Source organism: Pistacia vera, unplaced genomic scaffold (genome assembly GCF_008641045.1).
Source record: "Pistacia vera cultivar Batoury unplaced genomic scaffold, PisVer_v2 Contig169, whole genome shotgun sequence".
Taxonomy (NCBI): domain Eukaryota; kingdom Viridiplantae; phylum Streptophyta; class Magnoliopsida; order Sapindales; family Anacardiaceae; genus Pistacia; species Pistacia vera.
Genome location: NW_022195779.1, coordinates 484,662 through 556,047, shown reverse-complemented (window position 1 = coordinate 556,047; position 71,386 = coordinate 484,662). Strand labels below are relative to the sequence as shown.

Here is a 71,386-nt window from a genome sequence, read left to right as displayed (position 1 = left end):
GAATGAGTTTACTCTTTGTTTACTGCTAGAATATAAATTTGGGTAATAAAATGGTATTTTAAAAATCTGTGGGTGAAAAAGTGTTATTAAACTATTATTTGGGTGGGAAAAAGTCGTTAACTCTTAATACAATCAATGTTGTTTTTATTTGTTTCAATGAATTTAATTTATATAAGTTTGTATGAGTAATATATTGCCCATAAATAAATAAAGCAATATAAAGATGTTGATGGAAGATTTGATATGATATGATGAAATTAAAATTCTATATTTATTTTTGCAAAATTAAGAAATATTGTTAATGAGCAAACAATAAGTACCTTGATCCCACATAATCTAAGGGTCTGCTTGGGAGTTTCATAGTAGCGGTTACGAGGGTAAATCACCGTAGTGATTTTGAGGGGTTTTTAGTAGTGGTTTTTAAAACTCCTAACCTGTGCTTGAGAGTTTATTTTCCAGCGGTTCTGATAGTTTTTTAAAACGATAAATTTACATATATGCTCATAAAAACATTTCAACTTTAACCAGTATTTGAGAGTTTTATTTTTTCAATTACAAGGTAAGGGTTTGTTGATGCTTGATTTTGGACACCAACGACTTGCACTTGCAAAGTGCTAAGAGAGTCTTAGAAATTACACGTGATGGATCCATGAGATTTGAATATGGAGCTGAGATTATATATGTTGCAGAAAAATGAATAATAGACTGACAAGAGAGGTTTTTATAGTGGTTCGAATGCTTAAAGTAAATCCTACATCCACTGTTATTTTATTATTCTTTGGCTATTTCTATGATATTGTCCGTACGACATATAAAGATGAAGAAATACTTTGTTTACAGAGAGAAATAATGGAACTCAAATCTATGTCTAGCTCTCATATACCCAACCTCCCATTTTCGTGAAGAGAAGTGTCAATTTATATACCTCTGAGGTCAATGTAATGAATGTTTTGTAAGTTGCCTTGATACATTGACAACTCTCATCCGTTCTTCTCTTAAAATGAGATAGAATTGATATAAGATATCTTTGAGATGGTATGGGCTTGACATGAAGTACAATTTGTCTTTTAGGCACTTGTTGAGCTGACATCAGCATGACTTTTTAGGCATTACAGGGTTCTTTATTTGTTTTCTACTTATTAATATTTTATAATTTCAACTGTGATAAAGTCTCCTCATCTTTCTTCGTCATTCTTTGCAGCATTAGGAATGATTAAAAAATTGTAACTTCACTTCTCTAAGAAAGCATCTAGAAATGAAATTTTAATAATTTTTTTTTTAATGATTGTTTAAAATTATTTTATATTTAATATGGTTGGAGACACACATAATATGGTTAATTTTTTTTTTCTTTGTATATAATTGGGATAGTTTTGTAGTGGATATGGTATTTGTGGAATAAAATTTTAAAACCAATCAAAATACCCAAATTTGGGGTGTTTCATAAACCCCTAAAAAATATACTACACTGGTTCTGAAGGTTTTTGAGCCAGTTAAAATCAGTGCCTAAAAAATATGGCAAGTAATGATTTTAGAACACCTCAAAACTAATTTAATCAAAAACCTTCGAAACTAGATAAAAAAAAACTACCAAGTAGACTCTAAGACACTAAACAAAGCTTAGAAAGACAGACATGACAGAGAGATTATATATATATATATATATATATATATATAAAATGGTAAATCAGGTAATTGTACAAGAGAAAGAATAAAGAATAATGGCCTAAAAAGGGGACACCCCTTTAGAGTTTAGACACACTAGGACAAACCCAAGGGACAAGGCAAGGCAAACGCTAAGAAAAGCAGAAGGAAATTGCATAAAGCATGAAGCAAACTTAGACTAATACTTCGTTGCTTAAAAAAAAAAAAATAGAATAAAGACTTTTTAAGTAATGTATTTGGATTTGAGTGATAGTCGTAAACCAATAAAAGACATTTGCATAACTAAAACTACCTACCCGCCCTTTCATAATCGTTCTCTAAAGCCGTCTTACCGTGAGAGATGGTCCAGCTCCACACAACCAGTTAAAGCCGTCTTACCGTCTCTGAGTTTGTTTGATTCTTGCACTTAGAACCTTAATTTGGACTAGTTAAGTAGAATAATATTACATCAGATCATGAATTTTGGTTTTAACAACTGTGAGTATGAAATGGTCATGCAAATGCAATCCTCCAGATTGGTTTTGTCTTGTAGATTGCTGCACACGCACGCATGCATAACAGTTGGCGTGCACAACCAATTAATATATCTTCATTAGTTCAGCAGTCACTGATTTTTCTTTGTCAACTGCAGCGCTAATTCTACACTAACATCTCAGGTTACTGCATAACTTTTGTTAACCCATTTAAACTTATGATATGTGGATTATTTAGTCTCCATATATTGATGGATGGTCTTAACACCTTAATTAATAGTAAGGGCGTCTGCCATAGTGTGCAGCCTGGCTAAAATTAATGGTGCTCTGTATTTTCTCGCTTTCGGTCTATGGAGGCTGCAACCGTACGATAGTTTTATACATTCCAGTTGAGCAATGTTCCCGTGTAAAAAATTTCAGACAAAAACTTTATATTCTCCTGCAATTCGATCACCTTAACTACATGACAAAATGAATAGCTAATGTTCTCCATGAACACAAGAAAAACCTGTTATATCCAACCAAGATCTCTCTATCACACCCTCGCATCAACCATAGACCTTATGCTTGAAATTGAAAAAGGAATAAACACTCTTATTGATTAATATAATTCGGTACAAATAATGAAATAAAAGCTTCATTACATAATTTAAAAGCAAACAGAGCTAAAGAACTCATCATGAAAAGAAATAAGTACTTAACTACACCCGTAATGACAATTTATGACCAAAACACAATTAACAAATCAAATAACAACGATATGTTTAATAAAAGATTGAAAGAATCACTGGTGTGTGAGTCGCTATTTAGTGTCCCTCACCAGGACTTGGTCCAGATTTCGTAACTCCTAAAGTCTGAGCATCCGTGAACTCGTGACCCTTTCCTCCTGCACTTGGACCTCCGGTTTTAATAGCTTGAATATTCAAGCCATCGAACAGAATCTCGATCCCTTTGTTTATAGGGTTGCGGGACGGCGCATCATTGAGAGGACGAGCTTCTGAAATGAATAGAGAAGAGCTTACTAAAAGAAGAAGGAAGAATAAGCAAAGAGACTTGACAGTTGTAGCCATTTGGAAGGTGAATGAATGCTTTGGTTAACTTGGGCTCAACTGAATATTCAGAGAAAGTTGTGTGGTTTGATATGCAAAAAGAGTGGAGCTTGGTGTGGTATTTATAGAAGCTCGCAGCAACGTAGATATGCAAGAGCAAAATTTGAGTGAGGAAAATATGAGGAAGTTGGCCACCGTTGAAACACGTGGGCGTTTGTGACAAATATGGGGCCGCCTCCTCATCAAGGAATGAGAAGTGAGAACGTCAGTCCTTAGGTTGAGGAAGGAACGCATTAAAGCAGAATGTAGTCCAAGTTTGAAGTTTCATCTAAGTAGTTGAATATGAAGTTTGATTGAGATAATTTTCTTTATTAATTTACTTAATTGTATGCATCTTTTTAACTAATAGCTTTGCCCTGCGTAAGACCCTGCGTAATACTTTTAAAAAGGCAATGTTAAGTGGGATTTGGGGACCAATATTGTCTGCTCATTGGCACCAACATATAGCAGTTTGTGCGAAACTACATCATCATCAATATATACATTGATGGTTTCATGTCATCGTTAGATTTGAATGAAACTTCTGGTCAAGGTGTCATATTTGACGGTGATGAAAGCATCATTTCCCATTTCCCCTCTACAGTAATATCTCCTTGTAACCATTTATACAGGTAGATGCATACGGATTCCTTATGGTTGGATGGTGGGGTCAAATTGAATCTGTATGCTTCCAGAGGATTATTCCAAGTTTTTAGTATTCTGCTGATTGCTGATGTGTGGCAGAAATAACAAAAATTAATAAATTTCCATTCTTTCCCTTAGTTTCCTCTTCGATTCTTGTATATACCAAACTAAAACTTATGATAATCACATTCATGTGATAACCCCATAGAAATTTATGAAAACTATTTTCCATTTTCCTCAAAACTTGAGAATGTTCAACCAAATATTGTATTTTCTACCCCAATTTATCATCTTTCTCAGATAGTAACAGGGAATCTACAAGTTTTCTTTTTATGAGTCAAAGTTTAGGTTAGTCAGATTAGTGCACAGCTAACTAGTCATAATTTTCTTGAACAAGAATTGGAAATTAGAAACGTTGAATACGGAGATTCAACTTTAGATCCTACAAGGAAAGTTCATTCGAGTAACTGGATTCTAAGGAATGGCCTGCCCAATATACGACCACTGGTGCTTTTGATGTTTGGTTAGACGAGAATGGTTGATCTTTGTATCGTAGCTTTTGATTCCTACCCTTTGGCTTTCACACGTGGAACTAAATTAACAAACAAATTCAAACTCGATCACCTTAAAGTTCCGTGCACTACTGTAAGAAATTTAACTTACACTTGGTATCTTTTTTATATGTACTAGTTTGGACTAAAAACAGAAATACTGTACTACAGTCTCAAACAATGAAATTAGACCTTATGGGCTTACATGGTTATGCAAGTAGGATTTGATTTACATGGTTACACTCAAACACTTAAAACTTATTCTATTCAATCTAATCCAATTTCATGGAACTAGTCAAATTTAATGTGGCGTACCTAAGAATGTTCTATATAAATATCTTCATGTAATTGGTAAATAAATATTTCTATTTCCATTATAGTTATGCAAGTAGGATTTGATTTCTTTCCTTGGGAAAAAAGTTTACAATTGACCAATATTGTCAAAGGTTTGGACTCTGGATGGTAGATAAATTTATGGTCAGCAGTCATCAGCATCAATAAGGACTGGAAACTTATAAAGGCTTCAAAATCAATCTCCTGCATTCAAATTCAACATCTGAAACTACAAGGAAGTTTATTTTTTGAGTAATTGAAATTCCAAAGAATGTCCTGCCAATGATATTACTATATGTGCTTTAAACCTCCATGGTCTGTCTAACTGTCTTGGTGTACTATGGAAATATACTGATTTGGGCAAGACAAACTTGTCCAGTCCGGAGAATTTGTTATAGACCTTAAAATTTTAAGAGTAATGCTATACTTACAAAGATCTTCATACAAATTGATATAACAAAAAATGAATGGAAAAATGAATTTAATGAGTTTGACTTTTTGTTTTACATTTCATTCATTTTTTGTCATCTTACATTATATGCAAATCTTTGTAAGATTTCTTTATAAATATAGTATTATTGAAATTTTAACGGCCAAATGCACGTGGCATGAAATTTAAAAAGTATAGCCTTCACGACGAACCCGTTAAAAGAGTAAGACCACCATTTACAAACAAATTTAAAGACAAAATGAGAGATGAGGTTAATTTAGACAGTTGACATTAAGGGTTAAACAATTTAGGTTAGATATTAAAGAAGCCTAAAGGGTATATATGTATAGAGATATATAATATAATGGGCCATGGAGAGAGGTGATTGAAATGAGTGGAGAGGGATAAAAGTTTAATTAAGTCATAAGGGGGTGCATGCCACTTTGAAAATAAAAAAATCTTAAAATTGGGTAATGTTAGTTTCACATGCTTTTGATTATTATGTCTGTGATTATACAGTAGCCAAACCCATAAATTAATTTCTTTAACCAACTTCTGTTCATGTTAGTTTTTAAAACGTACACTTGGACCGATCTTGGTAAGCCACAGGTGTTTATTAATATTTAATGTTTTAATCTCCAAAAAGGCAAGGACGAACAAGCAGTGCACTTTTCTCTTCTGGCAATTGGGATTGGATTGAAGCTTCAGTTGGAACTGAACTATGGCTCATGAATCGTGTACTTATTTCATTGAAATTTGGATGGGCTTAGCCAGTTGGGCAATTCTCATTAAAATATTAAATAGGCCGCAGCAAAATTGTTAAAAAGAAAGTGACTAGACAATCAATTTCCCTTTGGCAATCAGCATACAATATTTTGCATATATTTTTTAATTCTTTCAACCCCATTTTTTCCTAATGGGAGAAGATTTGCTCTAACAATTTTTTTTTCCTCTTTTTCAACAAGTACCCAAAATTTATCCAATTACTGTATTGTTAACTATATCATTCATTAAATCATTATTTAAATTATATATGACTGGAATTAAAAAAAAATTATACAAAAAAATAGTATTGTACTTTCTTATGGACAAGATTATAATAAGTGAACAGACTGCCCATCTGTTAACTTGTTAAAACTCTTTAACATCTAAGCATATCACATGTCTGGAAAACAAAATTGTCCAACTAGGAAAATTAAGAAAAATGATTATGCACAGAATCATCGTGGCGGTCTCCACCTACTTAGACATTAGAAATTATAAAATAAAGATGATTATAGCTTGCATTGTAAGTATGATAACAGTAAATCAATGGCATTTGAAGATAAGCAACATGGTGGGAAACCTAAAACCAGGGCATTATTTCTCAAATCCCCAAAGCCAAGGGCATAACCCATTTGCATTCAGTACAAAACAAAAATTACCATAGAAATATTCAGCAGTAACAGAGCATAAAAAATTACATATGGTACCAAAAATGGAAGAATATCTAAAAATATGAAACCTGTAAATGATAGTTAAAAGAGGAAGAAGGGAAAAAAAATATAGTATGCATACAAAAAAGTCAAGGCAGGTAAGTTGGGTGTGAATCTGATATACCCCTTGGGTTCGCAAAGAGATGAGTGAGTCAGAATAGAACTAATAATACGACAACATCGTTATCGTTTTCAAAGGAGACTTAGGCATTTACAGATCTAAATCTATAAAAGACCCATCTCTCTGTCTCTTACAATCAGGCCATGAGATGAAGCAGAATACACAGCCAAAAGCAGACATTAAACACAACTGGAACCTTTTGGTTCTGTCTGCTTGTGTTTATCCTCCAAATCGCATCCTCATAACTTTCACTTATTTTCATTCCCGATTAACCAAAACAATTTCAAATAATTATACATAAATCTAGGAAACAAGGTATTAATTAGTTCACAATTTCATATTATGACGGTACAGATCAAGTTGCCAAAACCCAGTTTACATACAAAAATTTAGAAAACAAAGTCACAACCCAAATTAAGAAAACAATAAAAGTGGAAACTCATAAAAAAATATACATAATAATTATAATCATGATAATAATCAATAAATCAACTACCACGATTACTAGAATTCATCTTTTCATAGAACCGAATCGAAAGCAGGGACAAGGAGAGATGAACCTCGTCTTTTCCCCACCGCGCCGGCTGCTTGGAGCCGATCTTCCGAGGGAACGGCGCCCAATTCGAGGAAGAAGCTGAAGTCGATGTTGGAGCCGAAGTCGATGCTGAAGTTGACGTCGAAGTCGAAGTCGAAGGCGAAACCGTAGATTTAGTCGGCCTTGAAAGCTGGCAAAGATAGAGAGAGTGAAGACGACGGAAGCCACCAAGAGCAAGGACCACGGATCTCAGTTGTTGGTTACCGCAGCCAACATTAGCCAAGTGGCGCGTGCAGATCAGCTCCCAAAGACGCTCGTCTTGAGAGGTTTTGTACCACTGCTTGTTGACGCAGGCCGCCGTGGCTAGAGTTTTTGCATCAGCATGTTTCAAAACCTCGAAAAGGAGGTTTTCGTCCAAGTCCATGAATCCCGTATCATTAACTTGTTGTTCTTCCTCTTCTGTTTGTTTAACTTTCTTCATCTTAGGGTCATGTCCGCTAACCGGAGAATCAAGAAACGTACGCTTCATGATGAAGAAGGTGTTTTTAGAGAGAGAAGAAATGACGAGAGTTTGGTGGTGGGTTGGGGGTATGGGTAAGACTAAGAGAGCTGGTTTGGTGGGTATCGAAGACGACAAGGAGAGAAATGAATGATCTTCGATTCTTTTTACTTTCTTCGTAATTTTACCATTTTGTCCTCCTTTCTTTTCTTTTTTATTTATATTTTATTGCTATTTATGTGTCTTTTGTTTTTAGCAGAATACTTTCAACAAGTCTAAAACAATAAACCGCCACCAATTAATCTCTTATGTACATGAAATTGTAAACTCTTTTTGGGCTTTCAATCAATGTTGTGAAAACTAGACTGGACCGTCCAATCAAATTGGTTCGATCAAGAGTTGATGGTATTTCTGGTCTGGTATCTCATAAAAATCGCCATTTTCCGTTAAACTGGATTGAGCCGCGGTTGAACCGCTGGAATACTACGGAGTCGCGGTCTAATCGTCGCTCAATCCCGCCAGATTCCAGCATCGTTCGACAGAGAAAACACTATAATTCAATGTGACGACATCTCCACGACAAAACTCAGCCATTTTCAGTCGCCATCGTCGCTCGCCGTCCACCTAAAGTTCACACGACAGTCGGGCTTCTTTCATTGATTCCGACGAGTTCTGGTGCCGATGGAACTCCCTAGTACCACCATCAAATTTGCCAGAACCTATACATCAAAAGCCCAATGATTCCAACTTCGATTGGTCGTCGATTGTCGTTGTCGCCACCACTCACCAGTTTCTTCGCGTGATAGGGGTGTTTTAGACAGATTTCAAACCTTAAGGGAGTATTATAAGGGTGTTTTTGATGAATTTCAAACCTTCGGAGACTAAAATAATTTTATAGAATACTGTCCAACCAACCGATCCAACTGGTCAAACCGGAAACTGGACCCTTGAACGGGTCATAGTCCGGTCCGGTTTTCAGAACATGGCTTTCAATTACTCTTCCAGTTCCACTCTTTAAATTTACTTAACTTCTAAATAACCAAAAATGCCAAAACATTTTTTTTTTCTAAATTTTTAAGGAATAATTAGGTAATATTTGGTTTTAACCGTAAGAGGCAAGAAAGGTAAACGTGTATCTTGGTCCAAGGAGTTTGTGAAAATGAGATTAGATGTTAATAAAAATGAAATTAGTGATGAGGCAACATCAAACAATACTAAAAAAATAAATAATAGGTTTGATTGGGGCAGGAGTTATGGCGCACCAAATAATGGGCGGATGGCAAGTGGATTGATTGGTGAAGAAATAACATAGCACGGTATTAAAGGTAACGAGTCTTCTCAGAAGGGAATAAATAGAGGTGGGTGAAAGATGAATGGTTGGGATTAATCCAAGTTATTTATTTTTCTATTTGAATTATTCCTACCAAATCCCTCTTGATCTTGAATCGAAACTGATACTTTTGGCATTTCTCAACGCACTATTATCTACTGCCGGTTCTTCATCAAAATATCACTTCAATTTCAATATATAAATACATTTTGGGGTTTCTCCCTACTGAAATGTTATACTACATTAACATCAAGTTATGAAGAAAAACCCCGTACCATGACAAGCAATATATACAATACAAATAAAAACAGAGAAACTAATTGAGTTTAAACAAAAAGTGTGAGAATTGGAAATAGTGTTTAGATTAAAAGCAACTGCGACAGAGACCTCAATTTTGTTGGGATGATTAACAGACAATTATTCACAACACATGATTATGACGTACTGGAATCTGGGTAAACTACAAATCATTAACGCAATATATAATCCTTCCGGTTTTGTTTTTCATTAAAGATACAAATTAATACATTGTCAATAATGGAACAGCTACGATTTTTAATAACATGGGCCACTTGATGTCTGTCCATTTCATCTCTGAATGGACTACTTCACAATAACATCAAGTCTACGGTCTACCTAAGCACAAGAAGTGGGGTAAGTATATGATCCATTAGGCGTTTCTTAAACACAGGAAAGGGCTTCGACACAAACACACCTCAATAGCTGCCTGTTTACTATTTTCTCCTTTACCCGTTTTACCGTAAGTTTGACTAGGCTAGTTGTTAATATCTGAAGCTCTCCATTTTACATTTTGTAATTGCAAGAAGTGGGGGTAAGTATGTGATCCATTAAGCTGTTTGTTGTGTGCCTAATTCACTATGTCTCGGCCTCACTTTTGTGTCCAACGATATATATATAAAGGCAATTTGTACCGTACGTATACATGGTTGCCCAGCAGGTTTTGAAGGTAGGAAGAGGATTGACAATTTGTATATGACTGGTTGTTAATCTTATAAGAAAATCATCAAAGTGGTTCTTTGATTCCTCTGTTCATGTAGTGCATTATGATTTTAACAATACACCTTTTTTGCAACTGCATTTTATTCCCCTCTCCCATTTTCAGCCCAAACATTCTGACATTAATTAAAATAGCAAATGGCTGCCATTCATATTCATGTATGGAACGAGAGAAGAGTTAAAAACGAAAACTTGTATTAACTATTATCCATTAATACAAAGAAGACACTTCACAGTTTTTCACAATGCTATGTTTATTTGTTTCTCACAAAATGTCATTGCCTGGTAATTGTTTTTTTCCTAGATGAAACAAAAAATAAAATCAGATATTAAGTAACATAAGAATGCGGGATAGTAGTACTGCCCAACAAGCTCTTGATGTGATTTCATCAAGACGTCTTTAGCACATCATTTGTGACCAATCCCTCTTTTACTGGGACCAGAATATGCTCGAGCCATGTTCAACTTGGTAAATGAAGTAAGAGAAAGCCGGTGATTGATAGGCCTGGTAGCATTTACTTGTACAGAACACGAGATCAAGATAATGAGAATGATAATGACAGAGATGGACAAAGCTAAAGAGATGATACGATGAGGTTGCTTCATTGGTATGTATACTCTCGCTGCTATGCTTAGTTGATTGGGATCAATTAATGACCAATTCTTTGGGGGTATAAATAGGAGAAGAGGCAAGCGAGAATAAGTTGTTGAACTTAATTTTATTTTATATTTGGGTGGGTCAAGGGAGATAAGGGTTATAGAGGAAGACAAATGTACAAAATTAATTAAGCATCAGTTTATTAGGAATTGAAGTTGGACCTACTGTGAAGATTAAAATAAGAATATGGAATGTGAGAAAGGCTAATTCTACCAAATTTAAGATTGCACATGTATATCACTTAATTTAGCTCGTGATTGACAGATGGAGGGAAATAAGATATGTCAAGTGTCAACGGCATGAATATCATCAGCACGAGTTTGTTTCACACGTTAAAAAGAAAAAAATGTCAAACTGACAAAGTGCCAGCGGAGGCGGCTCTTGCCGTTTGGTCAAGGATCCTTCAGTCTGCAAAGATTTTTATTAGAAGAAATGCAACAATTATGCAGAGATTATAATCAAAGATGAGGTCCTGAGACTGAGAGCTTATATTCAAAATTAATTATGACTTTATTTTTCTTATTAAGCACATGACTCGCCATGTATTGACTTAGAGATTACCACATATTCCCCATGCCTCACGAGGATGACAATGGAATAAATGAAAATCTTATGTCTCTTAAGTCATATGAGAGATATGGATTATGTCGATCATATGAGAGATAGTTAAGTGTATTATAAGATTACGAAAAACAATTGAATCATCATTATAAGATCACTATAATACGCATTTTTGTCCCTTTTAAACAGAAAAAATAGATTTAATATGATCTACGTACACGGGAACAAAAACCATCTAGATAGCCTCCGGATATCTTGCCAACTTACGGGAACAGACCCAGTAAGTTGGATAGGAAATCCATTATCAGACCTTCAAAAATCAAGCAAAATTTGACCTTGGTTTCATTAATTATTAGAAACCAGCTGTTTCCATTCTTGCAGGAATTGCCCTGTAAGTCATTAGGTAGAACAGTAAGTTATTAAGAGAAACTTGTAATGTTATAATTTAGTGATATGCATACATGACGCCAACCAATATTCATTGTTGCGCAACGGATTCTGATTACAAGATATACGCGCGGCTTCAGCAAGAATGCCTGTATTACTGATAACTGGTTCGATAGCTTCAAAATGAGAACATATGGCGGTTTGCTACAATATTCAAAACTCAAGAGCTAGACCTGATCTTGCTAGAAGCTAGGAAGGATATTATTATATGCAAGTGGTCTATACTCTTATCACATTCCTCTTCAGGAATTTTGAAAATTGTAAAAGATCTCGTGCTCCCTTTGAAAATTGCCCCCTTACTTTGAATTAATTAGTTAACTTGGAAAAAGAAGTCATTTTATATATTTCGAAAAGCTCCTGACACAGACAGCTAAGCTTTGTCGAGATAAACGACTGAACAAAGGTAATACATAAATAGATACTATAAATTAAAGCTGAGACACGGCCTTTTCAACTTCATGATCCATCTGCCGTCCTGTGACAGTGAGCTAGCGCGGCATACGAATAACCGTTGCCCAATCAAAAGAAAATTAAGGATCTAGCTGACTCTGTTTCTAAAGCATGAGAATGAGACCGACAAATTACATACAAGGAAACCATTGTTACAAGGCCCACCTCTGCACCGTCTTTAATATATATTAGTTATATATGTTAAGCATTTTCCTGGAAAGATACCCAGGAAAGAAAAAAACTCAGGCATTCAATTCGATTCCATTGTTTATCATCATTCATCTACCTTGATTTTCAACACAACGCGTGGCATGAAATTTACACGTAGATGTGTAAACTAATTAATGGATTGCTATTTTCATGAAATACATTAAGAAAAAGAAGAGAAAACGAGCACCGCGTAGCAGTTAATTTATGTAAATACACGCGTTAGGTGATGAAAACCGTGTGAAACCATGTTTATTATTTGAACGTGATCATGCAAAACCATAACAATTTAACTTAAATCTGTATGTAACACTTATCGTTTTCCTTCTTGCTCGATCGTTTTCTAGATCTCTTCACCACTTCATGTCGTTTGTAATATGCCAAACCAAACCCAAGTACTCTCAGTAAAGTCAACTCCCAACGCCATCAAAGATTTTGTCAAAGTAAAAGCTATTCTCTAACCTCAACCTCACCCTCCACGACTCCTCAACCTTCACACCCATTGGTCCACCATTTAAAACTCCAAAAATAAATTAAGAAAAATAACCCAGTCAAATAATCCTCTTAAGGTCCCCACTACGCAGCGTTTCACCGTCTTCTCCAAGCAACTCCAATATATATACACATATCACTAGCAGCGCATAGGCATTAGCAACTTTTGCAGTATCTATTTTGAGAGAGAAAAACTCAGAATAAAGGTAGTATGGCAGCATCAATGAAGCGATTATGGTTTGTGTTGGGTCTAATAATACTAGTGGTATTATCGACACAGTTTAGTGTGAGCCATTGTAGAGTCCTCCGGTCATTAACGGACACCACTGTTTCTGGGACTGGAAGCGAGCACGTTGCTATTGCTTCCTTTTCTGTTTCTTCCCTAAACTCGAGTGTTCGTCAATCGGTTAGGAGCTTGGCCTTTAGATTGTCTTCCGGACCGAGCGATCGGGGCTCTGGTCATTAGGAGTTGCGCGTTCAGAGACTAATATATTCTTTTAGTTCTGCATGTTCTTTTTTTTTCTCAGGAAAATCCAGTTAACTGGGAATTTTTGTTTTGGTTCATTCATCAAAATGAATCTCTTGTAATCTGAATGGTCCTAGCTTATACAGAGTTAGGCTTATGTCAATGTATTAATTTTATGATGTAATTAGTTAATTAGTGCAGAAAGTATAGAAAATATTTTAAGCCTCAAAGGGTTATGTACTAACGAAATCAGCCACAATTTCTCTCTCTTTGCATCTGTAATTTCTCATCGTATTACCAAGGTACAGTGTAATTCATGACCTCAACCGATCTGAAAAGGAAGTTGCAAGGAATTTAGAAATCTATCCAAATCCCGTTCAAGTAAAAAAATCGTAAAAAGGATGATAGAAGTACTTCACGTGTTAATGTTTACTACTATTAAGTCTATGAATTTCTACGTACCTTGTACTAATACACAGTATACTTAAAGATCTTATAGACTCCTCTAATTTTTTTATTTTAACCGAGTAAAAAACATGTTGCTCTGGTTTTAGAAAAGTTGTAAGCTGTTCAAGAGCCCATGTTATTTCGTATTGTATATTATAATATTAATTATTAAGTGAGAAATTACACAAGGTTTTTCATAGCTTAAGAAATTGCGTTAACTCTCTCATAAGATTGTGAGAAATTTTCATTTGAAAAGTTTAAAACCTATTAAAATTAGCTCTAAATGCATTTTACACTACATAATGTATTAATGTATAACACGTTTATTATTTTAATCCTTCATTATAATAGTAACATTTGTGAATAGAATAAATAGATAATATACAGGCTCCAAAATTCTAATTTGAACTGCACATATATTGACAGGCCAACAGCTAAATTTCTGCAGCTCATAAGTCGAGGTTAATCTTATTTCTACTTCCCAATCTGTGAATGTTTCAATTCGTGCAAACATTTTTCAAATATCGCCATGTTTTTCTCGTCATGTCCTTTTCTTCAATTTGCAAATTCTAAATGCCCATATACTAGCTTTGAATTTATGGGTTGGAGTACAATTTTGGTCCAAGATTGTGCACAAGAGCAGGAGGAAAACATGGAAATGTTAGAAATGTTGTTGGTAATTCCTCAAAGTTGAAATGTCAATTGGCTATTCCCCTTTTGCAAGGGTTGTTTTAATTTATACGGATTAGTCCTATCTCAATCAGTCCCCTAATCCTAACTACGAGGTTTTTAAATGCGTAAGGATTATTTTATTCTTTAAATTAGGTTTCAACTTCACTTTAGATCCATATCAAATTCAAGGGCTCCCTGTTTCATGGTAACATAATTCTCAATGATAATCACTTCTAGTCTTGGTATATAACACCCTTAAGAAAAAGGTGTTAATTCCACTTAATCTCATAGATATATTCGTTAATACAAAATAAACTGTGGAGAGTGTTTAAGAGTGAGTTAAGACACGAGAACCTTTGCTTAACTTTTAATAGCCCATAGGCCGAAAGGTGTTTCGGTGCACTCAAAAGTCAAAACTGAAAATAAAAATATTTAAAGTGAAAACAATAGTTGAATCCATTGAGAGATTGAAACACAGGATCCAACTCATTCCTGACGCAAGCCATGAAGAAATCCATTAAAGAAAACAGATTAAACATTCATTTAATGAATACACTTCTGTCCACTCATTTTATTACAGGGACGTTCCCAACCTTTTATGGTCAAATTTAAGGCTGAATGGATGGTACAGAACTTTGTCATAGCCTATCACTCAAAACATTCCACAAGACAATCCATGAAATCTTTCTATACATCAACAATTCTTCTTGTGATAATGTTTATACATTATACTTATTTTCTCACCATATAATTTTCCAAATTTTTAATCAAAATGAAATAAGGAAAAAACCTCCATGTGAATACAACGGTTGGTTGTTCAACAATCCAACCAGTTTGCTCCCAATTAAAAGCATTCAGAAAAGGATAACGGAAAACAAACAAATTAATGGTCAATTTTCTGATATTCCCAACAACAAATATTCTTTGCCACCTGCCACATTCTCCCTAATTTATGCCTAGTCTATGAGCTCAGTGGTTTATCAAAACAGTCGTCGGCTGTAGCATCAAACTTTCCTCAAGGCCAAGGCCATCAAAATCTTGTAAGAGAAAATGTTAAAACAGAATCAATATAGTAGCTCAACGACTAGGGGAAAGAAACAAATCAGTAGTCAATTTTCTAACAATCCAATCAATAATTATTTCCTTTACACCATCAACATTCGTGTCAAACAATATAAGAGATGGTAATCTAATTTTCACAAGGTGAAGCTGATAAAGAACAACTTTACCAATTAATAATGTTCCTTGAATGTACCGAAGAATAATTCATTGTTTTTCTCTCCTCATAAGGCCCCTCCTCGAAGGCCAAAACCTCTTAGAAGACAAAGTGTGAATAGCATTAACTAAAACAGCTATGCATCACCGAACATGCAGGCACTGTCAATAGGCATCCACCTATCATTTCTATTCAGACATGGAGCACCAACGTGAGAGATTTGGCACGGGGGAGAAATTTTCAACACATGATCACGGATTCACGGGTAACAAAACTGACAACACACATGTACACCATTCCAGGACATAATCAAAGGAGACAAAAGCTGAAACTTATTCTTTTGCATAAGTATTATCACACCAATAAGGAACTAGTTGGGAAAGGCTAAACTTCTTTCAGATAAGTCGACTGGTACTGGACTTAACTCCCATAAGGTAAAGGTTTTCATTCCAAAAATTCAGGTCTATTAATAAATTATGAGAATGTGAATATGAGATCAACACTTCCAAGTAAGTGATACAAAAAATGGCAATACAGATTAGGAGAATACCTGAAAGATAAGATGTCATCATATTATTGACTAACTATTAAGTTCAGGACTTCTACAGGAAAGTCAGGCGATACTAAATCACAAGTATTATTAGTACAAGAATACAATAAGCAATTTTTTTATTCCTCACTCACTTCTGAAATATTGCAAAGAAAATCTAAGCACAGTTAAACCAAATTAATTTCAAATCAAATCACCATTAATCAACATGCATATATATTAATTTCAAATCAACCAAGATGAGGAAAAGTACAAATCGGATCAGTGACAATATAATTTGATCTCCAACCACATTGAGATACAACCAACAGCTTGCTGTTTCCCAAAAAATGGGTACAGCCAATCACAAACATATTGTTCCAAAAAGCATGGAGTAATCAAGGAAAGGCAAATAATGTAGTTGAAATGGATGGGTCAAATTATTTGAACATATGAAGTACGAGCTACATATAAAAATATACATCTTCCATCTAATCCTGATTAGGATCAACAATAAAAGGCAACCAAAGCAGCAAGATGTCTAATGGCATTTAAACACTCCACTTGCAAGAGATCATATATATTTATATAGTCATAATAATGAGATCAAACTAATTTTATTACTATGAGCAGGTTATAACTTAATAAAAGTGTCTACAAAAATTATATTTGATTTAGTTATCTAATGCAAGTGGTATAGAGGTAAAATATGCACTGTATAATAAATAATTGACGGAGCATGTCAAATCAAGATATAGACATTGATAAAAGAGATAGATATAGTTTCAAAAAAGTAGTACATGTATCTATGTAGTGTTGAGAATACGCAAGTCATCTTAAAAGTCTAAAATTTTGCATTCTCTTTAATAATTTTCTCTCAATGTAAATTCTATAAATACATCGTACAATAACACAACCCATGTAATCTTCAATCAATTCAAGTGATACAATTTCTCTTCCTCTAACATCAACCATGACACCCAAAGTTAAACACAAACTCATAGCATATATTTTTTTGCAATATACATTCCTTAAGACAGGATCTAGAAAAACAATGTAGAGTTTATTCTATTTACAATTCGCCCAAATTGGGACCGAAATTTTTTATAACTATATGAAGGTTATCTTATATGGTGATCGTATAAGAAATAATGAAAGAACAAAATTAAACAGAAAAATGACACCCAAAATCAACCCTGTTGAGGTCCTTTAGGCTAAAACATGAGTTGAATCTCAAATCAACTCACTACAAACTTGGAACCGTTGCAACGGTTTCTATAAGAATAAATTTTAAGATCTAAGAATATAAACTAAAAATCCTAAAAGACAAATCTCACAAATGGGTAACTTGGTCATCAAAGTCAAAATGTTGCTTTGGCGAAAAGATCTGGCCGGAAAATGAGCTGAAATATGGTGAAAGGGCAACAAAAAACGGTATTACTAATAGTGAAACTAAACAGATGGAGAAAAGATTAAAAGATAGATTATGTTTTTAAACTTAGAAATTAAGATTTTAAAGACATCAAACTAAAGCACAATATTTATAATTCTGATGACATCAACTCAGGGGAAATAATACATATTCAATCACGGTATGAATACAGCCAGGGCTCAGTAATAAACCAGGAATTCAATCTTCAGTATGACTGAACAACCCATCTACTTGTAATTCCTAATGCCTGATAAGTCATAAACCCCATGCTATAACGAAATCATTAAACACAATCAAATAGGGCCAACAACACCTTTGAATTAATTACCGCTGAGGATCAGAAATACCAGTAAAATGCTAACATGAAATTAAAATAGGTAAAAATAATTTTGTATATCAAAATCTATTTTTAATAGTCTATAGGAGGAAATAAGTAGAAGAAACGGTTCAAGCAGATCACATGTTACAACGCTGCAAATGGGGGAACATGATGTCGCTGCCCAAAGGAGGCCGTTAATCAATGTAACAAGTTCATCCAATTTGAAGGACAATCAAACTAGGCATTAAATGTTCTAGTTGATGAAATTTCTTGATGAATGCCTTTTGTATGCTTAAAGCACATAGATACTGAAGATTCGGTAACGAATATAATCATAAAATCTTCAAGGTCTAACACATATCTTACCCAGCCAACCTGGTTATCTACTATCTACAGTTATCAGTGTCCACAAGGCATAGCTCTAAGATTAACTTTTCTGTAATTTATATAAGTTAAAATTACGTTTTCAAACTAACAACAAAAGTCCTAAGAAATAAAACTCAACTTTTCATTTTCAGAACATCAAGCTCAGACTGCCAGGGTTCTGGAGTTTTCTTTAAGGCTTCAAGCCTTCCATTGTTTCCTTTCCTAATAAAATAGGTACACTTTCAGAAACTGCAATTTCAGAACACAACTTTTCAATTCGAACATCAAGCTCAGGCTGCCTAGGGTTCTGGCAGTTCTTTAAGGCTTCAAGCCTTCCATTGTTTCCTTTCCTAATAAAATACGTACAATTTCAGAAACTGCAATTCTTAACTATACTCAGGCAAAGAATTACATAAGCAAACAACGCTGCATCCTAATTTCGTAAGAGTGAGCACACAGGAACACTCACATGCAAACACGATTGGGCCTTCAAAGAAATTAAAAAATAAAATAAAATGCTCACATCATTATTTCATAGAAAATCAATAATGCACAAAATTGGAACCACCGTCAACTGACACAGATAAAAGAATTCAAAAAAAAAAAAAGAAAATTAAAACCCTAGATGCTCACATGATAATATAATTAATTAATTATAATATTGGGTAATAAATCAGTTGTTATTAGTACAAAAACAGATCCCAACCTCGAAAACATAAAACAATAACGAAAATCCCTAACATACCATAACCTAGTAATAGAAAGCTCTGGAGAGAAATCAAGCCTCCATCTCAACAGAAGAGACAGCGTCCTCACTCGCCTCTCCCGCGGCTTCCGTACCATTGTTACTGTCGTCCAAAGCAGCAGTGGAGACAGTACCGGCAGCACTAGCGCGTGACTTCACGGAATCCAGTATGCGTTTGCTGATCTCCTTGGAATAGACTTGGAGAACCTCGATTCCGTCAACCTCAGCAGAAGCAGCGGCCTCGGCATCAGCAGCGGAAAAAGCCTCGTTCTCGATGAAGCGAGCTGCAGAGTCGGCCTCGTCTGTGGGCATGGAGCCGTATCGCTTGGAGAGGACTGAGGGAGTGGTGAGGGTCTCGATGAGGCGCGCAATGACCGCGTCACGCGTGCGTTGGGTGGGTGGCCATATGCGGAATGCGAGGCTGCTGGGGTTGGGTTTCTTTGAATCCTGTTGGGAGTCGTTTTGGGGATCTTGAGGTCGTTCCGTTTCTGTTTCCATCGAGTGTGTGTCTGTGTGTTGTGTGTGTGATAAGAGGCAGTGATTAAATATTTTGATTTCGGAAATTTATTTTGATTTTATTTAGGGATGTGAAGAACACAGAGAGGTCTAATTGGGTGTGGGTGAAATGAGGTGGAGGGTTAACTTATAAGTTAAATCTGATTTTGATGTGTGATGATGTGACCCTTCATCTTTTCCATTTTATTACTAGATAAGGCTAACCTCAAATTTACATTCATTAATAAATAAGTTAGGTAAAATGGTAAATTACATGTACCGCATATTTTATATTTATTTTTTATTTAAATACTCTAAAACTTCCTCCAAAATTGGATAAATTATCATAATTTTAAAATCAAATAACTTATTCATTATCATAGATATTAAATATATTACACAATTAAATCCTATAAGATAGGGCTACAACCATTCCAAGTTATGTAAGGTGGACATGATACAAAACTTAAAAAATTAGTAACCCATTTTTTATGATGAAAAGCAATGTATAAAATCATTATTCTTATAGTTATCTCAAATATTATTTAAAAATTCTTTAAAAAATGGTTTTTTTAATATTATAAAATATATTGGAGTAAACTAATTTCTTTGACAAATTAAATCTGTTGATACGAAAATTGCATAAACCTGCGTGATCCGATTGACTTTGGTGGAATCAGAACCAATATGTTGATAAAAGCTTGAAAATACATATTTTGTTAGTGATTCAATTAGATTATTTGTGGAAAAATGTATTTTTATTATGAAATTTGAGTTAATTATTTCATAAATACCTTTTATGGGATCATGATGTATATTGAGTATTTTTAGGTTATAAACAATATTTGAATGAAGAAGAATAATATCGATGGAATTTGTGACGAGTGGAATAAACGGTGCAAGAATCAGAACTAAAATGAGAGACTTAAAACTTGGAAATTCTTCGAGATGAGCATGCTTCAATATTTTGATCATAACTTGAGCTATAGAAATCGGAATTCAATGATTCTTGTGGCGTTGGAAAGCTTATTCAAATAGCTAAAAAAGCTCATGTTGATGACTTTGCCAAATTTTGAAGATTCCAGACTCGTGGGGTAGAAAGAACGATTGCTGCAGCGATCGTTTCTGTCACTACAATGATGGAGTGCGGACCTGTTTGAGTTATTTTAATTTCCGAGTCCGAATTTGAATGGTTTAAGACATTTAATTCTTTCCTAATTAACCTCCAAACCCTAGCACTATAAATAAGGGATTTTAATTAGTTTTTAGGGAGATTAGAGAAGGAGAAAAAGTGGCTACTATTTTGGATATTAGAATTCTTGCAGTTTTTGTTCACCAACTAAATAAGTTTTTCTATTTTTCTTTCTTGAACTCATATTTGTTAATACAATGGTTGTTTTTTTTACTGCAATTATGAACTAAATTTCTTTTCTATGACTAAAGATGTAGCCCAATTTATAAATATGTGTTGATTTTATTGTTGTTAATTTTAATTGAGTATTAATTCTAAGTTTTATTATTGTGTGTAATGCTTTCAATTCTTTTGGATCCAAGAGTTGAATGATATCATGAGTTGGGTTGGGTTGAGATCGAGAGATGAAACCTAATTAGTCTAAGGTAATAAAACCATGGATTGAGTGAACGCTAGAGATAAGTTATTGGGATATGTGAGGCTTTGGTAAATTCCATAGAACTTAATGATCTTATAGCTTCTAAATCCACTTTAGAGATATTTTGGATTGTTGCTTAAGGGTTAATTCACTAATTGTTCGAGAGAAAGTTAGTGAAACACTAGAGAGCAATGTTTTAAAACCCGGCCCGACTAGTTTAATCGATTCGACTAGGACCCGACCATTGAGCCGGGCTAGGCAGGCTTAAAAAACCGGAAGTATTAATCCACTCAGTTTGACCCGCAGTTGGACTGGTTTACTGTAGCAATCCGCCGGTCCAACCACTTTTGGGAGAAAACCGAGTGAACTTTTATACCTGGTTTTCAATTCCAAAAAGTGGGTTTCTTTTATGCTTTTCCCCAGTTTTTCATTCCTTGTCAAGCCCTAACCCATATTTTATCTCTTCCATTGTCGATCTCTTCATTTCATCTTCATTATCTTCATTTCATCTCGTTACTTCTTCATATTTTCACTTCAGGCTGCTGGGTTTTTGTGAGGAGGCTATTAATTTTTGCGATTTTGTTCGATTTTGCGATTTGAATGTAAGAGATTGCTAGGTTCTTTTTTATTTGAATGGAGTAAGTTGTTGGGTTTTTGTGATTTGGGTTAATTTTGTGATTTGAATGGAGGAGGTTGCTCGATTCTTTGAGAGGAGGTTGCTCGATTCTTTGAGAGGAGGCTGCAAGTTTTTGGCTTTTTGCTATTTGGATCGATTTTGCAATTTGAATGGAGGAGATTGCTGGGTTTTTTTCGATTTGAATGGAGGAGATTGCTGGGTTTTTTCGATTTGAATGGAGTAGGTTGCTGGGTTTTGTGATTTGGGTCGATTTTGGGATTTGAATGGAGAAGGTTGCTAGGTTTTTGAGAGGAGGCTACTGGTTTTTGCTATTTAGATTGATTTTGCAATTTAAATAGAGGAGGTTGCTGGTTTTTTTTTATTTGAATGGAGTAGGCTATTGGGTTTTTGCGATTTGGGTTGATTTTGGGATTTGAATGGGGAAGGTTGCTGAGTTTTTGGGAGGAGGCTACTGGTTTTTGCAATTAGAATGCAGTAGGCTACTGTTTGTTTTATTGTGAGGGAGTTGGATTATGAGAATGAGGAAGAAGCAGCAATTAGTTTCAGAGAATACTGATTGTTTTATTTTAGGATTCATAATTTTCAAAGTCATGTTGACGTCAGCACCAGTCTGACCCACCGGTTAGACCAGTTCAACCGCCCAACTCGGGACCCAGTCCCTTGGTTGGGTTCCACCCCGAGTCGGGTATTAAAACATTGCTAGGGAGTTTGACCTTTAGAATAAGCTTAATTAGGTTAACAATAATTGTTAATGCATAGGATTATATTGGTGTGAAATCTATGCCCTAGGTTTAGTTATATTGATCTTTTTATCAGAGTATTAATACAATTCTACCCTTGTTTTAGTTTGTTCTATTTTTCATTAAATCATTCTTAAAATTCTATTTTATCAAATAGTAATAAAATAAATTAGTTTGGTACTGGGTAAGTAGTTCTCTTGGGATTTGACACTCGTTTACTCGAGTTTTATTACTTGTGCGATTTCGTACACTTGCGAATAGCTTGTCATGTGTGCATAATTTGATGAAAGCCAGCAAAGTAATGTAAAATGTGTTTAAAGTAAAGGAACACAAACGATTTTTAAAATAGTTTGACAAGTTAGAATTTGAGTCTACGTCCATTGATTCTCTTATTGCTTTTGATGGATTACAAGAATAACAATTAGCTTGCCTAAAATAATTTGTTAACCCCTGTCTCATTTTGGAGGGGGTTTATATACAACTTTGTAATAAAGGAAAGAGAGAAATTATCATAGTTGCAACTCTGATATTCCCATGATTGTGCGGTAAGATCGCACTATCATCCGAAATATACGAGATTTGAGCTTATTTGTGGTTTGTTGAACAATTGTCAAATTTGGTCATGACTAGCTTGTATTGGGTCAGACAAGTGCTGAGTCGAACTGATTCTGGGTTGAACTATATCCTCGCAGACTTCTGACTTCTTCGAGCTTAATAGAAAAATCACACACAACAAACAGTTTGTTGTAGTTAAGAGAAAGATAGATTTTCAACTGATTGTTTCATAATACCAAAGTGTGAAAGTCAAAGATTCTTACATCGACACCCCCTAGGTTAGTGCAAGAAAAGAGAGACATATTTCATAATGAAACATTTATCCCTTTATAATTAACTTTGTGAAAAACTAATTCAAACACAAAATCTTGGTACAATGATTAATATACTCTTATTTTGTATTTTCTTCTATAATAAAAAGAATTAACATTTGTCACATAATCAAAATATGATAATTTTTCCCACCCAAGGTTTGCCTTAATGACACTTTCCCACCTAAAAAGTTTCAAAATACCACTTTCCCACCCAAAGTTTATATTTTGTTTACTACCTAGAATAGATTTTCCGATTCAGTGGCTAACGGAGAGCAAACTCGGTCCAGGTTATTGGGGCTTTTGAAGAGGGGATGCCAGTGAATCTTTTGGTGGTGGTAGGTTAGATTTTCGTGGTCGGGATTGGTTGGAATCTGACTTGAGAGGGGCAGTTATGCGTTTCACAAATCGCTCGATTGCCAGCGATTGGCGGGGTAGGTGAGAGTAAGGTTTGAGTGGTTTTGATGAATGATGATTGGGAAAAAGAATTGTGGTGGTTTGGGGTCACAAAGATGTTGGAATCGACTGACGATTGATCGGAATATAAACTTTGGGTGGGAAAGTGGTATTTTGAAACTTTTTGAGTGGAAAAGTGTCATTAAGGCAAACCTTGGGTGGGAAAAAGTCATTCACTCTCAAGGGGCATTTGGATCATATAATATTTTATTATAGGGGTATATTATATTAACAGAAGGAAAGATCACCTTAAAGATTACTGATGTTTAAAAAATGTGTTTGGTTAGTTCGAATAAATGGGTGAATAATATATTTTGTTGGGAGGATAAATAGATGGGTATGTTATATAGATCACTAAATTGCCCTCCTTTTTAAATATTAATATAATAGTTTTTTTTATTATTATTTCTTTTAACCCCTTACATTTGAAATTTTGCTAAAACACTCCAGCCATATAAAACTTTAATTTATAGCAAAATCACCCCCACCCACCCCAAGCCACTATCGGTAGCCAGCAACCACTACCAGCAGTCGACAGAATGGCTCACAACTGGCTGTATACGGTAGGCCGTGCGTCGGCAAAGCCGAAATTGGCCATGGATCACAAATTTATGGCCAAAAAACGGCCACATATCTGGCCATGAAAAGGCTATGCCATTTCACGGCCACATCTTTGGTCGTGAAACGACCATAGAAATGTCAAATTTGGTTGTTTCTAGTTATGGATAACCAGAAAAGGCCTTATTGGTGCATGACCAGCCAAATTCCATTGGTCGTGCACTATTACAGCGACTGATGTCGACGGTGGTGAGTCACGGTCGGTGATGGTCTTGGGTGGCTAGAGGTATTTTGTTAACTTTTAAACTTTTTTGTGGTTGGGGTGTTTTAACTAATTTCTTAAATCTAAGGAGGTGGGTAATTGTTATTTAGTAGACATTTGAGGGCAATTGTGTCTGAAATAGTTTTTAATTAAGGGCAAAATGGGTAGAAAAATCATATGACTCCGGTAATGTTTTAATAACACCCATTAACAAGGTAATAAGATTACCCATCACATTACCAATAGTAAACACTATTTGCAATAAAAGATTACCGTATTATTACTTGCAAATTAAACATAAGAATCTTAGATTAACCCTTTATCTTATTTACCCCCGATCCAAACGACCCTTCCAAATATTAAAAAGTTACTTTTCGCAGATATCATTCAATTATAAAAGTATAAGTGTTCTATTATAAAACTTTTAGAATATAAGTATTTTATTCTTAGTTACTATTAGAAATGAAAGACCTCAACCTTTTTCCAAAATATATCTTAGTGGCAAACTTTGAATGAAGCCCAAAAGTTCCAATATTCGAAACGAAGACTGCAACATTGTCAAGCTACAAATATTTAAGAAGATACAAAGCAACCCAAAGCAATAATCAAAGCTTTGAAAGTACATTTAACATGTACTTGCGAGCTTTGTACATAGCCTCTAATGGCTTGACTTTAGGCATTGTAAGACCAGTTCCTTTTGTCAAGTCCACTTCCTCTTTATTAATTCTCTCCCACTTAAAGCACTGAATTAAAGTGGCTAATGCTAACCCCATTACTCTATTGGCAAGGCCAGCCCCAGGGCAGGGTCTTCTTCCTTGACCAAAAGGTATGAAGTTATATTCCTCAACTTCACCATCCAATCCTTCAAATCTCTCTGGCTTGAAACTTTCAAGATCCTCCCACACCTTGGGATCTCTATGAATGGTCCATGCATTAACTATCAACATTGTTGATGGTGGTACATCGTACCCTCCAATTGTGCAGTAATCGGATGATTCATGTGGCACTACAAGTGGTGCTGCTGGAAACAACCAAAGAGTTTCATTGATTATATATGCACTGGAGGTAAGGCAACTTTACCAAATCTCGTTCTTCTGCTAAATTGTCATTACCAATATGATGGTCAAGCTCAGCTCTGGCTTTCTTTAGCACAACGGATAGTTGAGGAGAAGTGACATAGCCCATTCTGCAATCACCGAGGATGTGTCTGTTCCCGCAACTAGCAATGTCTGATAGAATTAAAAGTCCATAGAAGTCAAAAGTGATTAGTAGGATTACCAATACGATAGAGTGATAATTCACCCAACTAGCAATTAACAAACTGTGGATTTCAATTTTGATTCCTAAACCATATACAATTTAAGATTCAATCCTGGAAAGTGACTGAAGAATTGATAAATTGTGGTACATACGAGTTATGGCTAACATCTCATCAAGTAGAAAATTTTACATAATTCCCCTGTTTTAAAGAATAGTAGTATTTCTCTATGTTTTGAGGATTCTAATTTAACAACGTCAAAACAACAGAAACTCTTTATAGGTGCGGTGCCATGTAAAGATTCCATTTTCTTTGTGTCATGCTTGAGGAAGACACCAGTTTACTTATCTAAGTCTATCTAACTGTTTAAGTAGAAACAGAGAAGTTAAGACATACCATTATCATGCCTTCGATAATTTCATCAGTGTAGTATTCAGGTTCAGAGTCTTGTAAAGACATCATAGAATCGATTATCGTCTTAACTCTTGCTCCTTCACCTGAAGAATTTCTTGTGTTTCGATACTCATCAATCAAACTCTGCATGAACGTATCAGATATTTTATGCAGTCTTATTATTCTCTTTTTGTAGCTCTTGTAATCCACCCATCTTACAAAAAGTAAGAAATCTCCTGGATTTGATGCTCCACTGACATAAAAAATCTCTCCTACGATTTCTAGAACGCATTTAGACTCCTCTGGATCATCAACTTCTTCCCCAAAATATCTTTTCCCAAAAACCATCCTCATAATGATGTTAAAAGAGAGTTCTGATAGCTTTGACTTCATCTCCACTTTGGTGAAACTTTGGCATGACCTATGATAAAGATTTTTAAGTAAGAATTTAACCTCATCATTTCTAATTCCCAAAAACATGTTAAGCCGACTCATTGATAAGATATCAAGTGCAGCAAGACGGCGTAGATTGCGCCAAAGAAGACCATAAGAGGCAGCGCCCATTGTCGTGTAGTCATATTGTAAGTACTTGCCACAATAAGACGTGGCCTATTGGCAAAGAGAATATCATTTTTGGAAAAGCATTCTTCGGCGGCAGATGGAGAGGATATGAGTAGCACACGGCGGTTTCCAAAGAAAAGATTTACGATTGGACCATACTTGTTAGATAGGAGCTGTAATGCTCTATGGATGGGTTCTTTCACTAGATGGAGATGGCCCATTGTGGGAAGTGAAGTTGGGGTTGGAGGTCGATTCTTATATCTTGTTTGCTTCCATACAAAATTCTTCAGAATCAGAAAAAAAAGCAAGCATGACGCGGAAACGATGAATAACCATATTTCTTCAATGAGCTTGAAATTGCCGCTCCTATAATCTATGAAGGAAAAATGGTGAACAATCAACAATGTGCATGCCCAAATACATTGTTACACTATTATTAGACTTTTGGGCTTCTGTTTTTGTCATTTTTTGACAAAAGGACTGTATCCGCAAAAATTTATGGTTTTTCCAGAGAGACGGATGAATTTGCGTTGCTTCCCAAGACGGCTATTAATGTCGATTGTCTGCTTGCCATTGTCTTGTTTGATCACTCGTCAAAACATCAGTATGGAAGATTTTTGTCACCACTCACCAGGTTGAAGATTAGTTTCTGTATGGAGCACCTCCCCACGCCTCTTCCTTCTCCTTTTTATTTGTTTTAAATATTGTAATACCATCCAATAATATCTTGATCGAGAGTTTGAGACCCTCCCTTGTCTGTGTTATGGGAGAATAATTTCTTTTTTAAATATATCTTTCAATTAATATGATTAGTAGTTATTAAATTAAGAGTAACACTAGCCTTACAAAGAAGTATACAAAGAGTCATACAACGAGACAATCCCTACCCTTAAAATTCATGATTGTCTTTTTCTCTCTCTCTCTTTCCCCTCTTTTAAGGACAGTGATTATTTCTTTATATGACTTTTTGTATGCCTCTTTGTAAGGCTAGTGTTACTCTTAAATTAAATATTTTATATGATGTACAACCACTTATGGGTAATACTGTAATACTTCTTTGCTAGTAGTGTTTTTTTTTTTTTTTTTTTTTTAAATTTTACACTTCAATGATAAAGTTCTTATTAAAAAAATAAAAAAACGAATTGAAAAGGCCTTTAATTAAGTTTGATGTAAGAAAAATCAAACTAAAGAATGGAAAATGAAATTTTTTTTTAACCTTGTACTATTATTTTAATATAATGTATAATATAAATTCTTAGTTACAAAAGGATAGGGAGTCGATAAACAACTTTAAACCCTATAAGATTCTGTTACAAAGAAAGGAAGACTGCGATACTTTTTAACAAAATACAAAAGCAATCAATGCGACAATCATAGCTTCGAAAGGACATTGAACATGGACTCGCGAGCTTTGAACATAGCTTGTAGTGGCTTGGCTTTAGGCATAGTAATACCAGTTCCTTCTGTCATGTCCACTTCCTCTTCACTAATTCTCTCCCACTCAAAGCACTGAATTAAAGTGGCTAATGTTAACCCCATTACTTTATTGGCAAGGCCAGCCCCGGGGCAGGATCTTCTTCCTTGCCCGAATGGTATAAAGTTGTATGCCTCACTCACACCTTCTAATCCTTCAAATCTTTCTGGCTTGAAACTTGTGGAGTCCTCCCAGACGTTGGGATCTCTATGGATGGCCCATGCATTAACAAACAACATTGTTGACGGTGNAGTCATACAACGAGACAATCCCTACCCTTAAAATTCATGATTGTCTTTTTCTCTCTCTCTCTTTCCCCTCTTTTAAGGACAGTGATTATTTCTTTATATGACTTTTTGTATGCCTCTTTGTAAGGCTAGTGTTACTCTTAAATTAAATATTTTATATGATGTACAACCACTTATGGGTAATACTGTAATACTTCTTTGCTAGTAGTGTTTTTTTTTTTTTTTTTTTTTTTAAATTTTACACTTCAATGATAAAGTTCTTATTAAAAAAATAAAAAAACGAATTGAAAAGGCCTTTAATTAAGTTTGATGTAAGAAAAATCAAACTAAAGAATGGAAAATGAAATTTTTTTTTAACCTTGTACTATTATTTTAATATAATGTATAATATAAATTCTTAGTTACAAAAGGATAGGGAGTCGATAAACAACTTTAAACCCTATAAGATTCTGTTACAAAGAAAGGAAGACTGCGATACTTTTTAACAAAATACAAAAGCAATCAATGCGACAATCATAGCTTCGAAAGGACATTGAACATGGACTCGCGAGCTTTGAACATAGCTTGTAGTGGCTTGGCTTTAGGCATAGTAATACCAGTTCCTTCTGTCAAGTCCACTTCCTCTTCACTAATTCTCTCCCACTCAAAGCACTGAATTAAAGTGGCTAATGTTAACCCCATTACTTTATTGGCAAGGCCAGCCCCGGGGCAGGATCTTCTTCCTTGCCCGAATGGTATAAAGTTATATGCCTCACTCACACCTTCTAATCCTTCAAATCTTTCTGGCTTGAAACTTGTGGAGTCCTCCCAGACGTTGGGATCTCTATGTATGGCCCATGCATTAACAAACAACATTGTTGACGGTGGTACATCGTAGCCACCGATTGTGCAGAAATCAGATGATTCGTGTGGCACTAGAAGTGGTGCTGCTGGAAACAATCGAAGAGTCTCATTGATTATGCATTGGAGATAATGTAACTTGGCCAAATCAGGTTCTTCTACTAAACGATCATGACCAACAAGATTGTCAAGCTCAGCTCTGGCTTTCTTTAGCACAACAGGATGGTTGAGGAGAAGTGATATAGCCCACTCTTTAGTCGCTGCGGATGTGTCTGTGCCCGCAAGTAGCAGTGTCTGTCAAAGAGAAAAGTAGGATTACAAGAGCGACAGGGTAGTGATTATTGCATCAGTCTCTGACTTTGAGCTCTATAAACGAATCAAAACCTGTGGATTTCAACTTTGATCCAAATTCCAAAAGATAAATCTTGTACATTACTAAAAACATGATTACGGGGGATTTCAAATTTTTTTGTTAGATCCGAACTTAATTAATCAACGGATGATGACCCTTTTTAATTCTAGCTATTGTAAGCTAAAAAGTTTAAGAAATGGGTATACTGCGGATGTCCCTAGTTAAGAAATACTAGGTTTTCAACTCCATTTTTGGGTATTCAAATCCTCAATTAATATGCCTCAAAATAGAGTAAGCCAGGTCCTAAAAGCGGGGATATTTAATTTAAACATTAATTTTTCTGGCCTAACAAGAAATTGAAGACTTAACTATGGAAAGTTATTGAAGATTGCTAGATTTGAAGAAAGATCTACCATTTTATCAAATTGAAAATATCCCACCTAATTTTTTCTTTTATATTTCAGTGTTTTACTTGAGGAAAATTTTCAGTGCAACTGTAAATTTGCAGGTCAATCTAATGGTTGAAGGAAAGACATACCATTATCATGCCTTTAATAATTTCATCAGAGTAGTACTCAGGTTGAGACTCTTGTAAAGACAGCATAGAATCGATTATTGTGTCGGTTCTTCTTTCTCCAGCTGAACAATTCCTTTTGTTTCGATGCTCATCAATCAAATTCTGCATAAATCCATCAGATTTACTATGTACTGCTATTACTCTTTTTTCATAGCTCTGGTAACCTAACCATCGTAAAAAAGGTAAGAAATCCCCTGGATTTGATGCTCCACTTACTTCAAAAATGTCCCTTACAATTTCTCGTAAACGCTTAGCCTCCTCAGGCTCATCAATTTCTATACCAAGATATCTTTTCCCCGAAACCATCCTCATAATGATGTTAAAAGACAACACGAATAACTTTGACTTTATCTCCACTTTCGTGAAACTTTGCCCACAACTTTGATATAGCATTTTAACTAAATACATGATCTCATCCTGCCTAATGCCCAAAAACATGTTAAGGCGACTAGTTGAGAAGAATTCAAGAGCAGCAAGGCGGCGTAGGGTGCGCCAATGATGACCATAGGGGGCAGCCACCATGGTGGTATAGTCATAGGTTAGGTACTTGCCAGCAAGAAGACGGGATCTATTGGCGAAGATAATATCACTTTTAGTAAAACATTCTTCTACCGCTGATGGGGAAGATACGAGTAGCACTCTGCGATAACCAAATGAAAGATTTAAGATTGGGCCATATTTGTTTGACAGATGCTGTAATGTTCTATGGATGGGTTGTTTCAGGAGATAAAGATGTCCAATTATCGGAAATGAAGGTGGACTTGGTGGGAGGTTCTTATATTGTGTTTGTTGTACTAGAAAGTGCTTCAAAATCAGAAACAGAAAGAGAAAGAAGGATGCAGAAAAGATGAATGACCACAATTTCTCCATGAGAATGGAAGATTTTTTTTTTTTTTTTTTTTTTGAATGTAGCACTCTTTTACGAAGGAATAATTTTTATTCTCATTTTCCAAGTATTAATATTACTAATTTACAATTTTTTTTTTTTTCATATAAAGTATGTACGAACTGCGAATTAATGTGGCACACAAAAAATACAAAGGGAATTAAAAAAGAAAATAATGTCCACATCAATTTATGTATAAGATTATTATTTTTTGCTACTGTTATGGCGGCTAATATTTATCAATTTCCAGAGAGACTGATTGTCTTGTGAGGCCGGTCATTCATTATTGAGGAATAAATATATATTTATTTGACTAAGCATGTGGCCACTGGCCATTGACAAATTTGCTTTGCTTGCTAAGACAGTAATTGTGGTGTTGTTTACTTGACAGTGTCTGCTTCCTACTCAATTGAAGAAGATTGTGACGCCTGAAAATGAAGTTTTGTCTTGTCTTGATAGTGCTACTGAATTGAAGGATCATAGTATTAATCAGCCTTATAGCTGTTACTGTTAGCCTTAAATAAATGAAATCATTATGCTCCGTGCACATCACGTGATGTGGACGTGGTAACCTTGTTGGTTCTAATATGAAGAAGAAAATACTTCCAGCATTGAAAGTTCTTCTTATAATTCTAGACCCAGTCTTTGTTAAAATTAAATTGCAAAAGTACATATGCAGCAATTCAGGGTATGTACAATTAAATTATGCAAAACGTCAAAGCAAATGTTAAGTAGTATTATAATTCAGTAGTAATAGTCTTTTTTGTCTAATGACTGGATTGTCTGCAACATTTTTTTCTTTGGAATCCAGGGCATGAACATTAGAAATTTGTAATCCTTTTCTGCTTAGCTATATATAACAAACGGAACCCTTGAATTTTTATACAAACTAGAAAGCAACAGATCGAGCAGCGCTCCCTTGCAACTTTACAATGCCTTAGTTTGATTAATTTTTGGCGAGGTTTGCAGAGTGCCTCCAAGGGATGAGCTCTAGGCATGGTGAGCTCTGTTCCCTCTGCCATGTTCATCTCCTCTATTCCAACCCTTTTCCACTCAAAAGACTGAAGTAAGGCTCCCACTGCCAACCCCACCACTCGCCTGCCCAGAACAGCACCAGGGCAAGCCCTCCTTCCAGCACCAGGGCAAGCCCTCCTTCCAGCACCAAATGGAATCAGCTTATGCCCTTGGCCCTCTCCACTTTCAAATCTCTCTGGCATAAATTTTTCTGCATCCACCCATAGCTTGGGGTCCCTCTGCATGGTCCATAAATTAACAAGTAACATTGTATCTTTTGGAATATCATAACCACAAACCCTGCAGTCATGTGTTGATTCGTGTGGCANAAAATGAAGTTTTGTCTTGTCTTGATAGTGCTACTGAATTGAAGGATCATAGTATTAATCAGCCTTATAGCTGTTACTGTTAGCCTTAAATAAATGAAATCATTATGCTCCGTGCACATCACGTGATGTGGACGTGGTAACCTTGTTGGTTCTAATATGAAGAAGAAAATACTACCACCATTAAAAGCTCTTCTTCTTATAATTCTAGACCCAGTCTTTGTTAAAATTAAATTGCAAAAGTACATATGCAGCAATTCAGGGTATATACAATTAAATTATGCAAAACGTCAAAGCAAATGTTAAGTAGTATTATAATTCAGTAGTAATAGTCTTTTTTGTCTAATGACTGGATTGTCTGCAACATTTTTTTCTTTGGAATCCATGGTATGAAGATTAGAAATTTGTAATCCTTTTCTGCTTAGCTATATATAATAAACAGAACCCTTGAATTTTTATACAAACTAGAAAGCAACAGATCGAGCAGCGCTCCCTTGCAACTTTACAATGCCTTAGTTTGATTAATTTTTGGCGAGGTTTGCAGAGTGCCTCCAAGGGATGAGCTCTAGGCATGGTGAGCTCTGTTCCCTCTGCCATGTTCATCTCCTCTATTCCAACCCTTTTCCACTCAAAAGACTGAAGTAAGGCTCCCACTGCCAACCCCACCACTCGCCTGCCCAGAACAGCACCAGGGCAAGCCCTCCTTCCAGCACCAGGGCAAGCCCTCCTTCCAGCACCAAATGGAATCAGCTTATGCCCTTGGCCCTCTCCACTTTCAAATCTCTCTGGCATAAATTTTTCTGCATCCACCCATAGCTTGGGGTCCCTCTGCATGGTCCATAAATTAACAAGTAACATTGTATCTTTTGGAATATCATAACCACAAACCCTGCAGTCATGTGTTGATTCGTGTGGCAATAGAAGTGGAACCGGTGGGTATAACAGAAGTGTCTCATTAATCATATTTTGTAGGTAATCTAGCTTTGATAGGTCTTGTTCATTCAGTAGATGGTCAAATCCAACATTAGCATCTATCTCGGAGACAGCTATTCGCATTGCTTCTGGATTTTTTATGAGAAGTGACATTGCCCACTCCATGGTAGTCGATGAAGTTTCCGTTCCAGCAATTAACATTGCCTGCAATAAAGTTTTTAATTTTTTTTTTTTTTAATAGAGAAATTAGGAATACAATTTAAAAATCGAATCTTTAAATAATAGTTTATACATGTTTTATAAGGAATTCCTGCATCTTCGTGTCATGGTTTGTGATGGGTAAACTAGAAAGTAGAATTAGTACTACTGAACATATATCAATTAATCCAGGACGAGAACTTTAGTCTCTCAACTCAAAGGTCCATGCACCATACTTACAAATTTATACCGTCCAAATAGTTCTAAACCTGTTGGTTGTCTGAAGAAAAGAACAGAAACATATTTTGCTTGTTATTCTAGTAATCTTTTCTTTCTGAGTGCATTTTTAGGTACAAATTGACAAGCAATATCAGGTGAAGACGCTAATTTTTTGTTCTTTACTTTTTAACTTCTAATTGTTGTTTGGTGAAAAATCACTCCCTGATGAAAGATGAATGAAGACGTGTACCAACCACTATAACACCTTTGATATTCACATCGGTATACAGTTCTGGTTCTTTGTCTTGAAGCGATAACATAACATCAATCAACGTCATCTTTAATTTCTTTCGTCCTTGCTTATTGAACCGATACTAGACCCCTCCAAATGCAGAGATGTATCCTTCCTCTTCCTGCGGCGCTCGTCAACAAGGAACTGAGCGAACTTGTTCAATTTTTCCATCAATCTTGTCATCCTTTTCTCTACTCCTTGAAAATCAACCCACTTTAGCACAGGCAAAAAATCAATCAAATTAGCGCTGCCACTAAGCTCCACAAATCCCTTCATGATTTCCCGAAACTGTGTTGCTTCTTCATCTATTATGTCCTTCCCATAGTACCGCTTTCCCGCTATCATCCTCAACATGATATTATAAAAAACCTCCATCAACTTTGAGCTCAACTCCACCTTCACCTCTTTGTTATGTGAATCTTGAAATAGTTGCTTTATCATTAACTGAACCTCCTCTAGCCGAATACTAGAGAGCATGGCAAGACGACTTGTGGAGAAGAGCTCTAGAGTTGTGAGACGCCTTAGATTGCGCCAATGATCACCATAGGATGCGAATCCAATTGTGGCATAGTTGTAATTGAGGTGTTTTCCAGCAAGTGTGCGAGGGCGATTTGCAAAGATGATATCGTTCTCTGTAAAACACTCTTCAACTGCATACGGTGAGGATATTACGAGGACTTTACGTGTCCCAAATTGAAGAAATAAGATGTGGCCATACTTTTCAGAAAGTTGATAAAGAGTTCGATGGAGTGGTTGCTTAAGCATATAGAGGTGACCGATAAACGGAAGAGCAGGTGGGCTGGGTGGGAGGTTTTTAGGATTTGCATACTTTTGTAAGAAAAATTTGGAGACAAAGAGAATAAAGAAGAGAATAAAGAAGACGAAGGCCAAGTTAAGCCACTGAACTTCCATTTTTACTCCACTATTGTGTTGTCTGGGGCTGTTAGGCCCATGTTCTTCTCGTTTAAGGTTGAGATGTTGATGATAATTTTTTAGAGGAGCACATCTTTTGACTGGATTTTCCAGCTTTGACGGTTTCTTTAGAGAACCAGATTTATCACAAATTTGCAAATTTAAGAAAACAAAATTGAAAGTAATCTTTGAACTATTATTTGCTTTGGTTTCTCCTTATTCCTATTGCAGATATTATTACTATTCATAAAACAGTATCTCACCCCTTGGTCAATTTTGGTGCATCATTATCTCACATATAATTTTAGTCGCTCACTTTGCAAATGTTATACTGAGAAAAGCATAAATACAAGTGTGGAATTGGTAAATAATGAATAAAGAGCAGTTGAAATTGAAAGAAAAAATTATTGCATATGAGAAAATAGAGTACGTATGTCGAACGTCCAATGGCGCAAAGATTCCAAACGGAGAGTGCTTGCCACTTCACTATCTGCAAGCTCTCTAACCATAACTCACGGGAAAACATAAATAGTCTAATGCCCGGAATTTATTAGCTTATTTACATACTTATACTGTTATTACTCCAACAGATCTACAGCTGAGAGAGCATTTCAATCATATTTTGGCGTGGACTACTCATAGCCACCAATGGCTCAGCCTTGGTCAGAGATAGTCCATATTGTTCACTCATGTCTACCTCGTTTCCAACCTTTTCCCATTCAAAGCATCTTATGAGGGAGCCTAAAGCCATAGAAGCTGTACGAATAGCCACAGCAGCACCTGGACAAGCTCTCCTCCCCGTGCCAAATGGAATATATTTGAATCCCTCTCGTCCCCCACAAATTGATTCAAATCTTTCAGGCATGAACTTGGTGGGTTCGATCCAGACCTTGGGATCCCTATGCATCGCCCATGCATTCACAATTAGCATTGTTCCTTGTGGTATGTTATATCCACCCACAGTGCAGCTTTCAGACGATGAATGGGGTAAAAGCAGCGGTGCTGGAGGATATAATCTAAGTGTTTCGTTTATTACACAACGAAGGTATGGAAGTTTGACAAGATCCAAGTCATTTAGCATGCGCCCATCTCCAACGTTGCCGTCAATTTCTGCTCTCAACTTCTTCAATGCCTCTGGATGATTCAATAGGAGTGACATTGCCCATTCCAAAGTGATGGCTGTTGTGTCTACCGCGGCAACAAGCATTACCTAAAACATAGTCTGGTTAAGTTATTACAGTATTGTATCACGACAAAGGATCAAATAAAACAATTTATATTCTAGAGAAGAACAAAATTTGTTTTTGGAAGCATGACTGGGCATCCATGTAGGATGTTCAAACTTCAAACCAGTGATCAACAAAGAAGAAAGACAACATAAAAACGACAGATAATTTTCGGGTAATCCCGAAAATCATGTATATATTTGTTAGATGTATCTAAGACATGAACTTTAAGGTTTACCAACGTAATCAAGTAAATTTAACTCAATAATGCATTAATGCCTACCAATAAAATTTTGACAGATTGCAAAGCGAAGCTTCATGTGGTCAAAAGTTTATAATAGCTGCAGACACGATAGAATTTGGAGTAAAACCTACAAGTCGAAGGAGTTGAAGAATTGGTACAAATTAAAGACTCAAAACAGAGCACCCTGAGTACTGACCTTCTTTTGCAACTATGACTATAGCAGGGAAAAAAAAAAATAGCAGGCAAAAGAGTATTAATTGCCACAACAATTTTTCCTTAAACACACAAAAATTATGCTCTTTCATTAATGATGCCATGAATGCTGGATTTGTATATTATGATTAAACACCACAAATTTAGTACTAAAGTTATTTGGAGCTGCGTTTGTCTATGAACTTCCTTCTTCAGTTTCTGTTAAAAAAAAAAATTTAAGTAAAACAATAAACAGGGTGCTTACCACCATGATGCTTTTGATGACATCGTCTGTATAAAATTCAGGTTCTGATTCTTGGAGAGACAAGAGAGTTTCAATCAAAGACGTCTTCTTTTGGAAAGAAGAATTGGTTTTCTTTAAACGAATTTCATCTATCAAACCCTGCATGTATTCATCTCTGCTCTTTTGTACCTTCGATAAATTCTTCTCTACGCGGCCTTTATAACCAATTAGCCGCAAAATTGGAAAGAAATCACAAATGTCCACTGCCACACTCGGATAGAACTTCTCCTTAAATTCTAAAAGAAATTTCTTTGCAACCTCCAAGTCTGCTGCCTCATCTTCAATACCAGGATTTCCTGTAACAATCATCATCGTTAAATTAATTGTTAGAATATGAAACAAAATCCTCAATTCCACCTTATGATTGTCACTTCTCGACTGTTTAAGCACTTGGCGAAGAAGGCGAGCAATTTCTTTTTCAAGAATGGTAGAAGACTTTTGGAGGCTATTAGAAGAGAATACTTCAACAACAGAAAACCGGCGCAGACTTCGCCAGAGATGACCATAAGGAGCCCACGAAAACGCAGTATAATTATATGTGAAATGATCCCCGGCCGAAGACCGAGGTCGGTTTGCAAATATGATGTCGTTTTTTGTGAAGCATTCTTCCACGGCAGATGGAGAAGATACAACAAGTATAGACTTAGAACCAAATCGAAGGTGAAGAATTGGACCATACTGTAAAGATAAAGTTTCTAGTGTTTGATGTAGCGTCTTTTTGATAAGGTGCAGGTGACCAATGACCGGAAGAGCCAACGGACTTGGTGGTAAGTTTCGCCTGCTAAATCTAATGAATACAAGTTTGATTAAAAAGAAAACAGAAAATACCAAAGCAAGGTAACTGTACAATTTTTCCATACCGAAAGAAGTAAATTTAGTTGATGAACAAACCAGGCACAGTCACAGACAAGAAGAGAGAGTTTTCGTTGCCGATTAGCTTTTTTAATAAATTAAAAGTGGCGCGCACGCGGAATGTGCAGTCTACACAAGTAGCCAATCAGGCAGCGAATATTCTTTGCAGTGGGCCATCTATTTTTGACGAGTGACGACGGGAGTTTTTTTCTTCCACGTGCTCATTGTACTTTATTTTAAATACTATCGTTAAATAATAGAGTAATGCTAGACAAAAAAAGAAAAGAAAAAAATCTTACAAAGACAACAAAATGAATAGAGAGAACAAAAAAGTTAAATTTATTAAATTTATTATATTAACTTTTTTATTATTTTTTTATAAATCACATCAAGTTATATTTATTATATTTATTTTTTATCTACCATATCAATTTATGCACGATAATACAAATCTTTGGAAGATTTGTTTGTATATTTAGTATTATTATAATTAATAATATTAAATATGTAAACAAATCTTATAATTATTGTAAATAATAATACTGAATAAGTAAACAAATGTTATAAAGATTTGTATATAAACTAATATGACACAAAATGAATAAAAGAGTGAATATAAAAAGTTAAACTCATCCTATTCTATTCATTTTGTGTTACAACGTTTCTAAGCAAATCTTTGAAAAATTTGGTTTTACCCCATTACTCAACATTAAAACTTTTCAAACTAAATTCGAGTCCACAAAATTCAATAAAACTGCCATAAATCATAGAAATGAGCTAAATCTAAATTACCCAAATGAACTTTCCTTGAACGCTCTTAATAACAAACTAAACAAGCAACAAGAAATAGCTTGCCACTATGTTGCTTTTGATGACTTGGTCTGAGTAAAAAAATCAGGGTCTGATTCGTGGAGGAATAAGAGAGTTTCAATAAATGTTCTATTCTTTTCCCCATCCCTCATTGTAGTAGAAGTAACTGCTTTCTTTAAACGAATTTCACCTATCAAAATATTCATCTCTCTTACTTTTGAGTTCTTACGAAACTCTTCTCTATACCTTTGTAACCAGTTGACCGCAAAATTGGGAAAAAATCACATATATTCATGGACAAACTAGGAAGTCCAGCAAGAAATTCTTCAGAACCTCCATCTCTGCTTCCTTAACTTCAATACCTNGCCAAATCTAAATTACCCAAATGAACTTTCCTTGAACGCTCTTAATAACAAACTAAACAAGCAACAAGAAATAGCTTGCCACTATGTTGCTTTTGATGACTTGGTCTGAGTAAAAAAATCAGGGTCTGATTCGTGGAGGAATAAGAGAGTTTCAATAAATGTTCTATTCTTTTCCCCATCCCTCATTGTAGTAGAAGTAACTGCTTTCTTTAAACGAATTTCACCTATCAAAATATTCATCTCTCTTACTTTTGAGTTCTTACGAAACTCTTCTCTATACCTTTGTAACCAGTTGTCCGCAAAATTGGGAAAAAATCACATATATTCATGGACAAACTAGGAAGTCCAGCAAGAAATTCTTCAGAACCTACATCTCTGCTTCCTTCACTTCAATACCTGGCTTTCCAGCAACAATTCTCATTATGAAATTAATGTTTAGAAGTGAGAACAAAGTCTTCAACTCCACTTTCTGGTCGCCTCCGATTGAATGCATAAAAACTAGGTGAAGTAGGTTGTGAACTTCATGTTGAAGTGTGGTGAAAGACTTTTGGAGGCTGGTTGTAGAGAAAATTTCAACAACAGTGAAGCGGCGGAGGCTTTCGCCAGAGATGACCATAAGAAACCATCGCATACACATTACATTATAATTGTAGGTAAAATGATCCACAGCCAAAGATCGAGAGCCGTCTGCAAGTATTTTGTAGATCTTTCTGAAGAATTCTTCAACAGCTGATAGGGAAGATACAAGAAGTAGACTTACATCAAAACCGGAGATATATGATTGGAACGTATTTCGATAATAGATCCTCTAGGGCTAGGTGGAGCGGCTTCTTGATAAGATAGAGGTGACCAATTATTGGAAGAGCAAATGGACTTGGTAAATTTTGTTTGTAATTCAATACAAGTTTGGTTATTAGAAAAATGGAGAATATGAGAGCGAGGTTACAGTATAAATTTCCCATGGCCAAATAAGAAAGAAAATTTTGTTACATGAGAATGGCAGATCCAGAGATGTGTGTTAAAATCTTTCCAAGTTGCTAAATGAATTGGGAAGTTAAGAGGCGTACATAAAATCTTTCGAAAATGAATTTCAAGTTTGTACAAGGCTATGATGCTGTCCCAGTAATTGCCGGGACAGCATCCACCACTCTAACATCTAATAGCATTTGGCCAAACAGCATAACGAAACCTGTCAAATTTGGTATAGATTAACTTATCCCATAAACCTTTATTGAATTTCTCCCCAACACAATAAAATAAGAATTCTAGGGTAACCTGCTATTGACGCAATTGATAAAGTAACCTAAGCAAAAGTCCTTGGGACATTTAATCAATTTAATTTTCTAACGCAGTTGCAACCTTTAAAAATTGGTTTGTGATGTCTCAATTGGGGCAAAAAATACACGTGCAAAAGCCTTAAGTTCACCAACAAAAGCAACGAGGGAAACAATTTCTGGCAGCAGCAGTCCAGGGATAGGCATTCGACCATCACCGAGTGTCGATTTACTCTAGTAGGAGAGCATGTGTATCTGTTTCACAGAATCATAAGCATTTGCATTTGCAAGAGATATTATCATAAATTGTTTTTTGTTCTTTATTTATTTTGGGTGTTAGAGGTTTTCCTTTTCTTTTGAATCGGGTAGAGCGCAGATGAAAATGAAATACGACGCATGGAAATGATTAGGCCCAAATGGAAATGGAATCTCACGGGTTCTTTGGGCTTTGGCAGTTCTGGCTGTTATCTAATCGATGTCCGTACTGGTTAAACTGCCTCAGAATTTGCTTCTCGATGCACAATGCTCCCTCCCAACTTATAATTTATAAATATGCCCTTTCCTGCTGTCAGCTCCACCCACTGCTTCAATTCAGCTTTATTATACTTTATCTAATTCACCTTGATGAGATTTGAATTCAAGTTAAAAACGAAAAAACAACATAGTTTGCCCCAAATTTGGAGAAATTATTTCTTGCTGTCTTTCTTCTTTTGGTTTATCAACACTATGATTTTGTTCTTGTGGGTTAACCGAGTTCCTTTTGCTTATAGGTACATACAGTTGAAAATCTTCTGCAATTTGACAACGATGTACGCCTCATCTAAACTTTCCGAAGCAAACAGCTACAACACGAGAAACATCGTTCTTTTCTACCATATCCCCATGCATTTTAAAGAGAAATGCAAAACCCGCCTTTAGATATGATGCTGTTGTAAAAAGTGAACGAGGAATGGTAAAGATGAAATGGAAACACAAGTCGAACATAAAAATAAAAATGTAGTGGAAAAACACCAGGCAGTAAACAAAGCAAAGCAAAGTTATTTTTGTACAAAGTTAACTGTGAGTTAGTTGGGTTAGATGATTGATTAGTTAACTACACTTTTGTATTAATTACTACAGTACAAAAGATGGGATATAGTTGTAATATACTCTAATCCAATGAATGAGATAGAACTTTTTCCCCAATTTCTCTCTTTTCTCCAGTTCATCAGATTACTTCTTAATCACTTCATATCTTTATCAATTTACATATATATGGGCTACAAAGTAGTACAAAATATGGATAAAAAGTCCTAAAGGACCAGAATTTTTTTGAAAAGACGATGGATGCAATGCACGGTGAGGAAAAAAAAGCACCCCCACAAACCCCACTACCATTGACAAAATGCACAAACCAGTAAGGAAATAATACTTGTATGCGTATTGACTTTATGGAGCTCCAAGTCTCCTTTTCACATATTGTAACTCTAGCTAGTGTCTAGAGATTTGATGATGGGATGAGCTTCAACGATTGTGGAGAGGATCAGAAGCATTAGGAACTTTCCTCTTGCTCGACATAAATGCATCAAATGAGTGCCTTAGGCGTTCCTGTTTCTGCTTCTGGTGTTGTTTAGCCTGCATTATTGGTGGTTTATTGTTTATACCAACAACCAGCGTCTCTTCCTTCTCTCCAGAGACTAACAAAGAGAGAAAAATTATGACAATTAACTTCTGAAACAACCCCACTTGGAAGAACTGCTGATAATACATGTTGATAATTCTTTTTCAGAGAGAAAGAGAGCTCTTCTGGTTCTTCAAACAACTGAAATGCACTGTAGGGACTCACCAGCTTGAGAGGGGTTGGAGAAAAAAGGTATTTGCAGGGAAAGCTATATGGTTTTGTGTGGTTTGGAAAGAAATGAATAACAAGAGAAAAAAGGCAATGCAGTATGTTGAGTACACCCTGCAAACAAGGGACACAACTCACGATGGAACTTTTCTAGCCATTTTGCTCTCTATTCTCTTCAGTCTTCAGTCCCTAAAATAAGGCTGACTCTATATATAATTTAAAGCACATAGTATACAGATCTTGGCTCTTGTGCTTTTTCTTTGTCTGGGTCTTGCTTGTCGGTTAGGGAAAGTAGTAAATTTTCTCTTTATAGCTACTTCGGCTACTCCAGAAATAACAAGTAATGACTGTTTTCAATCAAAATGGTCTTTTGAGTTTGAGTATCCAAGCCCGTCAGTTAATCTTCCGAGGACTTTTTCACATCATGCAAAAGCTTATCACACCAAAGAATCCTGTAAAAGAGATTTAAACAATATCTTTCTTTCCTGATAAACAATCTTTGCCTTTAAGTACAAGTTTTTGAGCGGTCAAATCATGCGCAACCTAACAACCTACTGGTTTTCTTCAATAACCTTTGTTTAAATGGAAACTCTCTATTCAACATTCAACCAAGTCTAGCTGGTTATGTGAACACATTATCTTATTCCATTCCGTGACTATCGCTTTCTTTCTTTCTGAATTGCCATCACAACTTGGCAGCGATTCGACCAAAATGTGGGTAACCACGGCTTTGTCATGTCCTTTCAAATGGCTTACAGAAAGTTAACGACACAAGTAAAATAAAAAAACATATATGAATCTAGATGTTGATGAATGATGATGTAGTTATGTTTCACATAACTTTGATCCTTCCCTTCAATGCATTCCCTACCATTTTACTTATGAATTCCTCTGTAGGTGAAAAAACAAATTCTGAATGAAGGCAAAAAGTAGAACATTTGATGATCTAATAGACACACATGGTTTGGGAAAGATAAAAGAAGTATTAGTATATTCTACAAGACCATGCTCCAATACATTCTTACCCCACATTTTTCATCACATGTAAGGAAATCATTGGCTCCCAAAATGGTTGGACAGCATTAATTAAAGATTTTTCCTCAATTTCTTACCCTTAGCGCATGCTATTCTAATTAATTATGATACCGACTCAGAAATATTCAACTTCATGCGGTCCCAGGAGCAACCCGGGCTTTCATTTAATGCAGCCCAACTGTACAATCAAGGCCACGTTTTCTGTTTACTGAAGGCCCAAATTTGGCCCAAAAGCCTAATCTTCTACTTCATACCCAAATTTCAATAATAATTAATTTTATAGGCACCTATAATATTGACAAATTAATTCATTACGACCGTTAGATTAACTAATAAAATGTTTAGTCAAAATATTTCTATTCTTATTTAATAATAATATATAGAAAGGTTACAGGTTCTCACTTCACCAACTAAGTTTAGAAGTAATTATAAAAAATGTTAACATACCATGCAACATAATACGTACTTACCTATGTCGAATAATTAGTAAAAAAAAGTTTATATTCATAATTAATTTTTATTTTTTTGATGATTGAAGGTGTCTGAGGTAGGTGCGTGCACCTCGACTAATCCTCCGAAACGTTTGAAGATTCATAAATAAAATGATGTCTGATCAGAAAGTTGACAGTAGGTAAAATTCAATAGAAAAATGATTCCCTAATTTCCATCTACTGAGTAGCTTCCACTAGGTTATTAGGTTGTGACAAGGCAGCAACGAGTGAGACAGCTCTGTGCTTCAACATCATATACAATGCATCAAAGCTACAAGCTAAGTGCACTTCTTCTGTAAATCTACACATCGCCCATTACGACTCCATGATAACAACAGAAAGCTACTAACGATATTATAAGAACCAAGCCGCCCATATGTGCCCACTCCATCAGCTTCACAAAACTTGGTAGTTACTCTAACCAAAAGTCTTCATGTTCATTTAACCTGTGATGTCAATTTCAATTCATTAAATGTGTTACAGATTTAGCTATACCTTGCCTTATTTTCTGTATTTATTTTTCTTCGTTTTACTCTTATGCCATTGGCTAAAGAAACTAAAATATCAGCAAACTTATCTGCAACTATATCATCAAAAGTAAGAACAACTTTCACTCTCAGTCATTAATACATTTGAAGGAGACCATTGACTTTAACAGCCATGAAGTTATTTTGGGGAGTGCCGACTGCCCACAAATGCAATGTTGTTGTCACTGGAAAAGCAACCTTCACATTATCCATCCAATTACTGAACTTAGGGAAAGAGACAAAAATCATGGCAGGCAACTTCTCTTAATAATTCTAACATTATGATTTGACTGTGATTGGTTGTAGTTCGATTGCAAATTCCACTTATGAGCTCATTAGAAGAAACAAATATTAAGGATACCAAGAATAAAGAGTAAGGAACTGGACAAAAAAACATGATAAAAACTGAAATAAAATCCATTCCACTTGATTAACATGAAAAAAATTGAGAAATAGACTCCATACCACTTGACTATCTTTAAATACAATACGTGTACGTTATTGGTCCTATCATCTCTTCCCCGAGAGAGCCTCTGAAGTCCTCAACTTCAACTCCATTTATTCTATCCTACTAAATTGCAGGTTGTGAAAAGGAAAAATTACAGCAAAGAAGCAGCAGAAATGTCGGGGTGCAACGAAAAGAGCAATATATTTGATGTTAATTACAATAGAAATTATGAGGGTACTTCAAAAGAGTGGCTGAACTTTAAGACTTGGAATGAGAAAGATCTTGGGGCGCTGGACCAGGGTTTTCTATCAAACTATACTCCCAACAAAATCTTCTCATGTCAATTCTGCATGAGAAAGTTTTATAGTTCACAAGCGCTTGGTGGCCACCAGAATGCTCACAAAAGGGAGCGCGGAGCAGTTAAGAGGTACCAGTCTGAGAGGGTGATAAGACTGATGGGTTTCTCTGTATATAGGCCCATGGTCCGGTCACTTGATGTTCAGCTTCATTCTCTGACCCCCAAGCCGAGCAGGGACTGGAAAACCATGGTTGCAAAGTTCAATGATGCCAGTAAGGGCAATGGTCCAGCATTAACAGCATTAGTACCTGGAGAATCAAGCTTCAGTTGGCCAGGAAGTTATAGTGGGGCACCGGAATCACATAAGCAACCATCAGAAACACTAAAGGTTGACTTAAATCTCAGGCTTTAATCCTTCAATATGTAGCTTTATCCTTATCACTGAGTACATGTATTGCTATATAAATATGAGTTTTAGTTTGATCATTGTCAAATAACTGATTCAAGGAAAATGAGTTGAAAAGTCAATGCCTATAGTTCTTTCTAACACCAATAAGAATTTGTGAGAAATCTTGAAGTTGAGTTTGACAAAACTGATGTCCTTACTCCTTAATGAGAAAGGCCAAGTGACTGTAGAAATAAATTACCCCACAAACGCTTATTATTCATTTTAAGTAGCAATCCAAGTGAAGAACATACGGAATCAATAAATCCTTGATTTTTCAAACCTGTCTCAAGAAATAAAATCTCACTGCATCTGCAAAGATACAGAAATATTATATCTCCAATGGTCTTCAAAGCAGGAAAGTTATACCACTAACACTGAGACCACTGATAAATTGCAGCAGCTTTAGCTAGTATTAAAAGAGAGATAAAGTAAGGAAGAATCAGAAAGAAATTAGCCAATTGCCCAATACTATGATTCATATTAGCAAGCATGACAACTTGATCCACGACTCCATGTAACTTCAACAAGTGTATAGCTCACATTACTTGCTAATACTGTGTCCTGTAACTTTTTTCTTAGCTGGTACCTTTAAGCAACCAAATATATGAGAAAACCGTAAGTATTAACAATTGTCAACTGTCAGATTCTGGAGGCAAAGCTGCTGAAGGAAGAAACTAAGTTTATGAAGGTCAACAGTGCCTCAGCAGTACTTGCCCTAATACTTCACTACTTCAGCAGAGCCTACAAACTTCCTCAATTTCAATCAAATCAGCAAGTGGTTGATTTCTTCGAACATATTCCTTTTACAAATATAACCGTTCTTGTGAACCAATCACTTGAACAATGTTATGTCACTATCTCAGATTACACAATTTCTTGAATCTGTTATACGACTGTTAAGTCTTTTACCCCATAAACAAATCCAGGCCGCAAGTCTCAATCCATCCAGGCTAATGTAAAATGGTGGAATATGCAAATAAAGTATAAAACTGCCTTACTGGACAAAAAGATGAATACCAAATGTTTCCTTAGGATATTCATTTATAAACACAAGAATTTACATAATTCAAAAATGGATTAAGAACTCATCTCCTTCAGGACTATTCAGCAGTTCAAATAAAAAGCTACTAAAACCAATCAGCAATGTATCTGTTACGCAAGCCCACCAGCATTCCTTTCTAAATTACAAGCCTTTACCCAAAGTAAAAAATTATCTTCCATGATCACTATTAGTAGTTGCTTTGGCTAGCAGCGCCACATACATTTCACAGAAGTCTTAAAAAATCAATAGCTCTGACATGATTGGCACCACAGCATTTCATGGCAAACAATTTACTTCAAAGATCCTTTCCATCAATTAAGATTAGCAAAAAGCTAACCAAAAACCAATCTTCTGGGAGTTAGAATACTCATTTGCAACTCATTTTCAATCCTCTCCAACCAAGTCAAATACGATGATTAGTTTGAAAACCATAACTGCAATCAACTTCAAACTTTAATATCTTCAAAGTAAGAAACAGGTATCTCTGGAGAAGAAGGCAAGGTTGCCACACATTTGAACTGTTTCAAGAAAGTAAAAAACACAAATAAGATTACTATTTTAACCATGTGACAACTGGAAACATAACCATTAATATAGTTGACAGAATATGTACCTTATGCTGCTTGTATTTTTCTCTTACAGCTTGTAAACTACCTCCCCTTCTGCTCAAATACAAGTCATGTATGATAAGAACACACTCTCTTATATCAGATGGTTTGTAGCTGGTGTATTGCTGCAAACCAGAACTCTGCAGAACACAAATGATTGAGTCACTAGAGGTCCTTTGTGGATAAAAGTAACAATCAGATAATTAAGTAATCAGCTTACCCAAGGATGCCTTGTTGGACGAATTATGAATCGTGCAAGAAATATAACAGATGCAGCTATCAAAGAAGGTAAAAACTTCACACAAGCATAATCCAATAAACTCAACTCTGCAAGGTAGTATCCAAGGAACTCTAGCTGCAAATTGGAAGCCTGTATAAATCACAAAAAAATTAAGCATTGAATAAAGCATATTCTTAGCTTTTGCACATCCACAGAATAACAAAAGAGAAGAGGTTTTACTTACTTTATAATCTTCTTGTGCAACCCTGGTGAACCTCCTGCATTCCAACATGGTAATGGTAGCAATAGTTAGTACATAAAAGCATTAAATTGTTACCAATTATGTCCTACAATAAAAAGTAGGATTGTTCTTGCCTTAAAAATGTTTTTATTGTGGGATTGCCAAGTTCAAATTTCAGGGCCTTGAGTGTATCAGCCTCCATCTTCACCACCTTCACGTAAAGATAATTTTTTTTTTTTTTTCAACAACCTGGGTGGATGTAGAATTTAAAGAAATAGATGATAAAAAAAAGGTACTAAAAGTTACCTCATCTTTAGTGTACGTATTATCTGTAATGTAGCAAAAATCTTCCACATTCGGAGGGCTGATTTCTTCATACTTTCTACTTGATGCAATAAAGATGACAAAATATAAGCATTCAAGCAAAGTATAATTTAAACAAAAAGGTTTAAAAGTAAAAGCATGAAAAAATATTTAAGGAATCCAGGTACTTACGAGGCAATGAGCATAGAAGAAACGCCAAGTAGTTGAAGTTTTTGCCTATTAAGAACATTCGATGAAAGAAATCTATCAATATAGGAAATTGTGAGATACAGGGTATCTGATACAAGCTTGTATTCCTCAGCAACTTCTACCAACCAATCCACCAAAATTCCTCGCATATTTGCACTAACATCCTTCTGAACCTTCTCAATGTAATCAGGTAAAGGTATTCTCTTTGGATCCACCTGAAATTCAAAGCATCATCAGGTTTAAATTACAATTGACTAAAACACAGTCAAAACTCAAAAGCAATTGCATATTACCAAATTACCCAGAAAAACCTAGATACCAGAAATCTACCAAATTCAATACACCAATCCTAATGCCAAATAAAAATTTACCATTTGCAGACCCTTCATTCCCCGAAATAAATAAATAAATAAATAAAACGCAATCTTATACCAATAAACGTTAGGTTCCCTGCCTAAGATACAAATCTTAACATCAATACAAATTTCACATCAAATGAGCCCACCACCGTTAAACTACTTCAACAGAACGATTGAAAGTTGTACAGTAGAGTAATCCTAATTGATAGAGGAGTCTTAATTGTTAAGAGTTTAATTTAAAATATAAATCAAAAAGATGTAAAGTCTTCGGTTACCTCCATGGTATGAAGATACTCGTAAATGTCTGAAACATATGGCCCACACATCTGTGGATCGTCCGACTTGGCATCAATATCAACCTTTCCTTCGACATCGTCGTTCTTGGTGGTTGTCGGCAAAAGAGCCTTCTTAACTTTCTTCTTAGCTTTACCTTTAGGCTTCTGCGGCTCGCTCTTCAAACTTGGATTCTTTGAAACGACGACGTTTGACAAGTTGGGTAGCTCTCCCAACACTACTCGCTTCTTGCTGGGGGGCTGCTCTTCAGCATTACCTAATGCCGCTCTTTTCCTAGCAGCCCGGGTGAGCCTCACACAGTTCTCTTGATCGGCCATTGTAGTAGGAATACTCTTTAACTCCCTCTTCGATTGAGTGGTAAGAAGTGAAGAGAGAGAAAGAGATGGAGGGATCGTGAGGGTGGGGAGGAGAGATGATTATGTAGTGAAAGAAAGAGCGGCATTGTTTTCATTTTGAAATGAGAATAAGGGCGCTGTTATCTTTGTTTTTCTTTAAATTTCGAATTTGGGTATTTTCCAAAACCAAAGTCCGAAACACTTAAAAATGACACTGCCCGGTTTACTCTGATGCTTTGGCGGTTCAGAGAATACCTTTGGCGGGCTTATGGTTTTTAATTTTGGGATGCCTTCTGACACACTTATTTCAAGATTATAACATCTTCCACAACTGATTAATTCGTTGTTGAATAGAATAGTAATATTTGATAAAAAGTTGGGGGGAGTTTATTTCAGAACATTGGCTTACCCGCTTTCTCGTTTTGGAGGGTTCTTTTTTTCCCCATTTTCATCACACCAATTTTGAACTCAAAATTCCATTACTTTGCCTCTCACTCTTGTATACAGTATACTACTATAATTGTCACGTCTTTAATTAAGGATATGTTCATTTCATTAACGATAATTCTTTATTTTTATTATTATCTTTTAATCATATTGAACATATATCTATTAATTTTGAGATAAAACTAAACAAATCAAAGTATTTAAAATTATAATAAATCAGGCTATTATTTGGCTCCAACTCATGCTCAATTAAACACAAAACAAAATCTATATTTAATCATTAAAACACATATCTCTTTTGTTAGACTATTCTATTAATATGAAAATACTGGATGAAAAATTTCTTATTGTTCTCCAAATGTCACATTAATAACTTTATAATAATAATAATAATAATAAAAACAGTGCAAAATCCCGTAGTGGATCCTCTATCATCCTTGCATCCAGCCCAATCAGCATCAGAAAAACTGTGCACTTTGACTTCCAATTTTGATGAATATATAAGGCCGAACGACTTGTGTATACCCAAGATTTACCGTAACGACAAGTTGGTACCCAAAAAGTTTTGAAACGACAAATAGGTACCTTCCGTTATATTCTGTTACTGATTTCTGTTTATTAATAGTGAAAAGACTAAAATGTCCTTAAAATTTCAATTTTAGTTTTTTATAAATTTAAAAATTTATAAAAAACCCCCTAAGCTTTCTAATTTAATTAAACACCCCCATATATAAAAAGTTTGTTAAATAACAAAAACACCCTCAGTGCCAGATTTCGGCCACCATCGTCGGAATCTGGCCGGAAAACTACATTACGACACAGACCCGTCGGGTCTGTGTCGTAACTTGCCGATCTGGCCTTTTCCGGTCAGATCCACCACGGATCTGGCCGGAAAAGGCAAGATCTGGCCGTCGAAGCAACAACCAGATCTGGCATTTTTCGGCCAGATCGACGCGTCACGACACAGATCCGACGGGTCTGTGTCGTAACGCAACTTTCCGGCCAGATTCCAACGGTGGTGGCCGAAATCTGGCACTGCAGTGGCGGGGTGTTTTTGTTATTTCACAAAATTTTTATACATTGGGGTATTTAGTTAAATTTGTAAACTTAGGGGGTTTTTTAGAAATTTATAAAAAACTAAAATTCAAACCTTTAAGGGTATTTTAGTCTTTTTACTATTAATAAACAGTAATAAACAGAAACCACTGACAGAACATGACGAAAGGTACCTATTTGTCGTTTCAAAACCTTTTGGGTACCAACTTAACGTTACGACAAACCTTGGGTACGTGTAAGTCGTTCTCCCAATATATAAAGTCTTCTTTTTGGTGATCCTTTTACATAAAATTGAATTCTTCTCACTGCATCTAGATGAGGAGGGCTGCTACATGAATTGACTGAAATACTGCCAATGTAAGGTCTAGATAGAATCAGAATATAGCAAAGCAAGCTTCCCACTAATTTTCGATAATTTTTTGAATCTTGAATAATTTGTCCATCTTCTGCTTTAAGCTTTTTGTATCTTTTATAGATGTGATAACAGAAGGATCCAATGTTGTACTATTTGCACAATGTATACAATATTTCATCTGTATGCTTCATTTAATATACATATTACTACACGTCACGCTTTTACAAATTCAATATACATTGAAGAAATGCAAATGACAATTAAGAAATAACATGTAATCAAGCATTAAGGTGGAGGCAAAAAAATTAAAATTAAAATTAAGTATGTCCACCTAATGCGCTCATCCTGAGAATTAACAGTGCAAGCTAACCCATTGCCAAACACACTCATCAATACTTTCTGTTGTCTGGTTTCTGTTGTGTGTGATTTTGCCAGAAAGCTGCAAGATCTCAGAAGCTCGTAGAGATGTTGTTTGACCCAGATTCAGCTCAACCCAAGGACAAGCTCAACCCAGAATCAATACGATCCAGAGTAAGTCCAATCCAATTGGAGCTCATTACAGCAACCAATCCTAACATTTGTTCGACAAAATCAAGGATAAGCTTCAATCTTGGATATTTCGGAAGGGATAAGATCGACACCGCAATCTCAGCGCTCAATCACAAAGATCACGAGATTGCATATCAAATCTAATCACAATCCTGAACTTATCTCTCTTTCCTTTTATTAGAACTTGTATAAATACCCCCTCAAACGATGAGAGAGAGGTTAGCAAATATTTTTAGGCGATTTTATATTTCTTTTAAGCTCTGTAAAGCAAATAAGAAAATAGTGGACGTAGGCTTAAGTCTCAACTTGCCGAACCACTTTAAAATTTGTTTGTGTTCTTTACTTTACGCACTTTTACATTATCATTGTTGGTTTTAACTAGAGGTGGGCAAGGGACCGATCCCTTGCGGGCCCAAGCCTGGGCCTAGGACCGGTCCCAAGCCCATGAGAAAAATCAGGACCCAGACCAGGCCTTAGGCCTGGTCGGGACTGGTCCCATGGGGTTTGGATAATTTTATTTTCCTCCCTCAATTTTTTTTATATTTTGGGGGCAAAACGAAATTTTATAGGGGGTTTTTAGTATTTTTTAGGGGTTGATTAGTAAGTTTCTAAAAATTTAATTAATTTTAAAAAATAATAAATTAATAGTTAATTTTAATTTTTAACATAAATGTAATATTCACATTTCACACATTCACGCTTCACAAATAAACAATTAAATATTTTTTTATTAAATTATTCATCTTCAATTTCATCGTCAACACTAGTTACATTATTCAAATCTGTATTCCTAAAGAGTTCGAGTAGTTCGGGATCTTCAGGGTGCTGTTGTAGTCTTCTTTCTGCATGAGTCCAATCCCGTAAACACGTTATCACTTCAATCATCTCATCGGTTAAAGAACATCTTCTGTCTTCAACAATCCGACCACTCGTTGAAAATGTTGACTCGGATGCAATTGTAGAAACCGGCACAGATAAAATGTCACGTGCCATTTGGGATATAATGGGGAATTGACTTTCTTGTTGGTTCCACCATTGAAGAATATCCATGTCAAGTTGCTCCTTCATCGTCATAAAGGTCAAGTCCACCTGTAGGTAGCGAGTCATCTCATTTGGTCTATGTATGTACGAGCTGGAGCTAGAGCTGGAGCTTCCGCTACGTCCCACATACGCCCACTTGCTCGACCATTGAGGGGGGGCTACATCAAGGTCCTGATCGCCTCTCCCAGATGTTCCACTTCCACTTCCACTTCCACTTCTACTTGCATTGTATCTGTTCTCATATAAAGAAAAAAGCCTATCCAATTTGTTTTTAAAGTCAGTCAAATAAGACGTATAATCATATTCTAAATAATGGCCTAGCTCAGTAATTACACCGTTAACTACGGATAATTTAAACCTAGGATCTAGAAAAAGGCCTAATCCATATAAGAATGGAATATCTAACCAATATCTCTTATATTTTTCTTCCATACTTGAAACAATTTCACTAAAAATGTTATCATGTCTATATTGATCAAAAGTTTTAGCAATTTGAACTAAAATATCTAACACTAAATTAGTAGTTGGATAATAAATACCACTTAATGTATTAGTAGCATGATAAAAAATTTTAAGAAATGAATAAAAAAGTTCACAAACCCCCCAATCATCATAATCGACAACTTCCTCTGGATAGGTCTTCCGGTTGACGAAATCTGTAATTTGTTTCGCGGTTGGCAAAGCTTTTTCCAACATCAAGTAGGTAGAGTTCCAACGGATAGGCATGTCTGTACATAACTTCAAAGGTCGAACCGGTGGGTCCTCTTGCTTACAATATTTGACGTACTCCTGCCATCTTTTATTGCTACCGCCGACGATAAATCCGATAGCTCTACGCACCCTCTCAATCTTTGAATGTATAGCATCTAAACCTGCTTTAACTATCAAATTGATGATGTGACAAGCACATCTCTGGTGATAAAATTTGCCTTCACCAAGCGGATCCAATTTCTTTTCAAATAAAGATATTGCCGCGGTGTTAGCAGCTGCATTATCAAGCGTTAGCGCTACAACTCTATCAGTTAATAAATATTCTTGCAAAACTTCAAGAATCGTAAAATAAATAGTTTCAGCACTATGTTTTTCATATAATGGTTTAAAACCTATCAATTTTTGTTGTAAACCCCAATTATGATCTAAGAAATGTACTGTAACAGTTAAAAAATCGGTTTTTGATCTACAAGCCCATATGTCTGATGTAAGTGCAATAGATATATTCCTAAAATTTTGAAATTCGTTTTTAAGTTTATTATTTATTTTGTTATAAAGTTTTAGTATATCTCTTCTACTTGTAGTTCTACTAACAGGGGTATATGCTGGACAAAATGCAGTTTTAACCATATTAACAAAAAAAGGATTTTCAGATAAACAAATGGGAGAGTCCGTAGCAACTATATATCTTGCTATTTCCTCTCGTGCAACATGTGTATTGTATTGCCATGTTGAGAGAGTTGAGGATTGTGGATTAAAATTAAGTTGAGTTTGAATTTGTCTACCTGATCCGCTTGAAGATGCATTTATTTGGGGATGCTTCTTCTCTACTTGTCGTTGCATCGTCGAAGTCCCCTTCTCAGCCCCAATAATGGTTCCACATAAATTACATATCTCACACGATTCTTCCCCCTCCTCATTTATCTTTGGCCGTTTTGATTTGGTGAAGTATCGTCAGACATCGGACACTACCCTCTTTGACGGTCGGGGGGGGTTGGGCTATGTCCGTGCCCGTTGACTCGCAGCTCACATGTGTTTGGCTACATCTCGTCCCGACCGCATATGGTTGTGGAATTACAGCTACATCCTCTGGAGGAAATGGTGAAAATGGATTGAAGGCTTCAATTTCTTCGGTGGATGGAACGTAAAACTCATTTGGGGAAGACATTATAAATTTATGATAAAATAATAAATAATTAAAATGAAAAGAAATTAAATAATAATATGAAATTATGATGATATTGAAAAATAGAAAAAAAAATTGAATAATATAAATATAAATTGATTGAGAAATTTATTGGAGATTTGGAGTTGAGAGATTGAGAGAATGAAAGAATGAGAGATTGATTGGTGTGAAAAAAATTAAAGGTTTTAGGGTTATTTAGATTGTAGTTGTGGAGGGGGAATGAAAAAAAAAACCTTATAATTATAAGTTTATAACCGTTGGTGTGAGTTGTGACCGTTGGCAGCCAACGGTTATAAAAATTTTTATAACCGTTAGCAACATCCAACGGTTATAAAAAGTTAAATTTTTTTTTTTTAATAAATTTTATAAAATTTCATTTTAGTCCTTATAATTTATACAAATGACTAAAATGATAAAATGTAAAAAAAATTTGGGCCCAAGCCAGGGCTTGGAGGAGGGCCTAGGCCCTCCTCCTTAGGCTTGGTCCCAAGGACCGGTCCTCTCAAGGACCGGTCCTAGGACCGGGTTTTGATGTTGGGCTTTTGGGCCCGGTCCCAAATGCCCAGCTCTAGTTTTAACTAATCATACACACATCCCTTCTGATTCCACCAATATCAATCGGCTCTCTCTGGTTGGTACGAGTTTTCATATCAACAGTTTCCAGTATGAATGGTAGCACCTCTAGGTCTAGTATTTGTTATGTGCTAATAGGGAAAGCTAATTGAACCCATTTAATTAAGTTCATTTCTTCATAAAACAAAAAAAAAAAAAAATTTTTGATTGACTGTGTTCTTCCCTATGAAGAGCTCTAGCAACATGACTCCAAAATTGTACACATCACCTGATGTTGATGGTTTCACTCCTTCACCATATTCTGCAGCAAATGCATTTCACTGTTAATGAAAGCAAGGAAGGCATTTGCAAGATAATTTTATGACAAGTAGAATCTTTTAAATGTTATAGATATCAAACACACAAATTACTAACTTTCAGTACAACTACTGACCTAGAACTATATACCCTACAAAACACCTAAGGCTATCTGAAGAGGTAATTCACCTTATACCGTTTTCTCTCTCAATCATATCTTCATGCAGAAGTACTTTACTCAATTTCAAGTTGCAGTGTACTACCAGTGTTACACAGTCATAATGCAAATAATTCATTAAAAGCAACATCAATGACAATATTCAATCTCTCCAGAATATTCAATGGCCTTCCATTTGGGTGCTTTCTTATTCCTTTTATCCAGTTGTCCAAGGTCCCATTAGTCATGAACTCATAAACCAATGCCAGAAATTGCACACCCTTGATATCCATACTTGAGTATGTTGTCATCAGTCTAACAAGATTCTGATCTTTCACATTCTTCAAAGCATCACACTTTACCAAAAAAACTATTCCAACATCTTTTCCTTTCAATGTCAAGCACCTTAACTGCTACGATAGTCCCTTCTACTAGATAGCCTTTGTAAATTGACCCAAAAGTCCCAATTGTTATACGAAGTTCATCATAAGAAATCATTTGATGAGGTACTCTTAAATCTGATGTTAGCATGAGTTTTGCTTTTCTTTTTCTAACAAATAATGACAGTTTAAAAAATAAGCATATTGTTGTTGCAACACTCACTGGGACTATAATAATAAACAATTGTAGAACTTCTCTTATTACCTCTACTATCGCAAGGAAAATGCCAACAAAGCTTTGAGTACTTTCAATTTGAACTCTGGAAAGATTTCTAAATATCCCTTCATTGGGAACAACTCCTTATAGGTTATTGAAAGATAGGTTCAATGATGAAATAGCATGTAGGCTTTGGAGACTGCTTGGTATTGAACCTGAATGTTGATTAGAGGAAAGGTCCAGAATTTCCAAACACCTCGCGGCTCCTAAACAGGTATGCTTCCATTTAGCATATTGTTAGATAGATCCATTGAAAGCAGTCTCTTGAAGCCCATCATAGTTGAGGGTATATTTCATACCAGATCATTAAAAGATAGATCAATAGCATTTACTTTCCAGAGATTACCAAGAAAGTTGGGGATGCTTCTAGAAATATTATTTGTGGCCAAATGTAACTCTTATATCTCCTCAAGCTGGGCAATTTCTAAAGGAATTTCACTAGAGATTAAATTGTAGCTCAAATGTATAAAAAATTGAACTGGAGGGGTTCAGTGATAAGTGTGTAAGAATGGTTGTGATACTGCACTACCAGGAGCCAGCATGCCACTTTAAAAATAAAAGATGATTGTTGCTTTGCCATAACTTTCTTTGATGGTTCCATTTTGCCGGGGAAGATATGTTATTCTTTATTCTAAACTCTACAACCAAACACAAAATAAAAATTAGTTATTATTAGTAATCCCTACGTATTCATCCCATTTTCATATCCAAAAGCAAATTGATGATAAGTAGTTCACTAATATCATATGTCACATGAATAGTAAAAGTTTTACCCAGACCAATGTAAATGGTGGGGAACATATAAATATTTTACAGCAGCAATAGATAAATGATACAGACCTTAACTAAAACAACAAAACCAGTAGCTCAAACACTCACAAAATAGTAACATCAACAACACAAAATTAATAAAAAACAATTGGATATGAATTATATTGATATATATTGATAAAGAGTAGAACAAGGAAAAGAAATAAAGAGGAACAGTAATGAAAAACACGTTTACTAGCAATTCGAGGAGCTACTGACCTCCGATCAATAATCCCTTGAAAAACCAGCTAAATGAATCATGAAATTAGTCCCCCTTATAAGCACCCTTGGCTCCCTACTAATACCCTATAATATCAGGACACATGTGCCTAATATTCTAACTAATTCCCACTACCTTTATTCCCACAAGTGGTCATTCTCCCTTTACTTGATATATTGCTTAGTAACGGGTGGTTTATCCTCCTTGAAGTGCCACCTTGTCCTTAAGGTGGAATAGAGAAAATTGGATGGCAATCACGTCATAAGGTTCGTAGGTGGCTTCAAAAAGAGGAAGATCCTTCCATTGAATAAAGACTTCCTTGGAACCATCTAGCAAGTGCAAGAAGAGAACACAACTTCCAGTTGAACTAAGAGCTCCAAAACCTTGGTGAGAGATAGAGGTAAAGGTTGAGTGGGGATTGAACTGTGTAGACTTCGTTTGAGTTGGGATACATGAAACACTGGGTGAATACAAGTTGTGGCAAGGAGGGCCAGTTTGTAGGCCACTTCACCAATTTTTTCCACCACCTCAAAGGGACCATAAAACCGCGGGCTTAACTTCTCATTTATCTTCTTGGCCAAGGACCTGAAATTCTATGGTTGCAATTTTAAATACACAAAGTCCCATGCCCAAAAAGTCAGTTCTCTTTTATGTACATCGATAGCCTCCTTGATGTGTCCTTGAGCAACTAGTAAATTATCCTTAAGTTCACTAAGGATAACATTTCTCTCCAATATCTACCTGTCTACATCTTCCACCAAGGAAGGGTAATCTGTAAATTTTAGTAGGATGGGAGGTTCCTTACCATAGAGAGCTTTGAAAGATGTTATCTTCGTTGAGTTGTGGTAGTAGTATTGTACCAGAATTTAACCCAAGACAGCCATTTAGGCCACTGTCAGGGTTGAGAACTACAAAAACACTGTAGGTAAGTTTTGACACAGTGATTAACAACCTCGATTTGTCCATTCGTCACAGGATGGTATGCTGAACTGAATTTCAGGGATGTGCCTACTGTCTTGAATAACTCTTGCCAAAAGGGGCTCATAAACACCCTATCACGATCTGACACTATCGATTGGGAAACCCATGTAACTTTACTACCTCTTTCACAAAGACTTCAGCTACTTCTTTGGCATTGTAGGGGTGGGAAAGTAGGACGACATTGCTGTCCTTTATTAGTCTATCAACTATCACAAAAATGGTGTCAAAACCCTTGGATCTCGGTAATCCCCAAATGAAATCCATGGTGAGGTCCTGAAAGACTTAATTGGGAATGGGTAAGGGTTGTAGCAGGCCAGTAGGTTTCAAGGAAGAGTGTTTGTTGGTTTGACAAATAGTACAAGACTTCATAAAGTTTTGGACATCTTATTTAATTCCCTCCCAAAAAGCAATTTCTGCCACCTTTTTATAGGTCCTAAAGAGCCCTGAATGGCCCCTACCATGACTGGAATGAAACTCTTCCAACAATTTGGAAATAAATCTTGAAGTTTTAGGGAGTACTAACCTCTTTTTATACAGCAAGCAACCTCTACGGAACTGATAATGCGGCCTGCTATTTGAGTTTAGGGCTTCATAATCAGTGAACTGGACCATGGAGATGGCTTTGCATTCAACTTCTTCCTCTCCATGGGACAGAGCATCAATGACTTAATTTTTGTTACCAGGGTTGTAATGTATCTCAAATGTAAATCCCATGAGTTTGGAGATCCAATGTTGTTGTTCTAGGGTTTTCATTCGTTGGTCAAGTAAGAACTGGAGGCTTCTTTAATCCGTTTTGATTATAAACTTGCTGCCCACGAGGTAATGGCTCCACTTGTGGACTGCAAAGACTATGGCCATGAGTTCCCTCTCATAAACTAACTTTTGTTTAGATTGGGGAGATAAGGCTTTGCTCAAGAAAGCAATTGGCCGAGACTATTGAAACATACTTGCCCCAAGTCCCTGCCCTAATGCATCTATGTGAACTTCAAATGGAATGCTGAAATTAGGGGCTGCCAACACTGGTACAGTAGTCATGGTTGTTTTCAGCTATTCGAAGGCTTGTTGGGCCTCTTTATTCCAACTAAAGGCATCCCTTTTGTTAACGATAGTGCCTTGGTTCCATACCCTTTTACAATGCTCCTGTAGTAACCCGTAAGGCCTAAAAGTCCTCTCGAACGTTTCACATCATTCGGAATTGGTCAGGCTTTCATTGCTTCAAGCTTTTAAGGATCTGCCTCAACTCTTTTTGCCGATACTAAGTGACCCAATTATTCAAGTTTCCCTTGGCTAAACAGAAATTTCTTATGATTAACCACCAAATCATGGTCTTGTAGTATCCTAAAGGCTTGAGAAAGGTGTAGTATATGGGTGTCTATGTCTGAGCTATAAATTATGATGTCATAAAAAAAAAAAACTAAGGTAAATTTTCTGAGGACATGTTTGAATATGGTGTTCATAAGGGCTTGGAAAGTGAATGAGGCATTAGTTAAACCAAAAGGCATCACTAGAAATTTGTAGTGGCCCTCATGAGTCCTAAATGCTATTTTTTGTACATCTTCCTCCATGACTCTAATCTAGTGGTATCTAGACTTTAAATCTAGTTTGGAAAAAATGGTTACTCTGGCTAGTTCATCAATGGTAGGAATGAGAAATTTGTCTGGTTTGTTGATGCTATTAAGGGTTTTATAATCGACACAAAACCTCCAACTGTCATCCTTCTTCTTAACCAATAAAATTGGACTAGCAAAGGGGCTGGTGCTGGGTTGGATAATGTCAGCCACTAACATTTCGCCAACCAACATCTCAATCTCATTCTTTTGAAAATAAGGGTACCTATAGGGCCTGATGTTAAGGGGTTGAGCTCTTTCCCTAAGCACTATGGCATGGTCATGTTTCTTTTGGAGAGGTAATCTAGTAGGTTGATCAAACAAATACTTAAACTCCTCCAATACTCTTGCTTCCCTAGACTCCTGAGGTTCCTCTTCTAATTTTGGTTTATACTCAATTGAACAGAACTTCACCAAATACCCAGTTCCTGCTGTTTGTACTGGCCTCAATAGGGCTTTAAGGGATACTATAATTTTCACTAGTGATGGGTCTCCTTGTAACATCACACGTCTATCCCCAACCTCAAATGCCATGGTTAAATTCTTCCAATTCGCACATACATCCCCAAGTGAACTCAACCAGGATACTCCTAGTACCACATCTGCTCCCCCTAAATTGAAAGGAAAATAATTTTGTTGAACCATAACTCTCTATATCTCCATTTGTACTCCTTTACATATCTCTTCCCCCTTTATTGTCACCCCGTTACCCCCCATCACTCCAAAAGTCTTCCCCCTTTCAACTGATATCCCCAATCTGTGCACCAACTCATGTGCAAATGAAGTTGTGTGATGCCCCACTATCCACCAACACGATAACTTCTTCCTTTCCCATGTGTCCTATGATTTTCAGAGTCTTGTCTGATGTAATACCAACAATAGAGCCAAGGAGTTACCTTTGTTTATGGGTTTCTCATCGACGATAGCTATGGGTTCTTCTTCTTTTGCTTCGTCATCCTACCATGCAAGAAGAATCTACAGAGACTTGCTTTTTCATCGATGATTTAGGCTAAATTTTCCATTGCATCTGAAGCACATACCCATTTCCCTCTTTTATTGTATTTATGCCATTGACAGCCGTCAGAAATTCTCCTCTCTAAAGCTAGACGCTGCCATCTCAGGTGGTTTCTTTCTCCTGTGGGGTGGTTTATTTGCCCAAGAATACCTTTGATCTGGCATTTTTGTTGAGTTTGACCACTAACTGGGTCACCCAAATTTTGGACTCAAGGACACCCGGGCATAAGACTCCCTTCCATCTTGGGCTTCAGCAAATTTGGGCTTACCTTTATCCAATACCCAATTTATTTCTTCAATTCGGTGGGTCTACTCCATCATCCCATTTAAGTCATTGGGCTTCATTAGGCGTAATTTAACCCTAATTTCCTCCTTCAGCCCATTAATAAAAATGCCCATTAACATCTTCTCCGTTAACTCTTTCAAAGGTGCAATATGAGCCTTAAACTCCTCTCGGTATTCCATCACTGACGTCAACTGCTTCAGGGCCACCGACGCTTCATAAGCTGTCCCTTGGAAGGACGATCGAAATCTGGCAATCAGGGCTATCTTAAAACTCTCTAGGAGTGAATTAGTGCTCAAGACTCTAGCCATTGGTACCAATTCAAAGCTTTTCCCTCCATACACACGACGACTCCCTTCATCATTTCTGTTTCTTCATATCAGTTGATAGTGAAGTAACGATCCACCCTAAAGGTCCACTTAGAAGGATCGTCACCATTAAAGATCGACAACTCTAGCTTCCTGATCCTCTTGTCCTCCTTCATCGACTCAGCACTCTAGCATCGTTCTTGTCCCCTATTTTCATCATTATTTTGATTTTCCGACGATGATGATCTCTCCTCTCACGGGTTCATCTCTCATCCCTTTCTTCTCTTAATTGCATTAACTCTCTCATTTTCGTCAAGTATTCCTTAACAGTACCTAAATCGACCTTCATCGTACTCATATCTTCCTTCACCGTTTTGATTTCTTTTACAACACTATCCATTCTATTCTCCATTTTTTATTTTACCATTTCCCAACTTAGCTCTGATACCAATTTGATATAGACCTCAACCAAAACAGCAAAACCAGCAGCTCAAGCACTCACAAAATAGTAATATCAATAATACAAAATTAATAAGAAACAATTGGATATGAATTATATTGATATATATTAGTAAAGAGTAGAACAAGGAAAAGAAATAAATAAGAACAGTAATGAAAAACACATTTACTAGCAGTTTGAGGAGCTAGTGACCTCCCAGCAATAATACCTTGAAAAACCAGCCGAATGAATCATGAAATTAGTACCCCTTATAAGTACCCTCGGCTTCCCATTAATACCTATAATATTAGGACACGTGTGCCTAATATTCTAACTAATTTCCACTATCTTTATTCCCACAAGTGGTCCTTCTCCCCTGCTTGATATACCACTTAGTAGCAGGTGGTCTATCAATAAATCAACACTCACCTATCGTTTCTCTATATTTAACAATTCCATTTGACCACAACGAGAATTTCTTCTTTGAGGAATTTCATCAAACAGTTTTCTTGTTCAAGACTTGAAAAGCGGTATCAAGAAACTAACTCTTAACTTGGCCAATACATCAAATAGAGTTTAGCCAACCTTCCATGATGACAATGTAGACCACTTTAGTGGTTGAGAACGCTGCAAGGGCTCTTTGTTTGAAAGACTCACTCAAGCATTATGGCGAAATGGCGATGCAAGAGCTAAACTTAGAGGGGGGAAAAATTACGCATTGGTCCAAGCCCACTTTGACAAACATCTTTTAATTTTTCATGGACTACCCGTTAGGTACCTCCGCTGATGTTTCAATTAAAAATAAATTGCATCGAAATGTATAAAAAATGCCCAGGTATCTCCACTAATTTTTTTACTTTCCTCCATAATCACCTTTCAGCTTTGTTTTCTAACACTAAAACATTAAAAGCATGGAGAACATGATCATTTCTGTAGTATATTATTTTAAAATAAAAAATCAAAGGACAAAAGTAGTTGGACATCAAATAGGATAAGACTAATTTTTACAATAATCATAATGTCTACTCTTTTTTTTTCATCATTAACATAACCCATCGTTATCCTTGTATCAATGGTGGCTGCCTTCTTAGATAAAGGGTCGGCTGTCACTAAATTTTTTCAACTGTCTCTAAATTTTTTCAACATTCCTCTTCCATCATCACAAACATAATCAATCTTGAGAGAGAAATTGATAGACAGGGGACCAGATCTGAAACGATGGCTAGTCATGGTTTGCTTATTACAAATATGGTTGTCGATCCATGGACATTCATTCATCTTTGTTAATTCATGAAATTGGGCATTAGACAAACTGATCAATTTTATCTTTCGCTGATTTAAATATGATATTTGTGTTCTCTCTCTCTTTAAGCTTTTACAAATTTTCGATATTGTTGATTTTGGTGATAATTTGTGGTTATATGATGCATAGATGCCATAGAACATATGTATGCATGCATGTGTCTGTTTTGTTACACAAGTAAGTTATCTTTGCTCTAAAATTGATTATTATTTTTTTTTATTTTTTTTTTTTTTTGTTTGCTTCATTTCTGCATTCCAAGTCCAACCTTTCTTCCACATCGGCATACCCTATTCCTAAACTTGATCACACTCCGTTGACACCAAATTTAAATGTAGCTATGCCTCAGTAGTTGAAATTGAAGATTCACTCTTTTTTTTAAACAATTCTGGAAAAACTAAAAAGAAAAAGGGTGTAAAGAAGGCATTTTTGTTTAGGAAAATAAGTGCCTTTGAAATGAACATTCCCAATTATCGTTGGTGTTCATACTGAAATTTGATTGCCAAGTGAATGGTTTTTTCCTCTCTAGAATCTATCGAGCCAGTCAATGGAATCCATATAGAGTAAACGACTTATTCTGACCCAAATAATGGCTTAATGGCACTTTCCCCCCCAAAACGTTTCAAAATACAATTTTATTATCCAAAACACAATTCTATTAGTAAATTTCATTGTGAGAAGTGTAGGACAGTCAAAAGTCCATTATAGGTAAAGGCGGGATGGTATTCACCTCCCAGCATTTGCCAGCCACCGCACAATTAGGGTTTCGCTTTTCTAGGCCAAATTTCGGCTAAATCCACGGCCAAAATTCAATTGACCTCCACTCTAAAAAATCTCTCTAACATCGACACTTGGTAGCCTTCCGTGACTCGCGCATATCGTCACAATTGGGTTGATTTTTTTCAAGCCAAATTGATTTCAATTTGATAATTTTTTAAATCAATTTGGTCTTTGATTGTTTGGTGCTTATTTGGGTTTGTTTTTTATGATGTTTCCCTTGCTAGCGATGGCCATTTGCTTCTCCTTTGTTGGCACATACCAAGTGCTCGACGTTTTGTCCTACTCAGATTTCCCCTACCTCAAGCGTGCGACCAGTACGCTCGATCCCTCCCAATGTGCCCCAACACACAGTGCTTTGCTGTCACCACCACCAAATTTAGTTTTTTTTTTTCCTTTTGCAACCGCCGACGATTGAGGAGTGATTGTGGATGGGGGTGAGAATGGTTTTCGTGGGTGGATGCTAGTGAGTTGAATGGCGGCGACAAGGTCAATTTTCGATGTCGAAATCAGGCAAAATTCAGGTTGAGGCGTGCGAAACTTTGATTTGCAGTGGCCGACGATTGGAGATTGATCTTTGATGGGGGTATTTTCGTCTTCACAATGAATATAATTATAATTAAAGTAAATTATAAATGGAACATAACGTTTAGATAATAAAATTGTATTTTAAAACATTTTGGGTAGAAAAGTGTCATTATTTTGGTGGAAAAAAAAAAAAAGTCTTTTACTCATCCATAGAAGTTAAAGTACTATTTCGTAGCCCCCTTGATTTATTACCTTTTTGTATGTCAATGGATTACATGATACATGTTAAAATGACATATAAGTTTTGCAATATTATGATTTTCATCTTTCAAACTATTTTTAAAAGTAAATAAGTAAATACTGGTCCTTCCAGGGGGAGAAAACTAAGGAAGAAAAGACTTTGCTATATATAGTTTTAAACTTTTATACAAGGCCACGTTCAAGTTTATTACAATTAAAATGTCACAACAATTGCAGAAACTACAAAGCAATTAATAAATTTATTTTTAGAAAACTGAAACAAATCAATGTAACTTAGCGATAAAATAAAGAACAAAGAAGAAATTTATAGAGAAACTAAATAAATGATCACGGTGGCTGTTGATCACTGGGCGTCAAGATGGTTGATGGCGTAAACTGAGACAAATACAGGTCGAGTAAAGCCCGTCCTCTAGGTTGTGAAGCGGGAATGGGACTATTACCTGCCAACATTTTATAATAATCATTCATAATTTGTCACATAGACAATTCACAATGGCTATCGTTAAGGATAAAGGTGGGGTTTGGAATATCCATCATTATTACGTATTCGGATTTTTTTGGCTAACCTAATTGACGGCCTGCACTACATCAATACCTGTGGGATAAAATTCAGTCCATGGGGACAAGTTGACGTCAATCACTTGTCCAATCTCAGGACGTTGCATATTATTGTCCTCCTGCAACCCAACTCTTGGCCTTATCTGCTCATAAATGTTTATGTTTTCTCCATCAAAGGGATTTGAAGGCGGCTGTAAGATTTCAGGTCGATCTCTGAAAAAATAAGAAGATTGTAGCATTTGAATTTGCACACAAGAAGTGAAGCATGTAACTCAAACTGCAGCCTTTAGAAAATATTATTCAGTGATCACCTCGGAGGAAGAAGGCCGTTTGAATCCAAAAAATTTAGGATCTGAACTTGTGGGTCTCTTTGTGGAAGCCACTCCAAACAATTATTTGGACTTTCTGCAGCTAAACCTTTCAAGTCTGGCGTTTCCGGAGGAAGATGTGCCTGCAATAGTTAAGTTGGAAAAACAAATTACTACTAGACATCCCCTTGCAACTATATATATATATATAATGTACAGTTATCTCCTTGCAACTATATATATATATATGATGTACAGTTATAATGTTCCGTGTATATCTCTTCTTTCTTATAAGGATTTCAATTTATATAACCATGTTTATTGTAAAGTCCAGCATAATTTACTTACATGTGAAGTTGATGGTGTGCTCGGAGAATTATGATTATACTTCTCTTCCAAAAGTTGCCGCTGTTTTCATAAATTTTATAAGTCCATTATTTATCTGCTGCAGCCATTCAAAATTAATACAACTCAACAAGGAATAGACCTTACCTTGCGCAGGCGAACTTGTTTCAAAGTTTCCTCAAGGATTTGAGCTCGGTACTCGATTTCATACGAGGTTGTTATTTCAGATGGATCACTTTCAAAGATCCTTGAAAATTTGGTTGATTAGTGAAGAAATATTTGAGAAAATTTCTTCTTCCAACAACTGATGAAAAAGTTGTGGGTTTTTTTTCTTCTTATCTCTAGCTAATACTTCAGCCTAAAGTAAATGGTACCTTAGTCGTTTCTCCATATTCTGTATCTGAGACCTATACTTACGAATTTCTTGTTGAATATCCTGTAATTCATCCATTTGAAGTGGTTATAAATTTGTTCGACAGAATCAAGGATAAGCTTCAATATTGGATATTTCGGAAGGGATAAATCAACACCGCTGGTAGCGCAATCTCAGAGTCAATCACAAAGATCACGAGATTGCATATCAAATCTAATCGCAATCCCGAAATTATCTCTCTTTCCTTTTATAAAACTTGTATAAATACCCCTTAAACGACGAGAGAGAGGTTAGCAAATATTTCTAGGCGATTTATATTTCTTGTAAGCTCTCTAAAGCAAATAAGAAAATAGTGGACGTAAGCTTAAGTCTAACTTGTCAAACCACTTTAAATTTGTTTGTGTCTTTACTTTACGCACTTTTACTTAGCATTGCTGGTTTTAACTTATCATACACACATACCTTCCGATTCCACCAAGGTCAATTGGATCTCCTGGTTGGTATGAGTTTTCGTATCAACAGTTTCTAATATGAATGGTAGCACCTCTAGGTCTAGTACTTATTATGTGCTGATAGGGAAAGCTATTGAACCCATTTAATTAAGTTCATTTCTTTAGAAAAAAAAAAAAAAAAAAAATTTGATTGATTGTGCTCTTCCTATGAAGAGCTTATCAACATGACTCCAAAATTGCACACATCACCTAATGTTGATGGTTTCACTCTTCACCATATTCTGCAACTAATGCATTTCACTGTAATGAAAGCAAGGAAGGCATTTGCAAGATAATTTTATGACAAGTAGAATCTTTAATGCTACAGATATCAAACACAAATTACTAACTTTCAGTACAACTGCTAACCTAGACTATATACCTACAGAACACCTAAGGCTGTCTGAAGAGGTAATTGACCTTATACCATTTACTCTCTCAATCATATCTTCATGCAAAAGAACATTACTCGGTTTCAGGTTGTAGTGTACTACCAGTGTTACACAGTCAGATGCAGATAATTCATTCAAAGCAACATGATGACAATATCAATGGCCTCCATTGGGTGCCTTCTCATTCTTTATCCAGTTGTCCAAGGTCCATTAGTCATGAACTCATAAACCAACGACAGAAATTGCACACCTTGAATCCATACTGACTATGTTGTCATCAACTAACAAGACCGATTCACATCTTCAAAGCATCACACTTTGCCAAAAAAACTTCCAACATCTTTCCTTTCAATGTCAGCACCTTAACTGCTACGATAGTCCCTTCTGTTAGATAGCCTTTGTAAACTGACCCAAAACTCCCATTCCCAACCAGATTTTCCCATTAAAGTCTCAATTGCTATACGAAGTTTATCATAAGAAATCATTTGAGATGTACTTTCTAATCTAATGTTAGCATGAGTTTTGGTTTTCTTTTTCTAACAATGATGACAGTTCAAAAATAGCATATTGGTTGCAACACTCACTAGGACTATAATAATAAACAGAGTAGAACTTCTCTTATTACCTCTACTATCGCAAGGAAAATTGACAAAGCTTGAGTTTCCTTCAATTTGAACTCTGGAAAGATTTCTAAATGTCCTTCGTGGGAACAACTCCTTCTAGGTTATTGTAAGATAGGTTCAATGATGGAATGGCATGCAGGCTTGGAGACTGCTTGGTATTGAACCTGAATGGGTGAAGGAAAGGTCCAGAATCCAACACTACATCTCCTAAATAGGCATGCTTCCATTCAGCATAACGTTAGACAGACAATTGAAAGCAGTCTCTTGAAGCCATCATAGTTGGGTATATTTCCCACTAGATCATTAAAGATAGATCAATAGCATTTAGTTTCTGGAGATTACCAAGAGAGTTAGGGATGCTTCTAGAAATGTTATTGTGGCCAAATGTAATTCCTATATCTCCTCGAGTTGGCCAATTTCTGGAGGAATTTCACTAGAGATTAAATTGTAGCTCAAATATATAAAAAAAATTGAACTGGAGGGGTTCAATGATCAGTGTGTAAGAATGGTTGAGATACTACACTACCAGGAGCCAGCATCACTTTAAAAATTAAGATGATTGTTGCTTTGACATAACTTTCTTGATGGTTTCATTTGACGAGGAAGATACGTTATTCTAAACTCAAAACAAACACAAAGCAAAATTAATTTATATAGTAATCCCTACGCACTCATCCCATTTCATATCCAAAAGCAAATTGATGATAAGTAGTTCTATAATATCATATGTCACATGAATAGTAAATCTTTACCTAGCCAATGTAAATGGTAGGGACAGAAAAATATTGACAGCAGCAATAGATAAATGATACAAACCTTACTAAAACACAAAACCAATAGCTCAAACACTCACAAAATAGTAATATCAACAATACAAAATTAATAAGAAACAATTGGATATGAATTATATTGATATATATTGATAACGAGTATAAAAGGAAAGAAAATAAAGAGAATAGTAATCAAAAAACGTTTACTAGCAATTCGAGGAGCTAGTGACTCCCAGAAATAATCCCTTGAAAAACCAGCTAAAGAATATGAAATTAGTCCCCTTATAAGCACCCTCGGCTCCCCACTAATACCCTATAATATCAGGACACGTGTGCCTAAATTCTAACTAATTCATACCTTTATTCCCAAGTGGTTATTCTCCCTGCTTGATGTACCATTTAATAACGGGTGGTCTACGATTCCCCCTTTGAGTGTCACATTGTCCTTAAGGTGGAATAGAGGAAATTAGATGACAATCATGTCATAAGGTTCTAGGTGGTTCTAAAAGAGGAAGATCCTTCCATTGAATAAGGACTTCCTTGGAACAACCTAATAAAGTGCGAGTAGAGAAACACAACTTCTGGTTGAACTAAGACCTCCAAATCCTCGGTGAAGATGGAGGCAAAGGTTGACTGGGGACTGAGCTATGTAGGCTTCGTTTGAGTTAGGATACATGGAACACTGGGTGAATACAAGTTCTGGCAAGGAGGGTCAATTTGTAGGCCACTTGGCCAATTTTTTCCACCACCTCAAGGGACCATAAAACCGTGAGCTTAACTTCTCATTTATCTTCTTGGCCAATGACCTAAACTTGTATGGCTGCAATTTTAAATACACAAAGACCCCAGTCAATTCTCTCTATGTACATCGGTAGCCTCTTCATGTGTCCTTGAGCAACCAGTAAATTGTCAAGTTCACTAAGGATAACATTCTCTTCAATATCTGCCTATTTACATCTTCCACCAAGGAGGGGCATCTGTAAATTTCAATAGGATGGGAGGGTACTTACCATAGAGAGCTTTGAAAGGAGTTATCTTCGTTGACTTGTGGTACATAGTATTGTACCTAAATTTAGCCCAAGACAGCCCTTTAGGCCACTGTCGGGGGGAGAACTACAAAAACACATAGGTAAGTTCGACACGCAATTAACAACCTCGATCTGTCCATCCGTTTAAGGATGGTATGCTGAACTAAATTTCAGGGATGTGCCTACTGTCTTGAATAACTCTTGCCAAAAGTGGCCATAAACACCCTATCACAATCTGATACATGGATCGGGGAAACCCACGTAACTTTACTACTCTTTCACAGAGACTTCAACTACTTCTTTGGCATTAGGGGTAGGAGTAGGATCAATTGCTGTCTTTGTCAGTCTATCAACTACCACAAAAATGATGTCAAAACCCTGGATTTTGTAATCCCCCAATGAAATCATGGTGAGATCTTCAAAGACTTGATTGGGAATGGGTAAGGGTTGTAACAGGCCGATAGGTTTAAGAGGCAGTGTTGTCGATTTGGCAATAATACAAGACTTACAAAGTCCTGGACATCTATTTTAATTCCCTCCCAAAAAGCAACTTTGCCACCTTTTATAAATCCTAAAAACCCTGAATGGCCCTCATGGACTGGAAGAAACTCTTCAGTAATTTGGAAATAAATTTTGAAGTTTTAGGGAGTACTAACCTTTTTTATACAAACGTAACCCTCTAGAGTGATAATGCAGCCTGCTGTTTGGGTCAAACAATAAGTCTGAATGATGACTTGTACTTGGGATCATGCTGGACTTCTTCGACTAGAGCTTCATAATAATGAACTGGACCATAGAGATAGCTTGCTCAACTCTTCCTCTCCATGGGACAAAGATCAACCACCTTATTTTGTTGTCAAGGGAGTAATGTATCTCAAATGTAAATCCCTGAGTTTGGAGATCCAATTTTGCTGTTCTAGGGTTTTCATTTTCTGGTCAACTAAGGACTAGAGGCTTCTTGATCCGTTTTGATTATAAACTTGTTGCCTACGAGGTAATGACTCACTTGTGGACTGCGGACATAGCTATGGCCATGAGTCCTTCTCGTAAATTGACTTTTGTTTGGATTGGGAGAGAAGGCTTTGCCCAGAAAGCATTGGTAGAGATTGTTGAAACCATACCCCAAGTCCTTGCCTCGATGCATTTATGTGAACTTCGAATGGAATGCTGAAATTAGGGGTTGCTAACACTGGTATGTGTCATGGCTGTTTTCATTGTTCGAAGGCTTGTTAGGCCTTTTCATTCCAACTAAAGGCATCATTTTGAGTTCTTGGTTAAGATAGTGCCATGTTCCATACCCTTTTAAACCTCTTGTAGTAACTTGTGAGGCCTAGAAATCCTCTCAGACATTTCACATCATTCGAAACTAGCCAGACTTTCATTGCTTCAAGCTTTGAGGATCTGCCTCAACTCTTTTTGCCGACACTAAGTGACCCAAATATTCAAGTTCCCCTAGCAAACAGGCATTATATGACTAACCACCAAATCATCATCTTGTAGTACTAAAGGCTTGAGAAAGGTGTAGTAATGGGTGCATATGTCTGAGCTGTAAATTAGGATGTCATTAAAAAAAAAAAAAACTAGGGCAAATTTTGAGGACATGTTTGAATATGGTGTTCATAAGGGCTTGGAAAATGGTGGGGCGTTAGTTAAACCAAAAGGCATCACTAGAAATCGTAGTGACCCCATGAGTCAAAATGCTGTTTTTGGT

At 35.9% G+C, this 71,386-nt stretch overlaps 7 protein-coding genes and 2 pseudogenes across 9 annotated transcripts; 1 reads left to right on the top strand and 8 right to left on the bottom strand.

Moving 5' to 3' along the window:
- Positions 1-7,049: 7,049 nt before the first annotated feature.
- LOC116125639 (F-box protein GID2) lies at positions 7,050-7,947 on the bottom strand. Its single transcript, XM_031411357.1, has one exon. It carries the CDS (start codon positions 7,843-7,845, stop codon positions 7,270-7,272), a length of 576 nt encoding a protein of 191 aa, XP_031267217.1. The 5' UTR covers positions 7,846-7,947; the 3' UTR covers positions 7,050-7,269.
- Positions 7,948-19,066: 11,119 nt separating this feature from the next.
- LOC116125663 (MFP1 attachment factor 1-like) lies at positions 19,067-19,785 on the bottom strand. Its single transcript, XM_031411388.1, has one exon. The coding sequence runs from the start codon at positions 19,665-19,667 to the stop codon at positions 19,203-19,205; it is 465 nt and encodes a 154-aa protein (XP_031267248.1). The 5' UTR covers positions 19,668-19,785; the 3' UTR covers positions 19,067-19,202.
- A 5,613-nt stretch (positions 19,786-25,398) lies between these two features.
- Positions 25,399-27,470, bottom strand: LOC116125597 (annotated as a pseudogene).
- A 756-nt stretch (positions 27,471-28,226) lies between these two features.
- On the bottom strand, positions 28,227-31,439 carry LOC116125665 (cytochrome P450 81Q32-like). 2 transcript variants are annotated; one of them, XM_031411390.1, is made up of 3 exons: positions 30,458-31,439; positions 29,549-29,861; positions 28,227-28,684 (listed from the first exon to the last, which is right to left on the bottom strand). In XM_031411390.1, the coding sequence occupies exons 1-3, from the start codon at positions 31,364-31,366 to the stop codon at positions 28,377-28,379; spliced, it is 1,530 nt and encodes a 509-aa protein (XP_031267250.1). In that variant the 5' UTR covers positions 31,367-31,439; the 3' UTR covers positions 28,227-28,376. The 2 variants fall into 2 exon arrangements, with proteins under 2 accessions (XP_031267250.1, XP_031267249.1); XM_031411389.1 differs by lacking the exon at positions 28,227-28,684 and having other exon boundaries at positions 29,091-29,861.
- A 764-nt stretch (positions 31,440-32,203) lies between these two features.
- LOC116125596 lies at positions 32,204-35,726 on the bottom strand (annotated as a pseudogene).
- A 90-nt stretch (positions 35,727-35,816) lies between these two features.
- On the bottom strand, positions 35,817-38,184 carry LOC116125679 (cytochrome P450 81C13-like). The gene is made up of 2 exons (XM_031411407.1): positions 37,204-38,184; positions 35,817-36,486 (listed from the first exon to the last, which is right to left on the bottom strand). Exons 1-2 carry the CDS (start codon positions 38,098-38,100, stop codon positions 35,869-35,871), a joined length of 1,515 nt encoding a protein of 504 aa, XP_031267267.1. The 5' UTR covers positions 38,101-38,184; the 3' UTR covers positions 35,817-35,868.
- Positions 38,185-44,873: 6,689 nt separating this feature from the next.
- Positions 44,874-45,763, top strand: LOC116125680 (zinc finger protein 7-like). The gene has a single exon (XM_031411408.1). It carries the CDS (start codon positions 45,046-45,048, stop codon positions 45,580-45,582), a length of 537 nt encoding a protein of 178 aa, XP_031267268.1. The 5' UTR covers positions 44,874-45,045; the 3' UTR covers positions 45,583-45,763.
- Positions 45,764-46,680: 917 nt separating this feature from the next.
- Positions 46,681-49,288, bottom strand: LOC116125667 (putative cyclin-A3-1). The gene is made up of 8 exons (XM_031411393.1): positions 48,877-49,288; positions 48,225-48,457; positions 48,036-48,111; positions 47,864-47,940; positions 47,733-47,766; positions 47,489-47,638; positions 47,274-47,408; positions 46,681-47,178 (listed from the first exon to the last, which is right to left on the bottom strand). Exons 1-8 carry the CDS (start codon positions 49,210-49,212, stop codon positions 47,107-47,109), a joined length of 1,113 nt encoding a protein of 370 aa, XP_031267253.1. The 5' UTR covers positions 49,213-49,288; the 3' UTR covers positions 46,681-47,106.
- A 15,677-nt stretch (positions 49,289-64,965) lies between these two features.
- On the bottom strand, positions 64,966-66,430 carry LOC116125574. Of its 2 annotated transcripts, XM_031411277.1 has the most exons (6): positions 66,373-66,430; positions 66,146-66,245; positions 66,002-66,061; positions 65,657-65,796; positions 65,383-65,558; positions 64,966-65,227 (listed from the first exon to the last, which is right to left on the bottom strand). In XM_031411277.1, the coding sequence occupies exons 1-6, from the start codon at positions 66,387-66,389 to the stop codon at positions 65,115-65,117; spliced, it is 606 nt and encodes a 201-aa protein (XP_031267137.1). In that variant the 5' UTR covers positions 66,390-66,430; the 3' UTR covers positions 64,966-65,114. The 2 variants fall into 2 exon arrangements, with proteins under 2 accessions (XP_031267137.1, XP_031267138.1); XM_031411278.1 differs by lacking the exon at positions 66,002-66,061.
- Between the last annotated feature and the right edge of the window lie 4,956 nt (positions 66,431-71,386).

Excerpts from the sequence above, each read along its gene's own strand:
- LOC116125663 (XM_031411388.1), bottom strand. The coding sequence starts at position 19,667 with ATGGAAACAGAAACGGAACGACCTCAAGATCCCCAAAACGACTCCCAA.
- LOC116125574 (XM_031411277.1), bottom strand. Across the intron at positions 65,797-66,001 it reads GCACACCATCAACTTCACAT|GCACATCTTCCTCCGGAAAC; the intron begins GTAAGTAAATTA and ends TAACTATTGCAG. Across the intron at positions 65,559-65,656 it reads AACGGCCTTCTTCCTCCGAG|AGATCGACCTGAAATCTTAC; the intron begins GTGATCACTGAA and ends TTATTTTTTCAG.
- LOC116125680 (XM_031411408.1), top strand. The coding sequence starts at position 45,046 with ATGTCGGGGTGCAACGAAAAGAGCAATATATTTGATGTTAATTACAAT.
- LOC116125665 (XM_031411390.1), bottom strand. The coding sequence starts at position 31,366 with ATGGAGAAATTGTGGTCATTCATCTTTTCTGCATCCTTCTTTCTCTTT. Across the intron at positions 29,862-30,457 it reads TTATTAAAGGCATGATAATG|ACACTGCTACTTGCGGGCAC; the intron begins GTATGTCTTTCC and ends TCTCTTTGACAG. Across the intron at positions 28,685-29,548 it reads TGCATGGGCCATACATAGAG|ATCCCAACGTCTGGGAGGAC; the intron begins ATCCCAACGTCT and ends CCATCCATAGAG.
- LOC116125639 (XM_031411357.1), bottom strand. The coding sequence starts at position 7,845 with ATGAAGCGTACGTTTCTTGATTCTCCGGTTAGCGGACATGACCCTAAG.
- LOC116125667 (XM_031411393.1), bottom strand. The coding sequence starts at position 49,212 with ATGGCCGATCAAGAGAACTGTGTGAGGCTCACCCGGGCTGCTAGGAAA. Across the intron at positions 47,409-47,488 it reads GTCCAACAAGGCATCCTTGG|AGTTCTGGTTTGCAGCAATA; the intron begins GTAAGCTGATTA and ends TGTGTTCTGCAG. Across the intron at positions 47,179-47,273 it reads AAAAATACAAGCAGCATAAG|TTCAAATGTGTGGCAACCTT; the intron begins GTACATATTCTG and ends TTCTTGAAACAG.
- LOC116125679 (XM_031411407.1), bottom strand. The coding sequence starts at position 38,100 with ATGGAAAAATTGTACAGTTACCTTGCTTTGGTATTTTCTGTTTTCTTT. Across the intron at positions 36,487-37,203 it reads TCATCAAAAGCATCATGGTG|GTAATGCTTGTTGCCGCGGT; the intron begins GTAAGCACCCTG and ends ACTATGTTTTAG.